The sequence below is a fragment of the Ranitomeya imitator genome, chromosome 7, assembly GCF_032444005.1.
Source record: "Ranitomeya imitator isolate aRanImi1 chromosome 7, aRanImi1.pri, whole genome shotgun sequence".
In the NCBI taxonomy this organism is placed as follows: domain Eukaryota; kingdom Metazoa; phylum Chordata; class Amphibia; order Anura; family Dendrobatidae; genus Ranitomeya; species Ranitomeya imitator.
In genome coordinates, this window is record NC_091288.1 from 106542272 (window position 1) to 106614360 (window position 72089).

The 72089-nt window shown below is 42.6% G+C and overlaps 2 protein-coding genes across 2 annotated transcripts; one reads left to right on the forward strand and one right to left on the reverse strand.

Annotated features, from left to right (window-relative positions):
- The first annotated feature begins 6892 nt into the window (after positions 1 to 6892).
- Positions 6893 to 11427, forward strand: LOC138644843 (gamma-crystallin 2-like). The gene is made up of 3 exons (XM_069733731.1): positions 6893 to 6949; positions 7248 to 7490; positions 11099 to 11427. The coding sequence occupies exons 1-3, from the start codon at positions 6941 to 6943 to the stop codon at positions 11372 to 11374; spliced, it is 528 nt and encodes a 175-aa protein (XP_069589832.1). The 5' UTR covers positions 6893 to 6940; the 3' UTR covers positions 11375 to 11427.
- Positions 11428 to 31089: 19662 nt separating this feature from the next.
- LOC138644844 (gamma-crystallin 1) lies at positions 31090 to 50019 on the reverse strand. Its single transcript, XM_069733732.1, has 3 exons — positions 49957 to 50019; positions 49306 to 49548; positions 31090 to 31428 (listed from the first exon to the last, which is right to left on the reverse strand). The coding sequence occupies exons 1-3, from the start codon at positions 49963 to 49965 to the stop codon at positions 31153 to 31155; spliced, it is 528 nt and encodes a 175-aa protein (XP_069589833.1). The 5' UTR covers positions 49966 to 50019; the 3' UTR covers positions 31090 to 31152.
- Positions 50020 to 72089: the final 22070 nt, after the last annotated feature.

Here is a 72089-nt window from a genome sequence, read left to right on the forward strand (position 1 = left end):
TGTTTCGAGGTTTTGGCGATCCTTTTGTGCTAGGATGGGCATTGATTTGTCTTTTTCCTCGGCTTTCCATCCTCAGACAAATGGCCAAACCGAACGAACTAATCAAACTTTGGAAACATATCTGAGATGCTTTGTTTCTGCTGATCAGGATGATTGGGTGTCCTTTTTGCCGTTGGCTGAGTACGCCCTTAATAATCGGGCCAGCTCGGCTACTTTGGTTTCGCCGTTTTTCTGCAACTCTGGTTTCCATCCTCGTTTCTCCTCAGGGCAGGTTGAGTCTTCGGACTGTCCTGGTGTAGATACTGTGGTGGATAGGTTGCAGCAGATTTGGACTCATGTGGTGGACAATTTGACATTGTCCCAGGAGAAGGCTCAACGTTTCGCTAACCGCCGGTGCTGTGTGGGTCCCCGACTTCGTGTTGGGGATTTGGTTTGGTTGTCGTCTCGTTATGTTCCTATGAAGGTTTCCTCTCCTAAGTTTAAGCCTCGTTTCATTGGTCCGTATAAGATTTCTGAGGTTATCAATCCTGTGTCATTTCGTTTGGCCCTTCCTGCTTCTTTTGCCATCCATAATGTGTTCCATAGGTCGTTATTGCGGAGATACGTGGCGCCTGTGGTTCCATCCGTTGATCCTCCTGCCCCGGTGTTGGTTGAGGGGGAGTTGGAGTATGTGGTGGAGAAGATTTTGGATTCTCGTATTTCGAGACGGAAACTCCAGTACCTGGTCAAGTGGAAGGGTTATGGTCAGGAAGATAATTCCTGGGTTTTTGCCTCTGATGTTCATGCTGCTGATCTGGTTCGTGCCTTTCATTTGGCTCATCCTGGACGGCCTGGGGGCTCTGGTGAGGGTTTGGTAACCCCTCCTCAAGGGGGGGTACTGTTGTGAATTCTGTTGTCGGGCTCCCTCCTGTGGTCATGAATGGTACTTCGGCTGGTTCTGTCCATGGACTTCCTCTGGTGGGTGTTTCTGAGTTTCCTTCCACAGGTGACGAGGTTAATTCGTTAGCTGGCTGCTCTATTTAACTCCACTTAGATCTTTGCTCCATGCCACCTGTCAATGTTCCAGTATTGGTCTTGTTCACTCCTGGATCGTTCTTGTGACCTGTCTTCCCAGCAGAAGCTAAGTTCCTGCTTGTATTTTCTTTGGTTTGCTATATTTCTGTCCAGCTTACTATTTTTATTGTTGTCTTGCTTGCTGGAAGCTCTGGGACGCAGAGGGAGCGCCTCCGCACCGTGAGTCGGTGCGGAGGGTCTTTTTGCGCCCACTGCGTGGTCTTTTTGTAGGTTTTTGTGCTGACCGCAAAGCAACCTTTCCTATCCTCAGTCTGTTCAGTAAGTCGGGCCTCACTTTGCTAAATCTATTTCATCTCTGTGTTTGTATTTTCATCTTTACTCACAGTCATTATATGTGGGGGGCTGCCTTTTCCTTTGGGGAATTTCTCTGAGGCAAGGTAGGCTTTATTTTTCTATCTTCAGGGCTAGCTAGTTCCTTAGGCTGTGCCGAGTTGCATAGGGAGCGTTAGGAGCAATCTACGGCTATTTCTAGTGTGTGTGATAGGATTAGGGATTGCGGTCAGCAGAGTTCCCACGTCCCAGAGCTCGTCCTTTATTATCAGTAACTATCAGGTCATTCCGTGTGCTCTTAACCACCAGGTCCATTATTGTCCTGACCACCAGGTCATAACAGTACAGGTGGCCCAAAGTACTAATGTATCTCAATAGAGGGATAAGAGAAGTTCTGAGACCATTTTTTTTTCTTTGCAGTGTGTTTTGTCTCTCTTTTCCCCTTTACCTCTGGGTGGTTCAGGACACAGATGTAAACATGGACATTCAAGGTCTGTCCTCTTGGATGGATAATCTCACTACAAGGGTACAAAACATTCAAGATTTTGTGGTTCAGAATCCGATGTCAGAGCCTAGGATTCCAATTCCTGATTTGTTTTTTGGTGATAGATCTAAGTTCTTGAATTTCAAAAATAATTGTAAATTGTTTCTTGCCTTGAAACCTCGCTCCTCAGGTGACCCTGTTCAACAACTAAAGATCATTATTTCTTTGTTACGTGGTGACCCTCAAGACTGGGCATTTTCCCTTGCGCCAGGAGATCCGGCATTGCGTGATGTTGATGCGTTTTTCCTGGCGCTTGGATTGCTTTATGACGAACCTAATTCAGTGGATCAGGCAGAGAAAATTTTGCTGGCTCTGTGTCAGGGTCAGGATAAAGGGGAGATACAGTATATTGTCAGAAGTTTAGAAAGTGGTCTGTGCTCACTCAGTGGAATGAATGTGCCCTGGCAGCAATCTTCAGAAAGGGTCTCTCTGAAGCCCTTAAGGATGTCATGGTGGGATTTCCCATGCCTGCTGGTCTGAATGAGTCTATGTCTTTGGCCATTCAGATCGATCGACGCTTGCGTGAGCGTAAAGCTGTGCAGCATTTGGCGGTACTATCTGAGCATGGGCCTGAGCCTATGCAATGTGATAGGACTTTGACCAGAGCTGAACGGCAAGAACACAGACGTCGGAATGGGCTATGTTTTTACTGTGGTGATTCCACTCATGTTATCTCCAATTGTCCTAAGCGCACTAAGCGGTTCGCTAGGTCTGCCACCATTGGTACGGTACAGTCTAAATTTCTATTGTCCATTACTCTGATTTGCTCTTTGTCATCCTATTCTGTTATGGCATTTGTGGATTCAGGCGCTGCCCTTTAATTTGATGGACTTGGAGTATGCTAGGCGCTGTGGTTTTTTCTTGGAGCCCTTGCAGTATCCTATTCCATTGAGAGGAATTGATGCTACGCCTTTGGCCAAGAATAAGCCTCAGTACTGGACCCAAGTGACCATGTGCATGGCTCAGTCTGTTCAGTAAGTCGGGCCTCACTTTGCTAAATCTATTTCATCTCTGTGTTTGTATTTTCATCTTTACTCACAGTCATTATATGTGGGGGGCTGCCTTTTCCTTTGGGGAATTTCTCTGAGGCAAGGTAGGCTTTATTTTTCTATCTTCAGGGCTAGCTAGTTCCTTAGGCTGTGCCGAGTTGCATAGGGAGCGTTAGGAGGAATCCACGGCTATTTCTAGTGTGTGTGATAGGATTAGGGATTGCGGTCAGCAGAGTTCCCACGTCCCAGAGCTCGTCCTTTATTATCAGTAACTATCAGGTCATTCCGTGTGCTTTTAACTACCAGGTCCATTATTGTCCTGACCACCAGGTCATAACAGCACCCTCAAACCATTCCATCAAAATCCGGACTCCAATATGACGTCTCTGCCATTCCGAGCTTTGCACTATCTCAAAAGTAGTATTCCCCCACATATGGTATATCAGTTTACTAAGAAGAATTTTCACAGCAAACTGCAATTTCTCTTGTTACGTTTATGAAAATGTAAAATTTGGGGCCAAAATAAAATTTTCGTGGGGAAAAGGTGATTTTTTAATTTGCACAGCTCAACGTTATAAACTTATGTGAAGCTTCTGGGAGTTCAAGCTGCTCACTACGCATCTACATACATTCCTTGAGGGGTCTAGTTTCCAAAATTTGGTCCCTTGTGGAGATTTCCACTGTTTAGGCACATCAGTGTTTCTCCAAATGGGACATGACGATCGCTAATGATTCAGGAAATTTTTCATTCTAAAAGTCGAATGACGCTCCTTCCCTTTCGAGCCCTGTTGTGCACCCAAACAGTAGTTTTCTCCCTCATGTGGGGTATCAGCATACTCAAGAAAAATTGCACTACAAATTGTATTGTGCAATTTCTCCTGTTACCCTTATGAAAGTGCAACATTTGGGGCTAGAAATATATTTGTGAGGAAAATGTCATTTTTTAAATTTTCACGGCTCAATGTTATAAACTTCTGTGAAGCACCTGAAGCATCAGGCGACCGCTCAGCCATGCCATCCAGATGAAGCAGAGTTGGCCTCTTCATGGGACAAATGGATCGTCGTTGGACAGGTGAGGAATATGGTGCTTCATTAATTTTAATTTTACAGTAATAAAGGGTAAAAAAGAGTGGGGAGAGTTTATTTGTAGTAGAGGATTTTTTTGTGTGTTTTGTTCAATTAAAGGACTTTTTCATGTGTGTGTATGTATTTAATTTTTACAACGTTGTTATTGATGGGATGTCTTAAAGACACCTCTCCATTACTAACTCCTTAACTTGATTTCAGCAGACATAAGACAGCTGACTTCAACACAAAATTTTTTGCCACACTTGCCACCACATGAGTGAAAGTGCGAAGAGCCGAGTCTAAGCACCAGATTTGGCTCATCTAATGGATGCATCATTTCTAGGGTGCCTGAGGGCTGGTGTTTTTAGTCTCAGTGGGGTCATTATCCATTGCCCCCAACAGCCTATTAATATCAGCCTGCAGCAGTCTGTTTAGCCATTGCTGGTTAGTAATATAGCGGGACACAACGTCATTTTTTGGGGGGCCCCTCCTTTACTAATCAGTAAAGACTAGGCAGACAGCTGAGCGCTGATATTAATAGCCTGGGAAGCTTCATGGATATTGGCTTGTTACCAGAATAATAACTCCAGGCCCCAGCTGTCGGCTTTCCCTCAGCTGCTTAGAAAAAATAAGGGTAACTCCTTTTTCAATTTTTATTTATGAAAAAAATACATGTACAGTAAGCTGCAGCGCAATGTTTAAAAAAAAAATAATTAAAGAAAAAAGACTTGGGGTCTGCCCTATTCTTGATAACAGTGCAAGTAAAGCTGACAGCTGCGTACTGCTGCCTTCAGTTGTTAGCTTTATCTTGGCTGGTCATCAAAACTAGAGTGATCCCAAACCTCGTTTGTAAAATTATTTAAATAATTTAAAAATGTCGAGTTGGGTCACCCCATTTTTGACAACCAGCCAAGCTAAAGCAGACAGCTAGGACTGGTATTTTTAGACTGGGAAGGAGCCATGGGTTTTGGCCCTCCCCAGCGTAAAAATATCAGCCCACAGCTGCTCCAGAAAAGGCACATCTACGCTATTACTTGCGCTAATTTTGCTTATAAATAGTCTGTAGATTAATTTTTGGCTTCGTATTTACTTGTCATGTTGCACGATTTACTAAGGAGTCAAATATTTCCAAATAGCAAGCTACCTCTCCTATGTTGTGCTTGCAATATGGTTTCATTCTTTTCGTGAGAGCTAATTGCATACAATTTGAGGGTTTTGTGCAGTATGTATTTTAGATGATCAGCTGATAATTAGGGATGTGATTATTATAATCAAGGAGAATACTTACTACATTATGTGTGACTGCGTGGTTCAGTGATTAGCACTGTGCATTAGCACTAACACAGCAGATCCTGGGTTCAAATCCCACCACCAACAACATTGTATGTTTGTATGTTTTCCCCATGTTTGCGTGACTTTCCTCCAGGTTCTCTGGTTTCTTCCCACACTCAGTGGACATGCTAGTAGGAAATGTAGATGGTGAGACTCCATAGGGACAGTGATGATAATGTCTGTAAAGCGTTGTGGAAATTAATGGTTATACATAAATAAGTAAAATAAATATTAATGAAATGCTTTGTAACAAATTTAATATGGAATAACCAGGGAAGGGCATGCCCCATACTCTACAAGGTCTGTGGGGTTGGAGGTCCTGCCAGTAACTGATTTATGCCCTCACTTTGGCTTCTCTATGTTGTGTTGCTGTGTGCACTGTATAATTTCTTGTCAGTGGACTCAGCTCACTACTGAGTGTCTTCTCCTTTGAGATGTGTATATGCATGACTAATGTATCTGCATGTGGGAATTTTATATGTGCGTTTATGCATTCAATATGAATTTCCATATACATATGTATACTGCACGTATAAATATCTGTGCTTATGCAGGTGGGGATGACAAAGGGAAATGCAATTGTGCAGAGAAAACGTGTGCACAGCTGACTAATGGTGCTCAGGTAGGTTCTCAAACCATAATTAATAAAAATGGAACCTGGCACTCAACTTAGTGTAAAGATTGTTGGTCATTTTTATTCTATCCCAAACAGTAGCATTACAAAACGTTTTGGTCCATGCAAAAAACCTTCGTCAGTTGCGTACTGAGGGTTTTGATACAAATACTATGGCCAACCATAGGATAGCACTATGGTGAATGCCAAGAGGCTATGAAGTATATATCTAGTATATCTGACTACAACATAGCCTCTTGGCATTCACCATAGGGCTATCCTGTGGTTGGCCATAGTATTTGTATCAAAACCCTCAGTACGCAACTGACAAAGGTTTTTTACATGGACCGAAACGTTTTGTAATGCTACTGTTTGGGATAGAAAGGAAGATGCAGACCCATTTTGTAGAGGGGTCCTTCGCTATTAGTATCTGCCCCTGTGAAAAACACACAGATAACAAAGAATAAAGCATTACATGAGTAAAATAATTAATATTACATTGGTTATGGGATTCTTCAAACTATTTCAACAAATGTTAAAATTTTCTCTGTTTTTCCTTTTGTAGTCATATCATTCTGTACACATTTTTGCTCATGAAATGGTCTTTCACAAGTAATATACTTCATATTAGTAATATACTTCATATATTTCACAAGTAATAATGGACCAATAGTCCAAGGCATCCTAGTTTTTCCAGACTGTTTTTTTTCTATACCATTTTTACGCACAAATGTTTTACTATTTTCCAATCCCGTTTAATTGCTATAGAATACTGTATACTTTACAATTTCATATATGTCACACAGATACCATCCCTAATAATTGCCTGTCAGTGAGAAACATAGACAAAAAAAAACAAGCTACCGATCGATGTACACAAAGCAATGCAGTCTACCCAGCACTAGTGTATAGAGACTGAAAAGCGCTATGCTCACTGTTTTTGAATCTAAAGCTCAGATATCTTTTGTTAAGCAGCGGCTATGAATGACGTATATAAATAGGAGCTGGGACGCTTTATTTCAGAGATCCAGTGTCTATACAACAGCTACAATGGGAAAGGTACTTTCAGCACTCCAAAATATCTTATGTATTGCAACTGAACTCATCATTTTCTTAATCAATCCAATGCTACAACAAAAGTGTTTTCTATGTATTTCAACTTATTGTTACATTTGTCACACTTCGCAGTAGAAGCTTAAGAGAAAACACGAGAGAGGCTGGGAAAATCGGTTCTTACATACCTTACTTCAATTCTTACATAAATAATACATCTAACATTTGTTGCTTGCTTCATATTGTTTGTTTTGGATGTCTAAATTCCAAAGTTTTGATATTAAACATGTAAGTTGCGTTACAGATCATCTTTTATGAAGACAAGAACTTCCAGGGTCGCTCCTATGAGTGCAACTCTGACAACACAGATCTTCACTCCCATTTCAGCCGCTGTAACTCTATCAAAGTGGAAACTGGAAACTGGATGGTGTATGAACGTGCCAACAATCAGGGGCACCAGTACTTTTTAAGAAGGGGAGAATATCCTGATTTCCAGCACTGGATGGGCTTCAATGACTCCATCAGCTCTTGTCGTATTATTCCTCAGGTATGGAGTCTTAGCAATCAATTAACAAAATGTCATATTATAAAATATATTTTTGGTTTTTATTTTTCATGATCACATCACATAATGAAGTTAAAGGGGTTGTCTACTACTACTAGCGCAGCCTTCTCATTCCACATGGGTGGCCCAGTTAAAATAAAAACACTTAGACTCTTCTCCAGTGTTAGCACCATTCTAGTGGCGCAGGCACTAGCGTTCCCGGGGCTCAAGTGAGGTTGTTATGACACATTTTACATTGTTAGCTAATACTTACACAGTCTAAGACTACATTCCCACAATGAGCTTTTGATGAGTTTTTGATGTTGCAAATTTTCTGCACCATTTCTCCAACTATTATGTACATTGGGTTACTTCCATTTTTTAATTGTGTCTTGAGTGTGTGTGGTTTTTACACGCATTTTGATCACATTTTTGATGCTGTGGTTTTTATCTCTTGTCGATGAGTCATGCTTTAACACCTTAATGACAGGGCCAATTTGGTACTTAATGACCAAGCCAATTTTTACAATTCTGACCTCTGTCACTTTATAAGGTTATAGCTCTGGAGCGCTGCTTTAACAGATCCCACTGATTCTGAGACTATTTTGTCATGACATATTGTACTTTATAATTGTGGTAAAATTTCTTCGATATGACTTGCGTTTATTTATGAAAAAATGTAAATATGGCAAAAATTTAGAAAATTTAGCAATTTTCAAACTTTGAATTTTTATACCCTTAAATAAGAAAAATGTCACACAAAATACTTAATAAATAACATTTCCCACATGTCTACTTTACATCAGCACAATTTTGAAAACAACTTTTTTTGTTATAAGGGTTAAAAGTTGATCAGCGATTTCTCATTTTTCCTATAAAATTTACAAAACCTTTTTTTAGGGTCCACCTCTTATTTGAAGAGACTATTGGGGGACAATATAACAGAAAATACCCAAACGTGGCACCATTCTAAAAACTGCAACCCTCAAGGTGCTCACAACCAAATTCAAGAAGTTTATTAACCTTTCAGGTGGTTCACAAAAACTAAAGCAATGTGGAAGGAAAAACTGAACATTTTATTTGTTTCACAAAAAATATACTTTAAACCAATTTTTTTATATTTTCACAATGGTATCAGGAGAAAATGGATCACAAAATGTGTTGTGCAATTTCTCCTGAGTATGCAGATACCCCATATGTGGGGAAAAGCTACTTTTTGGGTGCATGTCAGGGCTCAGAAGGTAGGATGCACCGCTTGACTTTTTGAACACAAAATTGTCTGGAATCAATGGTGGCACCATGTCGCGTTTGGAGACCCCCTGATGTACATAAACAGTGGAAAACCCCCAATTTTAACTCCAACCCTAACTCCAACACAACCCTAACCCAAGCACAACCCAACGCGCTTTAGCCCAACCCTAACTTTAGCCCAACTCACTTTAGCCCAACCCTAACTTTAGCCCAACTCATTTTGAACCAACCCAAAACCTAACTTTAGCCCATCTCACTTTAGCCCAACCCTAGCCCTAACTTCATCCCAACTCACTTTAGCCCAACCCTAACCTCAACTTTAGCCCAACCTTAACTTTAACTCAAGCCCAACCCACTTTAGCCCAACCCACTTTAGCCCAACCCACTTTATCCCAACTCTCTTTAGCCCAACTCACTTTAGCCAAACTCTAACCCTAATGGAAATAAATAAATTTTCTTATTTTATCATTTTTACCTAACTAAAGGGGTGATTTACCATTTTTTAAAATTTTGATCACTGTGATAGGGTCTATCACAGTGATCAAAATGAACCAATAGGAAAAATTTCCTATTGTTGCCAGGTACCGGCAGATCTCAGCAGGCACACTGCGCATGCGCCCGCCATGTTCACCTGGAAGAAGACACCAGTGGCCCAGAGGAATCCACGGGGGGTTGCAGGGACAACAGAGGTATCGGGGGAGATCGGGGGACCCTATTTCATTCTCCTCTGATGTGCAATCACATCAGTGGAGAGAGAAATTAAATGGAAAATCAGACTTTTTTGTAGTCACTGTTAATAACGCCGATTGCAACAGCGGGGTCATTAAAAACCAACTCTAGTCATGTTCTCTGGGGTACCAGCTACCCCTGGAAGCCGAGACCCTGGAGAAATTCCGACTCTGGGGAGCCCTATAAACGTATTCCTCAGCGCTGTTAAAAAGCGGTGCTGTGGTTTAAGTACCCTTAACTGCTGCCGTTAAAAGGTGTCTTGGCAGTCGTTAAGGGGTTATATAAAGCTACTTTGTTTTTTATACTTCCTAGTATTTGGCTTGGACAAAATGTTATTGATATAATCATGTATGGATTATGTGTGTTTTTGGTGCATTTCTGCAATGGAAACACATGTACATTTTTTACCTGTGGATTTTACCTGTAAGAGAAATTGACATGTGGATTTAAAAGAAGCACCACAGGTCAGTTTATGTTGAGAAAAAAAAATAGCTCAGTGGGCATTAAATTTCTATAAATCACATCCACTTTGCTGAAATTGTAAGATGCTGCGTTTTTGATACACAGCTTTGAAAACTCACCCAAAACTATTTGTGGTCACGCAGCTTAAGAGTTCAGAACTGGGAGGGTAGATGGTACTACAATTTGATACAATTTTACGGCACCTCTGCTATACTTTATAAAGTTGTACTTTTTAGAGTTTTACTATTTTATTATTGCCAGCACTCATATTTTGCAGTTTACCAAGATTTTAAACCAGCTATGTGTCTGTTCCAGCTTTTGTTTTCCTTTTTATCGGTTATGACTTTTTGTATCTGTTGACTATTCTTCTTCTGCTTCAGAGGTTGTAGTTCTTACTTCATGAATGCTGATTTAGAGTATGTGCATACAATGTCTTTCCTCACCTAGCCAAATTAGTTCTCATGCTTTGCACTGACGAGGGTCAACAGCCCGAAACACCGTGTCTACGAATTGAGATACTGATTTGGCTTTTATCCTAAGTCATATTGGACGACTTGTTAAAGATTTGATTGTGACTTGTAGGATCGCTACTTCCAATAAGTGGCACTATACAGTTTAAGTCCTCTTTTTCTCAGAAGAGGCAATTTGCATATTATATTTCCTAGGCAATGCTGCAGGTTCACAGCTGGCATCTTTTTCCTATACTTTCAGTTAAAAAAGGTGGGCAGCTTCAAAACAAAGTCTCCCAAAAAATAAACGATACTTCTTTTAACCACTTCACCGTTTCTGAACCCTGAAGTACTAAAAAGAAGAAGAATAGTTTGAACATGTGCACAGCAATTTCATTTTACATTGATGCTCATAATGTTCTTTTGTGGCTCATTCTTAGGCTGATTTCAAGCAGAATCCACCCAAAAAAGATGTCATGTGCACAAATCTTAAGTCTCACTGTTTTATTTGAACAACTTCTGCAGGATTCAACTTGATTAAATTGGATTATGTGCTGGTTAACATTGACATATTGTAATAATAATTTTACTAAATTGATTAGCTTCATATCTTTATGTTGGCGAAGAAACTTCACTTGGAAAAATATTTTACAAGTACAGCACGTAGCATTTAAACTTTTTAAATGAATAAAATAACGAGGCGGCCATTATTATTTTCAGCATCGTGGAACTTTCCGCATTAGAATCTATGAGAGAGAAGACTTCCGGGGCCACACAGTGGAATTCATTGAAGATTGCCCACAAGTTTACGAAGAATTTAAATACCATGACATCTGCTCTTGCAATGTGCTCGAGGGACACTGGATCTTCTATGAATTGCCCAGTTATAGAGGGCATCAGTATTACCTCAGACCTGGAGAGTACAGGAGATACTCTGATTGGGGAGCTGTGAATTCAAGGGTTGGCTCCTTTAGAAGGGTTCAGGATCTGCACTAAATGTGTGCCAATATTCTTTCTATTTTAACTGACAATAAAATGCATAAAAATAATGTTTGTTTTTTTCTTTTTTTCGGATACTTCAGCATAGGTTTGTAGATAATGTCCTGTCTTATTCTTTCAATTTTTTTGTAATGATTTATATTGGAATCTAATTTGAAATTAGGTTTTACACACTAGCCACTTAGCCTCATAAGGACAAAATCTAATTTACCCTTAATGTCTAGATTTTTTCCATTGCTACATTCCAAAAGCCATAACTTTTTATTTTTTTTGCAGATAATTGTGTCAAAGGCTTATTCTGTTATGGGATTGAGTAATAGTTCTCATTTTGGGGTATATACAGCCTAATATCTAACTTTAATTAACTCTTTATGGGAAAGAATAGAAAACAAATCTGTGTTTTTTGACATTTTACACTTTTCATTTGCATCACAGCTAAAGTGTTACAGAAAAAAATTACTTACCAATACCTGATTCCATTACTAATGCACTACAGCATGCAGGAAGCTCCACTCACAAATATACCATCCATGCTTGAGAGAGGTTGCTTAGTATTACAAATGCACAAAGATAAGGCTTGTAAAGGGTGCCAGTCACATATACCCATACTATCAGATCGGGTGGCCTAACTAGTTGTATGTAAGGGAATCATACAGGGACAAACACACAAATTCCCCGCACCAAAACTACAATGCTTGGCTGCCTCCTGTAAAGATTAAAAATGTGCAAGGCCTTTGTTGATATTTTGGCCCAAATACACAAACTTGCAACCCACATAGGTTTTACTGATTGTCTTGTAAATCTCTACTCTAAAATTAAAAGCAATTAACAACATAAGGACATAAATCCCTACGGGGCACTGTGCACTGTAGGATACATAAGACTATTTGACTCATGTCTAATTGTCACACACCACTAAAGTGGCATCAATTTCCACAGAGTAGAAACAGTAAAATAAGCCTCTGATACACCTTCCACTGAAGGCAACCCACCAGATGGAGAACCAACTTTGAGTCTCCACATTTCAAAAAATTGTTTGTAACATCATCAGCAGTAGCAAACAGCAGGCACAGTAGCCACAATAAAGGTGGCACAGACTACAATAACATAAGATCAATGCATGACACTAAAAATTACACCATCGCCTAGTCTGCCCAGTCTGAGACTGGGGTGCAAAAGTCATTGTAGATCTATGACTTGTTCACGTTGATGAAAGTTAGGCAGTTTACATTTTCAGGGGACAGCCGGATGCTCTTATCTGTCAGGACACCACTAGCAGCTCTGAAGACACGTTCTGAGAGAACACCGGCTGCAGAGCATGACAACACCTCCAAGGCGTCACAGGCAAGCTCAGGTCACAGTCTAAAAAATATGTGAAATGACTCGCAGAAATTGCTTACGCCACTTACATGTACACTGCTGCTGCTAATGGTTTTGCAATGACGCTTTGATGTTCACAAGGTTGGACTTGGACGTCTAGAACTGCAATGCACACTGTGTGCCTCACTACTGTCTGGGAGAAAGCTACTTTTAAGGTTGTCTACATGAGCATTTCAATACTCCAGCATGCGCGTGTCCCTTTCCAGGAGGGAAGCATCGGGCAAAATTTACTCTTGTACTGTGGATCTAATAGAGTGGCAACCCAGTTGTCAGGGTTTCTAACCCAAAGAATACGAGCATCATGTTGAAGATAATGCAGCATGAAGGCGCTCATGTGTCCGGTGCTTCCCTGAGGTTCAAGTCCATTGTGTGTTGGTTGGGGGTAGTAGGAAAGACAAATGCTTAGCACTCGACTTTTTGTAAAATGGTGCTAGTGGAGGGAACCAAAAGTCCAAAAGGCATAAGTTCAGAAAAAAATCACTGCACACGTACAAGAAAAATAATGCTTCAGGTGCATATTTATTTGATGCTGATAGGTGAAGCGACAATTTAGAGACGTTCCGGCCAACTAATGGCCTTTATCATATAGTCGCTGGAAAAAAAAGAAAATATAACAACCATAAGAAAAATATAACAATAGCAGAATATATGCAATATTTATAGATAAGATTATTTACAATAGGCATCTCCAAAATGTAGGTTAATTCTGAAGAAATTGTATTGATGCGACAGGGCACTATCCCCAGATAGAGGCATCCAAGACAAGGAGAAAGGGTTAAGCAATGGCAGATATATTCAAGGTACAGAGGTGTCAAATTAGCATCATGGGTAAACCAGGTAAGGTGTGTCACCGCAATGAAATATGTCATAGGGCATATTAAGCCCTGTAGATAATGATAAAAAAGGAAGGAAATATTAGCTGTAAAAATTATTAGATGGAATGGTTTATATATCTAAAGTTGCTTATCTGAGTTCCAGTTGAGTAATGGAATTATAACATTACTATGCAGAGTGTAGTAAATGGGAGAACCATACTGTACAATGAGATATATAAAGCAAAGATATAGAGGATGGAGGTAGTAGTTGCCATATTAATGGCTATTAATACCCTGTGAAGTCAATGCCCAGTGTAAGCAATGGGTTCAGGAGGAGCCGGTTTCCAGGGAATACAGGCTTACTGGGAAACATAAGAGTAGTGAAGGGTTAAATCGCTCCCCCGAGAGAGCAAGGAGCACTATATTGTAGGAGTGCTGGATGGTTTTACTTACAGTCAGTGGTGGAGCAGTGGAGGATGCAGGCACTCTTGTGCCTTTGCAGTGAATGAGCTCTGTGTAAGGAGGAGCGCTCATACGTTAGAGCCCTGGTTGGTCACATGACCGGAAATGATGTAAGACACTTCTGCAGAACTCAAAGGTAGGGTCGCTTAGCAACAAGCCTAGTGTGAAGCGTTCACAGGAAGCCAGCCTGCACTGGAGCACCCTGTAACCCCTGTTCTATACATTCTCCCCAAAATACACAAGGATCTGTGCAATCCACCAGGATTTCCCATAGTCGCTTCTACAGACTCTATTCTTAACCCACTATCCATCTTTCTAGGAAAAATATTGACACCTCATACTTATATCACTAAATCTGAGCGAGGCCAATATGGACACGTACCTAAGGGATTTTTGTTTGGACCTCTTGAATATAGTCTAAAGGGAGAATTTTTTTCATTTTGACAAAGATTTTTACATCCAAGTTTGCGGGACAGCAATGGGGTCGAACGTAGAACCCGCCTATGCTAATCTCTATATGGATAGATTTGAACAGGATCACATTTACCCTGATCCACTGATTCAGGAACACGCTTTAGCGTGGTATCACTACATTGACAATATTTTTTGTGTCTTGCTTAGAGACCTCAACAGTCTCTTGACATTTTTCAACATGCTCAATGGCATCAGACAGGAACTTAAATTCACACTTTCTCATGAAGAAAAACTGAAATTTGGCAAAAAAATGTGAACATTTTGCAATTTTCAAAGTTTGAATTTTTATGCCATTAAATCACAGAGATGTCATACAAAATACTTAATAAGTGACATTTACCACATGTCTACTTTACATGAGCACTATTTTGGAACTAAATTGTTTTTTTTAGGGAGTTATAAGGGTTAAAAGTTGATCAGCAATTTCTCATTTTTACAATACCTTTTTTTAGGGAGTACATCACATTTGAAGTCACTTTGAGGGGTTTATATGATAGAAAATACCCAAGTGTGACACCATTCTAAAAACTGCACCCCTCTATGTGCTCAAAACCACATTCAATAAGTTTATTAACCCTTCAAGTATTTCATAGGAATTTTTGGAATGTTTAAAAAAAATAAACATTTAACTTTTTTTCACAAAAAATTTACTTCAGCTCCAATTTGTTTTATTTTACCAAGAGTAACAGGAGAAATTGGACCACAAATGTTGTTGTGGAATTTGTCCTGAGTACGCTGATACCCCATATGTGGGGGTAAACCACTGTTTGGGCGCATGGCAGAGCTCAGAAGGGAAGGAGCACCGCTTGACTTTTCAATGCAAAATTGACTGGAATTGAGATGGGACGCCATGTTGCGTTTGGAGAGCCCCTGATGTTCCTAAACATTGAAATCCCCCACAAGTAACACCATTTTGGTAAGTAGACCCCCTGAGGAACTTATCTAGATGTGTGGTGAGCACTTTGACCCATCAGACAAAGCAGGGGTGGAGGGCACTATCAACAATAACAACACGATATAGTAATAGGGGATCTACCCAGAGTATGTCAATATAGAATACGACAAGAGAAGAAAAGAGACATACCAAAAACTGGGGAACATCATAAATACAAAATGTACTAATTTGAAATAATTTATTAGAGTCCAAACAACACATACCACAAGAAAAATTACATAAAAACATAAGCATTAAAAACAGTAAATGGACAACCCCAAAAAGAGAGGTGAAGCCCCCTGGGAACCGGACAGATAGGTAAAGTGCCTGTGATGAGGGAATTGCACTGTTACAATAAATATCATTAGAAATCATAGGACATGACTGTAAGCAACAATCACAATAGTGCAAAGATGCAAAAACAGGCTGCAATTGTCGTAACTTTGTAACTTTGTAGATGTGAATTCAAAGCATACAGGAATAAATGATTCCATTATATGAAAGGCATAAGCTATATACAACAGATGGAACTTTGACCCATCAAGTGCTTCACAGAAGTTTATAATATAGAGCCATAAAAATAAAAAATCATATTTTTTCCAACAAAAATGATATTTTTGCCCCATATTTTTTATTTTCCCAAGGGTAACAGAAGAAATTGGACCCCAAACATTGTGGTCCAATTTGTCCTGAGTACGTTGAGAGCTCGGAAGAGAAGATGCGCCGTTTGGAATGCAGACTTAGGTGGATTGGTCTGCAGGCATCATGTTGCATTTGCAGAGCCCCTGATGTACCTAAACAGTAGAAACCCCCCACAAGTGACCCCATATTGGAAACTAGACCCCTAAGGAACTTATCTAGATGTGTTGTGAGAACCTTGGACCCCCAAGTGTTTCACTACAGTTTATAACGCAGAGCCGTGAAAAAAAATCATTTTTTTCCACAAAATTTATTTTTTTAACCCCCAGTTTTGTATTTTTCCAAGAGTTACAGGAGAAATTGGACCCTAAAAGTTGTTGTCCAATTTGTCCTGAGTACGCTGATGCCCCATATGTGGGAGGAACCACTGTTTGGGCACATGGCAGAGCTCGGAAGGGAAGGAGCGCCGTTTAAAATGCAGACTTAGATGGATTGGTCTGCAAGCGTCACGTTGCATTTGCAGAGCCCCTGATGTACCTAAACAGTAGAAACCCCCCACCAGTGACTGCATATTGGAAACTAGACCCCCTAAGGAACTTATCTAGATGTGTTGTGAGAGCTTTTAACCCCCAAGTGTTTCGCTACAATTTATAACGCAGAGCCGTGAAAATAAAAAAAATTCCCACAAAAATTATTTTTTAGACCCCAAATTTTCCCAAGGGTAACCAGAGAAATTGAACCCCAAAAGTTGTTGTCCAATTTGTCCAGAGTATGCTGATACCCCATATGTGTAATAATATGTGTAACATATGTGTAACATATGTGTAACAAATTTGATTACACAAAAATGATCTTTCCGCCACAAATTTTTATTTTCAAAAGGGTAAGGGTACTTTCACACTAGCGTTTTTTGTAAATCCATCACAATGCGCCGTTTTGCAAAAAAAACGCATCCTGCAAAAGTGCTTGCAGGATGCGTTTTTTCCCCAAAGACTTCTATTGGCGACGCATTTGCGACGGATTTGCACACTTCGCATCCGTCTTGTGACGGATGCGTCGTGCTTTGGCGGACCGTCGGGAAAAAAAACCCCTACATGTAACGTTTTTTTCTCCCGACGGACCGCTTTTTCCAACCGCGCATGCGTGGCCGGAACTCCGCCCCCACCTCCCCGCACCCTACAATGGGGCAGCGGATGTGCCGGAAAAATGCATCTGCTGCACCCATTGTGCAAAGCATTAAACGCTAGCGTCGAAATCTCTCCCCGACGCATTGCGACGGGGAGATTCCGACACTAGTGTGAAAGAAGCCTAACAGAAATTAGACCACAAAAGTTGTTGTGCAATTTCTCCTGAGTACATCGATACCCCTGTTTTGGCGCACGGGAGAGCTCGGAAGGGAAGGAGCACTGTTTTACTTTTTCAACGCAGAATTGGCTGGAATTGAGATCGGACGCCATGTCGCGTTTGGAGAGCCCCTGATGTGCCTAAACAGTGGAAACCCCCAATTCTAGCTGAAACCCTAATCCAAACACACCCCTATCCCTAATCCTAACCATAACCATAACCCTAACCACACCCCGAACCCGAACATGCCCCTAATTCTAATCTCAACCACACCCCTAACCCCAACACACCCCTAACCCTAATCCCAACCCTAACCACACCTCTAACTCCACCACACCCCTAACCCTAATCCCAACCATAACCCTAACCACACCCTTAACCCTGACACACCCCTAACCCTAATCCCAACTGTAAATGTAATCTAAACCCTAACTTTAGCCCCAACCCTAACTTTAGCCCCAAACCTAGCCCTAACTTTAGCCGCAATCCTAGCCCTAACTTAAGCCCCAATTCTAACCCTAACTTTAGCCACAACCCTAACCCTAACTTTAGCCCAAACCCAAACCCTCACTTTAGCCCCAACCCTAACTCTAACCCTAACCCTAATGGGAAAATGAAAATAAATAATTTTTTTTTATTTAATTTTTTTCCCTAACTAAGGGGGTGATGAAGGGGGATTTGATTTACTCTTATAGCAATTTTTTTAGCAGATTTTTATGATTGGCAGCTGTCACACACTAAAAGACACTTTTTATTGCAAAAAATAGTTTTTGCGTCTCCACATTTTGAGAGGTATAATTTTTCCATATTTTGGTCTACAGAGTCATGTGAGGTCTTGTTTTTTTGCGGGACGAGTTGACGTTTTTATTTGTACAATTTTTGGGCATGTGACCTTTTTGATCACTTTTTATTCCGATTTTTGTGAGGCAGAATGACCTGGTACCTAGGGGCCTGGCGCCTGGGGGCGGTACCATGGTTATTTATATCCGTCTTCTTGATCATGTGTTATTCCACTTTTTGTTCGGTAGTATGATAATAAAGTGTTGTTTTTTTTACAGTGTTCACTGAAGGGGTTAACTAGCGGGACAGTTTTACAGGTCGGGTCATTACGGACACAGCGATACTAAATATGTGTACTTTGATTTTTATTATTTAGATAAAGAAATGTATTTATTGGAACTGTATATATACAGTATATATATATATATATATATATGTATATTTTTTTTTTTTCATTGTTTTGGAATTTTTTTTTCACATGTAAATATTTTTTTTTTAACTTTTTTACTTTGTCCCAGTGTGGGACATCACAGTATAGTGTAGTGTCAGATCACTGATCTGAGAATTTGCAAAGCACTGTGTCAGATCAGTGATCTGACAGGCAGTGCTCCAGGCTTGTCGGCTTCTGCTCTGAGCAGGCGCTTGCAAGCCACCTCACTGCAGTACCCGGAAGGAGCCCTGCGGCCATTTTGGATCTGGGTCCTGCAGGGTGGAGGACATAGGAGACCCTCTGAACAACATGATGTGATCGCGATGTTCCGAGGGTCTCAGAGAAGCACGCAGGGAGCCCCCTCCCTGTGCCATGCTTCCCTATGCCCCCGGAATGCTGCGATTATGTTTGATCACAGTGTTTTGGGGGTTAATATGCCGGGAGCAGTCTGTGACAGCTCCTGGCACATAGTTCTGGATATCAGCTGTAATAATCAGCTGACACCCTGTGGCGATCGGCCGCGCTCCCCCCAATCGCCTATGATGTACTATCCCGTCCCTGGGAATTAAGTCCTAGGTCACCTCGAGGGGATAGTATGTCATATGGGATTAAGGGGTTAAAATCTATGAAAGATATCACAGTGAAAAGGGCTGACAAAGGTGGCAAGATAGTTGTTTTAGACACTGAAACTTACAAGGCGCAAGTTTTGAAGCTTTTGTCTGATGAAAATACATATTCCCGCTTAAGATTTAATCCAACCAAAAAATTTTGTGAAGAAATTAACATCTTAACAGTAGAGGGTGTAAGACAAGGCATTTTAGTTAAAAAAATGAGTGAATATTTAACATCATTAAATCCTGTAATACCTACCAGTGGTGCATAAAGACATCCTTCCACCCCCAATGTGACCGATAATGCATGGAATTGGATCATGTAATGAACACTTGGGAGAGTGGTTGGATTTGGTCTTGCAACCTTTGGTACAGTGGGTACCTGGATACATCAAAGACACTAAGGATATTTTGGATCAGTTGTCAAACAAAAGATGGTCATTAAATTACACCTGGATAGGCTGTGATGCTAACTCTTTATATACTTCCATGCCATGCAATATAGCTATGGAAGCTTTGAGATTCCATTTAGAGAAACTAAGTCTGTATACAGATGTAATGCAAGAATATACACTGCTCAAACAAATAAAGGGAGCACTTAAACAACAGAATATAACTCCAAGTAAATCAAACTTCTGTGAAATCAAACTGTCCATTTAGGAAGCAACACTGTTTGACAATCAATTTCACATGCTGTTGTGCAAATGGAATAGTCAACAGTTGGAAAATATTGGCAATTATCAAGACACACTCAATAAAGGAGTGGTTCTGCAGGTGGGGACCACAAACCACATCTCAGTGCCAATGCTTTCTGGCTGATGTTTTGGTAACTTCTTAATGTTGGTTGTGCTTTCACACTCGAGGTAGCATGAGATGGACTCTACAACCCACAAAAGTGTTTCAGGTAGTGCAGCTCATCCAGGATGGCACATAAATGCGAGCTGTGGCAAGAAGGTTTTCTGTGTCGGTCAGCATAGCATTCAGAGGCTGGAGGTGCTTCCAGGAGACAGGCCTGTACATCTGGATACGTGGAGGGGCCAAAGGAGGGCAACAACCCAGCAGCATGACCGCTACCTCAGCCTATGTGCAAGGAGGAACAGGAGGAGCACTGCCAGAGCCCTGCAAAATGACCTCCAGCATGCCACAAATGTGCATGTGTCTGCACAAATGGTTAGAAACCAACTCCATGAGGATGGTCTGAGTGCTCGAAGTCCACAGATGGAGGTTGTGCTCACAGACCAACACTGTGCAGGACGCTTGGCATTTTTCACAGAACATCAGGATTGGAAAATTCGGCACTGGTGCCCTGTGCTCATCACAGATGAAAGCAGGTTCGCATTGAGCACATGTGACAGATGTGACAGAGTCTGGAGACGCCATGAAGCACGATTTGCTGCCTGCAACATCCTTCAGCATGACCGGTTTGGCAGTGCATCAGTAATGGTGTGGGGTTGCATTTCTTTGGAGACCACACAGCCCTCCATGTGCTTGCCAGGGGTAGCCTGACTGCCATTAGATACCGAGATGAGATCCTCAGACCCATTGTGAGATCATATGCTGGTGCTGTTGGCCCTGGGTCCTCCTAATCCAGGACAATGCCAGACCTCATGTGGCTGGAGTGTGTCAGCAGTTCCTGCAAGATGAAGGCATTGAAGATATGGATTGGCCCGCCCGCTCCCCAGACCTGAATCCGATTGAACACATCTGGGACATCATGTCTCGCACCATCCATTAACGTCATGTTGCACCACAGACTGTCGGATGCTATAGTCCAGGTCTGGGAGGAGATCCCTCAGGAGACCATCGAACGCTTCATCAAGAGCATACCCAGGCATTGTAGGAAGAAAATACAGGCACGTGGAGGCCACACACACTACTGAGCATCATTTCCTTGTCTTGAGGCATTTCCACGGACGTTGGAATAGCCTGTAACTTTTTCCACTTTGATTTTGAGTATCATTCCAGCTCCAGACCTCGGTGGGATATTAGTTGTGAGTTACGTTGATAATTTTTAGGTTTTATTGTTCTCAACACATTCCACTTTATAATGAAAAAAGATTTACAACTGGAATATTTCATTCAGTGATATCTAGGATGTGGGATTTTAGTGTTCCCTTTATTTTTTTGAGCAGTATGTATATATATAGATACAGATATGTCTGTCTGTCCTGGAAATCCCGCGTCTCTGATTGGTCGAGGCCGCCAGGCCTCGACCAATCAGAGACTGGCACAGCATCGACGTAGAAATCCCGCGTCTCTGATTGGTCGAGGCCGCCAGGCCTCGACCAATCAGCAACGGGCACAGCGACGATGATGTCATAAAGGACGTAGACATCCCGCGTCTCTGATTGGTCGAGGCCGCTTGGCCTCGAGCAATCAGCAACGGGCACAGCGATGATGATGTCATAAAGGATGTAGACATCTCACGTTTCTGATTCAGCGACGGGCACAGTATCGACGTAGATGTCATAATGGTTGCCATGGCGATGATGATGTCATAAAGGTTGCCTCGACCAATCAGCGACGGGCACAGTCTGCCGCGAATTCTGGAATAATCATTGTCCATATACTACGGGGACATGCATATTCTAGGATACCCGATGCGTTAGAATCGGGCCACAGTCTAGTATATATATATATATATATATACTGTATATATATATGTTTATCCTCATACCATATGCTGCTGCATTGTTCCTATTCTGTTGCATTTCCTTGCTGACTGTATTGCATGTTCATATGGCACTTCATATGTCGGTTCTCATTCACCATAGTGTCATGTCCTAGGGTTGCATAGATATTACATTATCTAGAGATGAGGGTGTTGTCATTGTTGATTTTAAATGTTTTTAGCCATGTTTGTGATTTGGTGACAATAAGCTAGATTTTTGCATTTTGATCTTCAGGTGTGAACGATTTATATGCATTAGCCTTTTTCTTCCATACACAAGCTGTGATAAAGAACACAAGTGAGCCTTCAAAATGCATCTTGCCCCCAGCCTTGTCTATGTAACCATTGCAATTTTTATAAGTTTTAATGGATTTAAAATAAAGAAAGAACTAATTCTACCAGATGCTGGAACAACAACCCTTTTTTTCCTTTATTGAAGTAACACCTCTGAGGATTGTACTGTATGTGATGTTAAAGGGAACCTGTCACCCCGTTTTTTGAGATTGAGCTATAAATACTGTTAAATAGGGCCTGCACTGTGTGTTACTATAGTGTATGTAGTGTACCCCGATTCCCCACCTATGCTGAGAAATAACTTACCAAAGTCGCCGTTTTCGCCTGTCAATCAGGCTGGTCAGGTCGGGAGGGCGTGTTCACAGCGCTGGTTCTTCCTCAGCTTTACGTTGGTGGCGTAGTGGTGTCCGCATGTTGAGGTGATTAATCCACTGTGGGCACGTGAACAAGCAGCGCGCGATCTGCGCTGTCATCCCTTTCGTCGGTGGGGGCGGCCATCTTCCTGGGGCCACGCGTGCGCAGATCGAGTGCTCTGCTGCACGGGGCTTCAGGAAAATGGCCACGGGATGCCGCGCGTGCGCATTAGAGATCGCGGCGGCCATTTTCCCAAAGCCGAGTTTTCCTCTTTCCACCATGACCTCGCTTTTTCCTACTCATGTGATATGTACCCAGCTCTATTTGTAACCTGCTGTTTCACAACCTTAGGTCCACACCTGTCAGTCATCTGTCTCTAAATGAACAATCACTAGTTATTTTCTTAGATAGTATTCCTGAACAACACTCATACCTAATGATTTTTTTGAGGAAATATGTCCTCCTTAATCCTCAATGCAAAACAGTTTTATCACAAACTATTTGGATTAGCAAATATGGCCTCCTGGCTGAACCCCTAAATTAGGCCTAATGATTTTTAATAGGAAATGTGGCCTTCTGATTCCTCACTGCACCACAGTTTTATCACAAACTATTAGGGGTAGCAAATCAGGCCTCCTGGCTGAACCCCTATATTAGGCACAATGATTTTTAAGTGGAAATCTTACCTTCTGATTCCTCACTGCAACACAGTTTTATCACAAACTATTTTGATTAGCAAATAGGGCCTCCTGGCTGAACGCCTATATTAGGCCTAACAATTTTTAAGAGGAAATGTGGCCTTCTGATTCCTCACTGTTACACAGTTTTATGCCAAATTATTTCAATCATCAAATGGGGCCTCCTGAGATTGCAACACAGTTTTAGCACAATCTAGTTAGATGCTAGAAGATCGATTTCACACCGGACAGGATCCAATATAGCTAACTAACAAGTTCACTTTCAGCAGAAGCAAAAGTAGCAGGACACAAGCAAACACCAGTACAGGTCCCCAATCCATTTGGACATTATTACATTTAACATACATTGTAAGATTCATGAAGCAGCAACTTGTAGATTCCTTGGGTAACCTTCAGTCTACCGATCATTTCTGTTCTAAGCAACTTTATGAGTAAGACTCTGGAGAGTCGAAACGTCATATAATTCCTAGTCGCTTATTACATATTTGTTTTGCTCCAATTTGATGTCCTATCAATAAACTTAATTTTCGCTTTTATTACCATTAGAGTGTGCGTTGTATCCTAAACTAATTGTACTAGGGACTTACATAGTCCGTTGCACCAGCACCTCGCCTTTTCAGACTGAGTGCACACCAATTTACTTTATTCATTTCTCTGCACTTTGACACTGAGAAAATGGCGACAGCAAAACAATATGTCCACTTTTTAAATGGACAGGGACGTGACTTCAATAGCCAATCACAGAAGACATTGTGTCATGACGTTGCGGATGGTTTCTGCACCCTGATTGGTTGCCGAAATGCACACACATTACGCTATTAAAGAAATAAAGTAACAAAAAAATTAAACTCCGCAGCTCCTCTGACCTAGACACAGCCACTCTCCTCATAAAACATGTCCCCCAGCTCATCATACAGCACCACTATCCTAGACAAAGTCAACAAAAGCATTTGTGGAAATGCGATCATTTACCGAACTGTGACCAAATTTTGCCGACCTTGAGTAAAAATGCTCTGGAAACCGAACATGAATCCGAATGTCCTACATTCCTGCTGAATTTGAGATTGGTGACCATTTTCAGAGCAACTCCGCTCATCTCCTTTTTGCATCCATACACCCCATGTCAATACTGCATGCTGTTGCTCCACATTCATTTCTGGGCTTGAATCTACTTGTACCTTCCTAGCAATGTAGTATATTTGTGTGACGACAGATTTGTAAAGTGTGATGATAGTTAAAAATAGATTCACCATTGTATTTTCTTTTTCTTTTTATCTTAAACTATTCTTCATGTCACAAAATAGCAGTCCTTACCCAAAAATGCTACATGTAAGTATATGCAGCCACAGCATGCAGTATTGTCATGTGGTGTGTGGATTTTAACCCCTTTCTGACATCGGACGTACTATCCCGTCCATGTGGGGTGGGCCCCTATGACCATGGACGGGATAGTACGTCCAGCGCGATCGGCGGCGCTCACAGGGGGAGCGCCGCCGATCGCGGCCGGGTGTCAGCTGTTTATCGCAGCTGACCGCCCCCGGCACATTAACCCCCGGCACACCGCGATCAAAGATGATCGCGATGTGCCGGCGGTACAGGGAAGGGGGCTCCCTGCGGGCTTCCCTGAGCCCCCCGCAGCAACGCGATGTGATCGCGTTGCTGCGAGGGTCTCACCTCCCTCCCTGCTCCCTCCAGCCCCGGATCCAAGATGGCAGGCACTGTGAAGGCTGCAGCGCTGCATGTCAGATCAGTGATCTGACAGAGTGCTGTGCAAACTGTCAGATCACTGATCTGTGATGTCCCCCCCTGGGACAAAGTAAAAAAGTAAAAAAAAAAAAATTTCAAATGTGTAAAAAAAAATAAAAAAAATATTCCAAAATAATGAAAAAAAAAAAATATATTATTCCCATAAATACATTTCTTTATCTAAATAAAAGAAAAAAAACAATAAAAGTACACATATTTAGTATCGCCGCGTCCGTAACGGCCCGACCTATAAAACTGGCCCACTAGTTAACCCCTTCAGTAAACACCGTAAGGAAAAAAAAAAAAAAAACGAGGCAAAAAACAACGCTTTATTATCATACCGCCGAACAAAAAGTGGAATAACACGCGATCAAAAAGACAGATATAAATAACCATGGTACCGCTGAAAACGTCATCTTGTCCCACAAAAAACAAGCCACCATACAGCATCATCAGCAAAAAAATAAAAAAGTTATAGTCCTGAGAATAAAGCGATGCCAAAATAATTATTTTTTCTATAAAATAGTTTTTATCGTATAAAAGCGCCAAAACATAAAAAAATGATATAAATGAGGTGTCGCTGTAATCGTACTGACCCGAAGAATAAAACTGCTTTATCAATTTTACCAAACGCGGAACGGTATAAACGCCTCCCCCAAAAGAAATTCATGAATAGCTGGTTTTTGGTCATTCTGCCTCACAAAAATCGGAATAAAAAGCGATGAAAAAATGTCACTTGCCTGAAAATGTTACCAATAAAAACGTCAACTCGTCCCGCAAAAAATAAGACCTCACATGACTCTGTGGACCAAAATATAGAAAAATTATAGCTCTCAAAATGTGGTAATGCAAAAAATATTTTTTGCAATAAAAAGCGTCTTTGAGTGTGTGACGGCTGCCAATCATAAAAATCCGCTAAAAAACCCGCTATAAAAGTAAATCAAACCCCCCTTCATCACCCCCTTAGTTAGGGAAAAATTAAAAAAATGTATTTATTTCCATTTTCCCATTAGCTAGGGTTAGGGCTAGGGTTAGGGCTAGGGCTAGGGCTAGGGTTAGGGCTAGGGTTAGGGCTAGGGTTAGGGCTAGGGTTAGGGTTAGGGCTAGGGTTAGGGCTAGGGCTAGGGTTAGGGCTAGGGTTAGGGCTAGGGTTAGGATTAGGGTTAGGGCTAGGGTTAGGGCTAGGGCTACAGTTTGGGTTGGGGCTAAAGTTACAGTTAGGGTTTAGATTACATTTACGGTTGGGAATAGGGTTGGGATTAGGGTTAGGGGTGTGTCAGGGTTAGAGGTGTGGTTAGGGTTACTGTTGGGATTAGGGTTAGGGATGTGTTTGGATTAGGGTTTCAGTTATAATTGGGGGGTTTCCACTGTTTAGGCACATCAGGGGCTCTCCAAACGCGACATGGCGTCCGATCTCAATTCCAGCCAATTCTGCGTTGAAAAAGTAAAACAGTGCTTCTTCCCTTCCGAGCTCTCCCGTGTGCCCAAACAGGGGTTTACCCCAACATATGGGGTATCAGCGTACTTAGGACAAATAGGACAACAACTTTTGGGGTCCAATTTCTCCTGTTACCCTTGGGAAAATACAAAACTCGGGGCTAAAACATATTTTTTGTGGGAAAAAAAAAGATTTTTTATTTTCACGGCTCTGCGTTATAAACTGTAGTGAAACACTTGGGGGTTCAAAGTTCTCACAACACATCTAGATTAGTTCCCTGGGGGGTCTAGTTTCCAATATGGGGTCACTTGTGGGGGGTTTCTACTGTTTAGGTACATTAGGGGTTCTGCAAACGCAATGTGACGTCTGCAGACCATTCCATCTAAGTCTGCATTCCAAATGGCGCTCCTTCCCTTCCGAGCTCTGCCATGCGCTCAAACGGTGGTTTCCCCCAACATACGGGGTATCAGCGTACTCAGGACAAATTGGTAAACAACTTTTGGGGTCGAATTTCTCCTCTTACCCTCGGGAAAATACAAAACTGGGGGCTAAAAAATAATTTTGGGGGGAAAGATTTTTTTTTTTAATTTTCACGGCTCTGCGTTACAAACTGTAGTGAAACACTTGGGGGTTCAAAGCTATCACAACACATCTAGATGAGTTCCTTAGGGGGTCTAGTTTCCAAAATGGTGTCACTTGTGGGAGGTTTCTACTGTTTAGGTACATTAGGGGCTCTGCAAATGAAATGTGACACCTGCAGACCATTCCATCTAAGTCCTCATTCCAAATGGAGCTCCTTCCCTTCCGAGCCCTCCCATGCGCCCAAACAGTAGTTCCCCCCCACATATGGGGTATCAGCGCACTCAGGACAAATTGGACAACAAATTGTGGGGTCGAATTTCTCCTGTTACCCTCGGGAAAATACAAAACTGGGGGCTAAAAAATAATTTTTGTGGGAAAAAATTTTTGTTTTATTTTTACGGCTCTCCATTATAAACTTCTGTGAAGCCCTTGGTGGGTCAAAGCGCTCAGCACACATCTAGATAAGTTCCTAACGGGGTCTACTTTCCAAAATGGTGTCACTTGTGGGGGGTTTCTACTGTTTAGGTACATTAGGGGCTCTGCAAACGCAATGTGACACCTGCAGACCAGTCCATCTAAGTCTGCATTCAAATGGCACTCCTTCCCTTCTGAGCCCTCCCATGTGCCCAAACAGTGGTTCCCCCACATATGGTGTATCATCGCACTCAGGACAAATTGGGCAACAAATTTTGGGGTCCAATTTCTCCTGTTACCCTCAGGAAAATACAAAACTGGGGGCTAAAAAAATAATTTTTGTGGGAAAAAAATTTAGTTTTATTTTTACGGCTCTGCATTATAAACTTCTGTGAAGCACTTGGTGGGTCAAAGTGCTCACCACACCTCTAGATAAGTTCCTTAGGGGGTCTACTTTCCAAAATGGTGTCATTTGTGGGAGGTTTCAATGTTTAGGCACATCAGTGGCTCTTCAAACGCAACATGGCGTCCCATCTCAATTCCTGTCAATTTTGCTTTGAAAAGTCAAACGGCGCTCCTTCCCTTCCGAGCTCTCCCATCCGCCCAAACAGTGGTTTACCCCCACATATGGGCTATCAGCGTACTCAGGACAAATTGTACAACAACTTTTGGGGTCCAATTTCTTCTCTTACCCTTGGGAAAATAAAAAATTGGGGGCAAAAAGATAATTTTTGTGAAAAAATATGATTTTTTATTTTTACGGTTCTACATTATAAACTTCTGTGAAGCACTTGGTGGGTCAAAGTGCTCACCACACCTCTAGATAAGTTCCTTAGGGGGTCTACTTTCCAAAATGGTGTCACTTGTGGGGGGTTTCAATTTTTAGGCACATCAGTGGCTCTTCAAACGCAACATGACGTCCCATCTCAATTCCTGTCAATTTTGCATTGAAAAGTCAAACGGCGCTCCTTCCCTTCCGAGCTCTCCCATCCGCCCAAACAGTGGTTTACCCCCACATATGGGCTATCAGCGTACTCAGGACAAATTGTACAACAACTTTTGGGGTCCAATTTCTTCTCTTACCCTTGGGAAAATAAAAAATTGGGGGCGAAAAGATAATTTTTGTGAAAAAATATGATTTTTTATTTTTACGGTTCTACATTATAAACTTCTGTGAAGCACTTGTTGGGTCAAAGTGCTCACCACACCTCTAGATAAGTTCCTTAGGGGGTCCACTTTCCAAAATGGTGTCACTTGTGGGGGGTTTCAATGTTTAGCCACATCAGGGGCTCTCCAAACGAAACATGGCGTCCCATCTCAATTCCAGTCAATTTTGCATTGAAAAGTCAAATGGCACTCCTTCGCTTCCGAGCTCTGCCATGCGCCCAAACAGTGGTTTACCCCCACATGTGGGGTATTGGCATACTCAGGACAAATTGTACAACAATGTTTGGGGTCCATTTTCTCCTGTTACACTTGGTAAAATAAAACAAATTGGAGCTGAATTAAATTTTTTGTGAAAAAAAGTTAAATGTTCATTTTTATTTAAACATTCAAAAAATTCCTGTGAAGCACCAGAAGGGTTAATAAACTTCTTGAATATGGTTTTGAGCACCTTGAGGGGTGTAGTTTTTAGAATGGTGTCACAATTGGGTATTTTCTATCATATAGACCCCTCAAAATGACTTCAAATGAGATGTGGTCCCTAAAATAAAATGGTGTTGTAGAAATGAGAAATTGCTGGTCAACTTTTAACCCTTATAACTCCCTAACAAAAAAAAATTTTGGTTCCAAAATTGTGCTGATGTAAAGTAGACATGTGGGAAATGTTACGTATTAAGTATTTTGTGTGACATATCTCTGTGATTTAATTGCATAAAAATTCAAAGTTGGAAAATTGCGAAATTTTCATAATTTTCGCCAAATTTCCGTTTTTTTCACAAATAAACGCAGATACTATCAAAGAATTTTTACCATTGTCATGAAGTACAATATGTCATGAGAAAACAATGTCAGAATCACCAGGATCCATTGAAGCGTTCCAGAGTTATAACCTCATACAGGGACAGTGGTCAGAATTGTAAAAATTGGCCCGGTCATTAACGTGCAAACCACCCTTGGGGGTAAAGGGGTTAAATGTACTGAAACAGGTATGCAAAAATTTACAGTGGCTTATTTCTAAAGATTTAAAAAACAAAACTAAAAAACAATATAATTACTCTGCATAGGGCCTTGAACAAAAAGAATGTGACAAGAAAAGCTACGTAAGTCCACTTCTTAAAAGTAAGCACCTGCAAAAGGTCACTGTATTCAGGTGGAGTGAACGTTAGTGATATTGGACATAACATTTTCTTAAAACACGCATACTTTGTGAGGTAGACAGTTGCATTTAAATATCTGGAATATTAATAGTTTTCTTTTGTCTTTGAAAGAAACCAAAAGCCCTTTAAAAAAATAAAATTTAAAAGAAATACAAAAATGCTTATGGCCTCAAAAGTCAAGAGTCAGGAGCTATACTTCTCTGACAGAAAATGCTTCACTATTTTTCTTCTGAAGGAAAATTAGAACTGAGGGGACCTAAAGGGAATTTGTCAGCATGTTTTTTCTATGTAATCTGATGGCATCATGAGGTAGGGGCTGTGACACTGATTTCAATGATATCTCACTTATTAGGATGTATGTTGTTGTTTCAATATAGTTAATGTTTTATCACCAGGATATTATCACTGCACAGACTAGCTCCCTTGTGCCATGTTGTTCAACTCTGCCCCTTCTGTGATAATCAGCTCACTTTCAATAGACAATGTACACAAAAAGCTGTGCTGTGAGCGGGGTAGCTTTTGAGCTCTGCTACATATTACCTCTAAAAAGGCTGATTGTGTCACAACTGCTGCCCCCAGTAAACTAAATGATACATTGTTTGAATCAGGGTCTCTTTTTCTACATTATGCTGCTCTCAGATGAGGTAGCATAAATCAGGTGACAGCTTCCCTTTAAATTTCCCTCTTTCTTTGTAGCTCATCAACAATAAATAATGCTCTTAATAATTTGCTGTACTGCAGTATATCATAGATCAATGAATTTACAGTGTCACAGACTGTACAAGTCCAACACTTCCCCATCACTGGAATCTGTGTATTATTCACAGACTGAGACTACCAGTCACATTTTTTATGCCTTAGTTATTTTCTAGCAATGGAATAGAATAGCACAATCTGACTTAGGTTTTTCTATCCCTATTTCTAAATATCACTATGTGGCTCTGCTCTCCCCGTCCACATATTTCATGGTGCCCATGATAATTCCCTCTAATTGGTTGAGTTAGACCATGTTATGTGATGGCAGGAAGGCGTTAGGGGAAGCTTGTGTAGAGTCGCCTAATGTCGTGTGGGCTCGCTTTTTGGATTATGCAATCTTCAGCAATGCGTGAAGTCATGTGTGTGCGCGTGACACTGGGCTTTTTTTTTATCAGCGAGAATCAATTTCCAAATTAATAGAATTCACCCAACCTATCATTTTTTAAAAATTTGGCTCAGTCAATTCACAACGGAGCAATTTGATCATGTTCGCTACAGTGGCTTTTATGGTTTGTAGATTTCAATTGGTATTAATAAATTCATTTATTATATTAAAAACACATTATATGTTAGATTTCTTTTCAGCTTTATTTTGTATTTAACATGTTAAATGTACATTTAATGAAATATGTTTAAAATAATTCCTGAACTCTCCTGAAAGAACCAACTTTAGGGGTCACGGCTCCCCACTCGGTGTATCTCCTGTACTCTCCTGGTCTCAGGTAATACTGGCGTCCCCTGTAGCTTGGCTGCTCATAGAAGATCCAATGTCCTTCAAGGACATTGCAGGAGTGGATGTCATGATAATTGAATTCTTCATGGACTTGAGGGCAGTCTTCGGTGAACTCCATCATCTGACCTCTAAATTCTTCCCTTTCATAAATTCTCAATCTAGAGGATCCACGATGCTGTGAGAAAGAAGCAAATTAGTAAAGAATTCATATCAGGTCACCTCTGCAGCACTTGTATGAGCTGTGTGCCCAAATCACATTGAATTTTCCAATTAATACTGCTGTTAATATAGTACAGTAAGATCCCCAAAATGGGGAAAAACTGTCTAAATGAAGAAGAAATCAAGCAGGCACGCCTTCACTCATTCATTTTCAATGGTAATAGTCGATAACTTCAAATCTTTAATAAATGTTATAGTTTACAAAGTTTTAATAGAAAATATTTTTTAGAGAGACCTATTAAAATATTCATATCTTCCTGCTCATGTGTATTGTTCATCAACCTTTCAATCAATTCCTCCTGCCACTTCTAGGAATAAATAGAAAGCTTGCAAGCATTGAACACTGCTTGGCATTGTCACATCTGACAATCTGCCTATTAAAATCTCTGCTGAAATCTTCAGTAAGGGCTCATGCCCACTTGCGATGAAATTGGACAAATTCAGTCCAATAAAAAATCGGATTGAATTCGGACCAGTGTTAATCTATGATTGTGTGCTCATCTGGGTTTTTTTTTCCAGCTCGAATCGGATCACGATTGGGCTGGAAAACAAATCGCAGCATGCTGCGAATGTAATCAGAAAACGGATCACATCCCGCAATAAAAGTAAATGGGTGTGAGAAAAAAATTGCACAGCACTCGCACCATGTGTCCTTTGAAACGCTGGCATTTCATAGTAACATAGTTATTAAGGTTGAAGGAGGACTTCAAGTCCATCTAGTTCAACCCATATCCTAACCTAACATGCCCTAACATGTTGATCCAGAGGAAGGCAAAAAAAAACCATGTGGCAAATAGTAAGCTCCACATTGGGGAAAAAAATTCCTTCCCGACTCCACATACGGCAATCAGACTATTTCATATGTGGCTAATGTAAAAAACACACTGACAGTTTATAATATAAAAGATAGATTACATATATACACATAGAATAGGTATATAAATATCTTTATATTTCATAGACAGATAGATCATGTATTCAAAGGGAATTTCTAGTTATACACCGCGCTGCCGCAAAGATACATTCCTGAATTTACAACTGGGAGCGGTGCTAATGCAACCACTCCCGGCTGTAAACAACTGTAGAATGAATGAAATGCTGGGAGCAGAGCATTGACAACTAGCGGTGACATCACCGGAGCTGCGCTCCCTCACAGTATGAACTCAAATGAACTCTTCAGCGTGGGAAAATCAGCTAGCATTTTCCCATGCTCAAGTGTTCATCTGAGTTCATGCTGGGAGGGAGCGCAGCTCCGTTGACGTCACCGTTAATTGTTGAAGCTCCGCTCCCAGCATTTCATTCATTCCACAGTAGTTTACAGCCCAACATATCTTACACATATTCATACTTACTTTCGTGGATGACATATTTATTATTTGAGACGGCTGTGAGGGGAATTTTGTTAGTTTTGTCAGTTATTTAAATAAGGTCAACCTTTATAATATGTGTTTTACCTCCGTGTCTGGAGGAAAAACTTTGGAATTTTAAGATGTTAAGATCCAAGTGCCAAATGGAGAACTGAAAATAGAAGTGTTTAGAAAACAAACTGCTACCAATAATATCCTCCATTACAAAAGTTGTCACCCATGGCATACTAAAAAAGGACTTCTCTATAGTCAGATATTGAGGTTGTGTAAAATTAATAACGATGAAGATACTTTTGATAAACAGATTATAGAGTTAAAAACGCGCTTTCTGGAGAGAGGGTACCCCTTAAATCTGCTTGATGACGCCCATGAAAGAGTGAAAAAAAATTCTCAGACAGATTTACTGAATGAAAAAATGAAAAAAACATGATATTTTACCGCTAGGAAAGAAAACACAAAAATTCTTCTGTTTTAAACATAGTCCTATGGATAAGGTTGTTCAGGCTGCCATTAGGAAAAATTGGCACCTCATTAATTCAGATAAAGTTTTTCAACAAATGGGTACATTAAATCCACAATTTGCTTATAAGAGAACTGACAACATAGGTGATCTAATAGTGCATAATTGTCTTCTCCCTTCTGAGAATAATTGGTTGCGCTCTGATTTACCAAAAGGTAATTATAAATGTGGGCACTGTAAATATTGTCATTTACACTTAACTTCTAATCCCATACAGTTTTGTTCTATTAAACATATGGTACATAATTATATTTGTTGCCAAACCAAAGGTGTAATTTATATTCTCCTTTGTCCATGTTGCCATTTTTATGTGGGTAAAACAATCAGACCGCTGACCAAGCGGTTTGGTGAACATTATCGCTCCATAGCTACAGGCAAGGGATCGCTACGGCTTATCAAACATATTCAGGAAAAACAATGCGAATCCTGAATCTTTAAGGTTTGCATGCATTGCTGAAGTTGAGTATCCACCATAAGGAGGTAATTATGATAACATTTTATTGAGACAAGAAGCACGCTGGATTTTAAGAGCTAATGCACAAGGTCCACTTGGTTTGAATGACAGAATTGATCTCTCGGTTTTTCTATGAATATGTTAGAATGACATCTTTAAATATATTTCTTCTAATGTTATATATTCTGTTAATATTTGTACTCTGCTTTTTAAGAGTAACCCTGCACAGCACGTGTCAATTTGTAAGCTCTTGACTCCTATAAAGGAAATGACCTTTGTTTGATAACTTGACCAGGGAGTAATCTCAAAACCGCCTTCTTCCTCTCCCCTCCCCCCCACATGTCTCACATGTCCTGCACGTCTAACCTTTGTCCATGGCACATGTGTGAATAGAGGACTTTCATATTCATGCTGGAGAGTGCTACACTTTTTTCATTATATTGTTCATATATATGTGTGTCACTTACATATATATATATATATATGCAGGGGTTGGACAAAATAATGGAAACACCTAACGTTTTGGCATCATAATCTACGAACATGTGATAAACATGCAAACCGTGATATATAGTAATGTTTTGTGGTTGATTATTTGTGTTGTGTGATATGTGTATGGAAATTAACTGTTTGTTTTACACAATTGTAAGAACATTGATGAGAAACTGATACCAATGGCAGACCTCTCAGGTTTTCAAAGAGGCCAAATTGTTGGTGCTCGTATGGCAGGCGCTAGTGTAACAGAAAGTGTCCGAATGCTTGGCGTGTCAAGAGGTACTGTCTCCAAAGTAATGACTGCATTTGAAAGAGAAGGAAAAACGTCTGCAGCAAAGCACAGGTCTGGCCGAAAGTCAAAGTTGACTGAGAGAGAGCGTTGGACTCTAAAGTGAATTGTGAGAGAGGATCGCAAGACCACGGCTCCGAAAATCACTGCTGAGCTCAATGAACACCTACAGAACCCAGTTTCAACGAAAACTGTTCATCGGGAGCTGCATAAATCTAGATTCCACGGAAGAGCTGCCATTAGAAAACCGCTGCTCTCAATGACAAATGTTTCCAAGTGTTTAGAGTGGTGTAGAAACCTCCAGTATTGGTCCCTCGAGCAGTGGAAACATGTGATATTCTCAGACGAATCATCGTTTACCCTATTTCCGACCTCCGGCCGAGTGTACGTTTGGAGACAGCCGAAAGAAGCATTCCATCCAGACTGCCTTCTCCCAACCGTAAAACATGGTGGAGGTTCTGTGATGATCTGGGGTGCTATTTCGTGGAGATCCGCCGGGCCAATGATATCCCTTCATGGAAGAATTAACAGCCGAGATTATTTAGGCATTTTGGGCGACCAAGTGCATCCAATGGTTCAAGCACTGTCCCCGGAGGGGAACACCATCTTTCAGGATGATAATGCACCAATTCATACAGCTAGAATCATTGAAGCATGGGACGAGGAACATTCTAATGAAGTTGAGCATCTCATCTGGCCCCCACAATTCCCAGACCTCAACATTATTGAGCATTTATGGTCTATTTTAGAGATTCAAGTTAGTCGTCGATTTCCGCTGCCATCGTCGCTCAAAGAACTGGAAGGTGTTTTAACTGCAGAATGGGCTAAAATTCTTTTGGAGACAATTCACACCTTGTATGAATCCATACCTCGGAGAATGGAGGCTGCAATCGCTGCAAAATATGGACCTACACCATATTAAACTAACTTTTGTTGATGTTTCCAGGTGTTTCCATTATTTTGTCCAACCCCTGTATATATATATATATATATATATATATATCTACACCTATTCTATGTGTATATACAGTGGGGCAAAAAAGTATTTAGTCAGTCAGCAATAGTGCAAGTTCCACCACTTAAAAAGATGAGAGGCGTCTGTAATTTACATCATAGATAGACCTCAACTATGGGAGACAAACTGAGAAAAAAAAATCCAGAAAATAACATTGTCTGTTTTTTTAACAATTTATTTGCATATTATGGTGGAAAATAAGTATTTGGTCAGAAACAAAATTTAATCTCAATACTTTGTAATATATCCTTTGTTGGCAATGACAGAGGTCAAACATTTTCTGTAAGTCTTCACAAGGTTGCCACACACTGTTGTTGGTATGTTGGCCCATTCCTCCATGCAGATCTCCTCTAGAGCAGTGATGTTTTTGGCTTTTCGCTTGGCAACACGGACTTTCAACTCCCTCCAAAGGTTTTCTATAGGGTTGAGATCTGGAGACTGGCTAGGCCACTCCAGGACCTTGAAATGCTTCTTACGAAGCCACTCCTTCGTTGCTCTGGCGGTGTGCTTTGGATCATTGTCATGTTGAAAGACCCAGCCACGTTTCATCTTCAATGCCCTTGCTGATGGAAGGAGGTTTGCACTCAAAATCTCACGATACATGGCCCCATTCATTCTTTCATGTACCTGGATCAGTCATCCTGGCCCCTTTGCAGAGCAACAGCCCCAAAGCATGATGTTTCCACCACCATGCTTTACAGTAGGTATGGTGTTTGATGGATGCAACTCAGTATTCTTTTTCCTCCAAACATGACAAGTTGTGTTTCTACCAAACAGTTCCAGTTTGGTTTCATCAGACCATAGGACATTCTCCCAAAACTCCTCTGGATCATCCAAATGCTCTCTAGCAAACTTCAGACGGGCCCGGACATGTACTGGCTTAAGCAGTGGGACACGTCTGGCACTGCAGGATCTGAGTCCATGGTGGAGTAGTGTGTTACTTATGGTAGGCCTTGTTACATTGGTCCCAGCTCTCTGCAGTTCATTCACTAGGTCCCCCTGCGTGGTTCTGGGATTTTTGCTCACCGTTCTTGTGATCATTCTGACCCCACGGGGTGGGATTTTGCGTGGAGCCCCAGATCGAGGGAGATTATCAGTGGTCTTGTATGTCTTCCATTTTCTAATTATTGCTCCCACTGTTGATTTCTTCACTCCAAGCTGGTTGGCTATTGCAGATTCAGTCTTCCCAGCCTGGTGCAGGGCTACAATTTTGTTTCTGGTGTCCAGTGACAGCTCTTTGGTCTTCACCATAGTGGAGTTTGGAGTCAGACTGTTTGAGGGTGTGCACAGGTGTCTTTTTATTCTGATAACAAGTTTAAACAGGTGCCATTACTACAGGTAATGAGTGGAGGAAAGAGGAGACTCTTAAAGAAGAAGTTACAGGTCTGTGAGAGCCAGAAATCTTGATTGTTTGTTTCTGACCAAATACTTATTTTCCACCATAATATGCAAATAAATTGTTAAAAAAACAAACAATGTGATTTTCTGGATTTTTTTTTCTCAGTTTGTCTCCCATACTTGAGGTCTACCTATGATGTAAATTACAGACGCCTCTCATCTTTTTAAGTGGTGGAACTTGCACTATTGCTGACTGACTAAATACTTTTTTGCCCCACTGTATCTATTCTATCTATTCTACTCTAACCTATTCTATACTGTACGCGGCAGATCATTTGCTGGTCTATTTTAAATATATATATATATATCTATAATATAACGCTGGGAGCGTCACTCTGTCCGAAGCCTTTATTGACTGCACAAGCGCAAGCGCCGGCGCAGTCTGAACAGCACAGAGTGACGCTCCCAGGAGATCGCTGTATGCGTAAACACTGAACGCACACCGCGATCTCCAACGGATAGCAGGGACGTGCCAGTAGGGTAAGTATCAGCTATATTCACCTGTCCCGTTCCAGCGCTGCGTGCGGCTCCATGTTCTGGTCCTCTGCCTGTGACGTTCACAGTTCAGAGGGCGCGATGACGCACTTAATGCGCGCCGCCCTCTGACTGAACAGTCACAGCCAGAGGAGCCGAAACACGAAGCGGCACGCAGCGCTGGAACGGGACAGGTGAATATAGCAAGTGTCAGGGGCCTGAGCTAGCGGCGACTCCGGCACCTGACCCCCACAGCGCACCGGTGTCTCCGCCTGCTCAGGCCCCTGACACTCGGCGCCCAGCGACGATAGGTGAGTATGGTATTTTTTTTTCATATATCGCAGCAGCATAAGGGGCATACACTATGGAGCATCTTATGGGGGCCATAAACCATAATGGAGCAGTGTATGAGGGCATATACTATGGAGCATCTTATTGGGGCCATAAACCATAATGGAGCAGTGTTCGGGGGCATATACTATGGAGCATCTTATGAGGGCCATAAACCTTTATGGAGCAGTGTACGGGGCATATAATATGGAGCATCTTATGGGGGCCATAAACCTTTATGGAGCAGTGTACGGGGCATATAATATGGAGCATCTTATGGGGGCCATAAACCTTTATAGAGCAGTGTACGGGGCATATACTATGGAGCATCTTATGGGGGCCATAAACCTTTATGGAGCAGTGTACGGAGCATATGGATGGGAGCAGCAAATTACAGAATGGTGGCGCAGGATGGGAGCAGCACATGACAGAACGGGGGCGCAGGATGGGAGCAGCACATGACAGAACGGGGCATGTCAGGATGGGAGCAGCACATGACAGAACGGGGGCTCAGGATGGGAGCAGCACATGACAGAACGGGGGCGCAGGATGGGAGTAGCACATGACAGAACGGGGGCGCAGGATGGGAGCAGCACATAACAGAATAGGGCAGCACATGACAGAACGGGGGTGCAGGATGGCAGCAGCACATGACAGGACGGGGCGCAGGATGTGAGCAGCACATGACAGGATGGGGGCGCAGGATGGGTGCAGCACATGTCAGAATGGGGGCGCAGGATGGAAGCAGCACATGTCAGAATGGGGACGCAGGATGGAGCAGCACATGACAGGATGGGGACGCAGGATGGAGCAGCAAATGACAGGATGGGGACCCAGGATGGAGCAGCACATGACAAGATGGGGATGCAGGATGGAGCAGCTCATGACAGGATGGGGACGCAGGATGGAGCAGCAAATGACAGGATGGGGACCCAGGATGGAGCAGCACATGACAGGATGGGGACGCAGGATGGAGCAGCACATGACAGGATGGGGACGCAGGATGGAGCAGCACATGACAGGATGGGGACACAGGACGGAGCAGCACATGACAGGATGGGGACGCAGGATGGAGCAGCACATGACAAGATGGGGATGCAGGATGGAGCAGCTCATGACAGGATGGGGACGCAGGATGGAGCAGCACATGACAGGATGGGGACACAGGACGGAGCAGCACATGACAGGATGGGGACGCAGGATGGAGCAGCACATGACAAGATGGGGATGCAGGATGGAGCAGCTCATGACAGGATGGGGACGCAGGATGGAGCAGCACCTGACAGGATGGGGGCGCAGGATGGAGCAGCACATGACTGGATGGAGACCATATACCAATATAAATGCTCGCCACCCGGGCGTAGAACAGGTTCAATAGCTAGTATATATATATATATATATATATATATATATATATATACAGTACAGTCCAAAAGTTTGGACACACCTTCTCATTTAAAGATTTTTCTGTATTTTCATGACTATGAAAATTGTACATTCATACTGAAGGCATCAAAACTATGAATTGACACATGTGGAATTATATATAGTTAACAAAAAAGTGGGAAAAAAATGAAATTATGTCATATATTCTAGGTTCTTCAAAGCAGCCACCTTTTGCTTTGATGACTGCTTTGCACACTCTTGGCATTCTCTTGATGAGCTTCAAGAGGTTGTCACTGGGAATGGTCTTCCAACAATCTTGTAGGAGTTCCCAGAGATGCTTAGCACTTGTTGGCCCTTTTGCCTTCACTCTGCGGTCCAGTTCACCCCAAACCATCTCGATTGGGTTCAGGTCTGGTGACTGTGGAAGCCAAGTCATCTGGCGTAGCACCCCATCACTCTCCTTCTTGGTCAAATATCCCTTACACAGCCTGGAGGTGTGTTTGGGGTCATTGTCCTGCTGAAAAATAAATGATGGTCCAACTAAACGCAAACCGGATGGAATAGCATGCCATTTCAAGATGCTGTGGTAGCCATGCTGGTTCAGTATGCCTTCAATTTTGAATAAATCCCAAACAGTGTCACCAGCAAAGCACCCCACCACCACCACACCTCCTCCATGCTTCACGGTGGGAACCAGGCATGTAGAGTCCATCCATTCACGTTTTCTGCGTCGCACAAAGACACAGTGGTTGGAACCAAAGATATCAAATTTGGACTCATCAGACCAAAGCACAGATTTCCACTGGTCTAATGTCCATTCCTTGTGTTCTTTAGCCCAAACAAGTCTCTTCTGCTTGTTGCCTGTCCTTAACAGTGGTTTCCTAGCAGCTATTTTACCATGAAGGCCTGCTGCACAAAGTCTCCTCTTAACAGTTGTTGTAGAGATGTGTCTGCTTCTAGAGCTCTGTGTGTCATTGACCTGGTCTCTAATCTGAGCTGCTGTTAACCTGCGATTTCTGAGGCTGGTGACTCTAATAAACATATCCTCAGAAGCAGAGGTGAATCTTGGTCTTCCTTTCCTGGGGCCTCATGTGAGCCAGTTTCTTTGTAGCGCTTGATGGCATTTGCCACTGCACTTGGGGACACTTTCAAAGTTTTCCCAATTTTTCGGACTGACTGACCTTCATTTCTTAAAGTAATGATGGCCACTTGTTTTTCTTTACTTAGCTGCTTTTTTCTTGCCATAATACAAATTCTAACAGTAGGACTATCAGCTGTGTATCCACCAGACTCCTGCACAACACAACTGATGGTCTCAACCGCATTTAGAAGGCAAGAAATCCCACTTATTAAACCTGACAGGGCACACCTGTGAATTGAAAACCATTCCTGGTGACTACCTTTTGAAGCTCATCAAGAGAATGCCAAGATTGTGCTCAGCAGTCATCAAAGCAAAAGGTGGCTACTGTGAAGAACCTAGAATATAAGACATAATTTCAGTTGGTTCACACTTTTTTGTTAAGTATTTAACAAAAAGTATTCCACATGAGTTAATTCATAGTTTTGATGCCTTCAGTGTGAATGTACAATTTTCATAGTTATGAAAATACAGAAAAATCTTTAAATGAGAAGGTGTGGCCAAACTTTTGGTCTGTACTGTGTGTATATATATATATATATATATATATATACATATATATATATATATCTAATATATAAAGCTGAATGTGTGTATGTGTGTATGTGTGTATGTGTGTATGTATGTCCGGGATTGGCATCTGCACCGTCGCAGCTACAGCCACAAAATTTTGCACAGTCACACGTCTGGACACCGAGAGCGTCATAGGCTATATTGTGAGGTGAAATTTTAACCCCGCGCTTTCCAATTCACCAAACAATTTTGCCCCTATCTACATAATGGGGAAAAAAGTGAAAGGAAAAGTGTTGGAGGCGTCGAAGCTACAGCCACAAAATTTTGCACAGTCACACGTCTGGACCCTGAGAGCGTCATAGGCTACGTTGTGAGGTGAAATTTTAACCCCGCGCTTTCCAATTCACCAAACAATTTTGCCCCTATCTACATAATGGGGAAAAAGTGAAAGGAAAAGTGTTGGAGACGTCGCAGCTACAGAAACAAAATTTTCAACAGTCACACGTCCGGACCCTGAGAGCGTCATAGGCTATGTTGTGAGGTGATATTTTAACCCCGCGCTTTCCAATTCACCAAACTATTTTGCCACTATCTACATAATGGGGAAAAAGTGAAAGGAAAAGTGTTGGAGGCGTCGCAGCTACAGAAACAAAATTTTGCACAGTCACACGTCTGGTCCCTGAGAGCATCATAGGCTATGTTGTGAGGTGAAATTTTAACCCCGTGCTTTCCAATTCACCAAACAATTTTGCCCCTATCTACATAAGGGGGAAAAAAGTGAAAGGAAAAGTGTTGGAGGTGTCGAAGCTACAGCCACAAAATTTTGCACAGTCACACGTCTGGACCCCGAGAGAGTCATAGGCTATGTTGTGAGGTGAAATTTTAACCCCCGCGCATTCCAATTCACCAAACAATTTTGCCCCTATCTACATAATGGGGAAAAAAGTGAAAGGAAAAGTGTTGGAGGCGTCGAAGCTACAGAAACAAAATTTTGCACAGTCACACGTCTGGACCCCGAGAGCGTCATAGGCTATGTTGTGAGGTGAAATTTTAACCCCGCGCTTTCCAATTCACCAAACTATTTTGCCCCTATCTACATAATGGGGAAAAAGTGAAAGGAAAAGTGTTGGAGGCGTCGCAGCTACAGAAACAAAATTTTGCACAGTCACACGTCCGGACCCTGAGAGCGTCATAGGCTATGTTGTGAGGTGAAATTTTAACCCCGTGCTTTCCAATTCACCAAACAATTTTGCCCCTATCTACATAATGGGAAAAAATGAAAGGAAAAGTGTTGGAGGCAAATTGACAGCTGCCAGATGTGAACAAGGGGGATGTAAAGAGTGAGAGCGATGGCACCAAAGAGTATATACCATACAGTTGCTAAGGTGGGGCCCCGACATGGGATACTCACCACACACGGGGATATGAACACACACACAAAATGTGCCACACACTACCACGTGCTTGAACACATATCACCCTCAGCACACATTTCACCACACATTCTCCAACCTCGCCACATAAAAGTCGAAACACAAAAGTCGCCGCTCAAAACTCGCCACGCGCAGAACTCGCCACATGCAAAAACTAGGCTCTTGCAAAACTCGCCACAAGTGCAAAACTCACCTCATGGAAAACTCGCCACACGCAAAACTTGCACACGCGGAAAAATTGCCACATGCAAAATTTGCCTCACACAAAACTTGCACATACTCAAAAGGCACCACACAAAACTCGCCACGCGCAAAACTCGCCATGCGCAAAACTTGCTGCACACAAGTTGCTACACTAACCTGTCACATGCAACTCGACACACAAAAAGTTGCTACACGCATGTTGCCACACAAAACTCATCTCACAAAAGTCGCTACATGCATGTTGCCACACGCAACTCAACACACACAACTTGACAAACGAAACTCGCCCTAAAACACACACAAGTCTGGTCTTATCCTTCAAAAATAAAAATCTGATTAATAAGCAGACAAACTACAACAAATGTACCATATAGGAAATACGGCAGCTGTCAGTCACATGACCTGTCTATTATGTGTATGTGTGAGCTAATATATACTGCCAGGGGGAGGGCTTCCTGTTGGCTGGGGATTTATCAGGCTGCCAATTTAGCTTACAAATACTGAGGTAAAAATACTGAGCAAATAACGTGTGAACGAGGTCTAATACAGGAGGAGATGACGCACAGGTATATACTATATACAGGAGGAGATGACACACATATATATACTATATACAGGAGAGATGACACACAGGTATATACTATATAGAGGAGGAGATGACATACAGGTACATACTATATACAGGAGGAGATGACACACAGGTATATACTATATACAGGAGGAGATGACACACAGGTATATACTATATACAGGAGCAGATGACCTACAGGTATATACTATATACAGGAGGAGATGACCTACAGGTATACACTATATACAGGGGAGATGACACACAGGTATATACTATATAGAGGAGGAGATGACATACAGGTACATACTATATACAGGAGGAGATGACACACAGGTATATACTATATACAGGAGGAGATGACCTACAGGTATATACTATATACAGGAGCAGATGACCTACAGGTATATACTATATACAGGAGGAGATGACCTACAGGTATATACTATATACAGGAGGAGATGACACACAGGTATATACTATATACAGGGGAGATGACACACAGATATATACTATATACAGGAGAGATGACACACAGGTATATACTATATAGAGGAGGAGATGACATACAGGTACATATATATACAGGAGGAGATGACATACAGGTATATACTATATACAGGAGGCGATGACACACAGGTATATACTATATACAGGAGCAGATGACCTACAGGTATATACTATATACAGGAGGAGATGACATTCAGGTATATGCTATATATAGAAGATGACATGCAGGTATATACTATATACAGGAGGAGATGACACAGATATATACTATATACAGGGGAGATGACACACAGGTATATACTATATACAGGAGGAGATGACATTCAGGTATATACTATATATAGGGGAGATGACACACAGCAGGTATATAATATATACAGGGGAGATGACATACAGGTATATACTATATACAGGAGATGACATACAGATGTATACTATATATAAGGGAGATGACAAACATGTATATACTGAGGTGATGAGGTGAAAATGAGAGGTGTGAGGTGAAAATGAAAAGGTGTGAGTGCAAAATGAGAGGAGTGAGGAAAAATAATGGAGTGATCAGAAAATGACAAATGTGAGGTTGAAATGACAAGTGTTAGGGGGGAATGAGAGGAGTGAGGGGGAAAATGAGAGATGTGAGGGAGAAAATGAGAGATGTGAGGGGGAAAATGAAAGATGTGATTGGGAAAATGAGAGGCGTGATGGGAAAATAAGAGAAGTGAGGTGCTATAACTAACCACAGATATTTACTATGCCCAGGCAACGCCAGGCTCTTCAGCTAGTATATATATATATATATGTTTTGAATAATATTTCATTTGAAAATGATGCATAAATGACATAGAGAATTGCTATATGTAAAAGCTCAAGTTAAAATTGCATTGCAATCAGATAGCAATCGCACTGCACTCTGATGTAAACGGATGCTAGGTGTGAAAAATCGGATTTTACTCGCACAAAAAACGCATGACACTAACATGACAATTACATTGCACTTGTCCACCTCTCATGCATCAAAATCAGACCGATTTTTAATTCGCTAGTGTGTCTCCAGCCTAAAGCCTCATGCACACATTCAGTATTTGGTTAGTTTTTTTATCCCAGTAATTGTAAGCCAAAACCAGGAGTGGGTGATAAATGCAGAAGGGGTGCAAATGTTTCTATTATGCTTTTCCTCTGACTATTCCACTTCTGATTTTGCCTTACAAATACTGGGATAAAAAACTCACCAAATACTGAATGTGTACTTGAGGCCTAAGTGTATTTGTCAGGCACCTTAATACAGTTGTTGTAGAGATGTGTCTGCTTCTAGAGCTCTGTGTGTCATTGACCTGGTCTCTAATCTGAGCTGCTGTTAACCTGCGATTTGTGAGGCTGGTGACTCTAATAAACGTATCCTCAGAAGCAGAGGTGAATCTTGGTCTTCCTTTCCTGGGGCCTCATGTGAGCCAGTTTCTTTGTAGCGCTTGATGGCATTTGCCACTGCACTTGGGGACACTTTCAAAGTTTTCCCAATTTTTCGGACTGACTGACCTTCATTTCTTAAAGTAATGATGGCCACTCGTTTTTCTTTACTTAGCTGCTTTTTTCTTGCCATAATACAAATTCTAACAGTAGGACTATCAGCTGTGTATCCACCAGACTCCTGCACAACACAACTGATGGTCTCAACCGCATTTAGAAGGCAAGAAATCCCACTTATTTAACCTGACAGGGCACACCTGTGAATTGAAAACCATTCCTGGTGACTACCTCTTGAAGCTCATCAAGAGAATGCCAAAATTGTGCTCAGCAGTCATCAAAGCAAAAGGTGGCTACTGTGAAGAACCTAGAATATAAGACATAATTTCAGTTGGTTCACACTTTTTTGTTAAGTATTTAACAAAAAGTATTCCACATGAGTTAATTCATAGTTTTGATGCCTTCAGTGTGAATGTACAATTTTCATAGTTATGAAAATACAGAAAAATCTTTAAATGAGAAGGTGTGGCCAAACTTTTGGTCTGTACTGTGTGTATATATGTATATATATACATATATATATATATATATATATATATATATATATATATATATATATATATATGTTTTGAATAATATTTCATTTGAAAATGATGTATAAATGACATAGAGAATTGCAATATGTAAAAGCTCAAGTTAAAATTGCATTGCAATCAGATAGCAATCGCACTGCACTCTGATGTAAACGGATGCTAGGTGTGAAAAATCGGATTTTACTCGCACAAAAAACGCATGACACTAATATGACAATTACATTGCACTTGTCCACCTCTCATGCATCAAAATCAGACCGATTTTTAATTCGCTAGTGTGTCTCCAGCCTAAAGCCTCATGCACACATTCAGTATTTGGTTAGTTTTTTATCCCAGTATTTGTAAGCCAAAACCAGGAGTGGGTGATAAATGCAGAAGGGGTGCAAATGTTTCTATTATGCTTTTCCTCTGACTATTCCACTTCTGGTTTTGCCTTACAAATACTGGGATAAAAAACTCACCAAATACTGAATGTGTACTTGAGGCCTAAGTGTATTTGTCAGGCACCTTAATACAGTTGTCGATAGCAGCCAAGGAGTAGAGCACAAGTATCTCTGCTCAAAGTGCTTACAGCTGATGCTGAATAAATAAAAATATTTTAAAAATGTTGTTTTCATTTATATCAAGGGTTTTTTTGTCATTTTTTTAGTGATGTAAAATTGCAAATTTTATTGGACACTGGCTTTGCTTAAAAGTGTGCAACTTTTTCAGGTTTACACTATTCTTCTTACTACACTAATGCAGACATCCCAACCGTCCTGGATCCAGTGGGGCAGTCCCAATTTTGACAGTCTCCCCTGCGGTCATGGACGGGACATTAGTTTTCCCGCAGTGCAATGTCAGCCTCAGCCTCATCAGGACTGCCCCGCTGGATCCGGGACGGTTGGGAGATCTGCTCATCCCTCCACCCGCAGAGCAGCACACCATATATATGGCTGCTCTGTGCACACATGACCTGTGATGAGGTCACAGGAGGGGTGGAGTCAGGGGTTACATGATTGGAGCCTCCGTGTATGCATGCAGGACTCTGCTGGTTGTCATGGTGCTGGATGAGGGTAAGTTTATGTGTGGGGTCAGGAGGAGATTACAGTGTGGATGTAGTAGAGTCGTGTGTGAATGAGGTGTACAGAGCAGAGTCATGTGTACGAGGTATATGGAGCGGAGCCGCATGTGCAAGGTGTATGGAGCAGAGTTGTGTGTGTACAAGGTGTACGGAGGTGAGCCGCATGTGTACGGACTGCAGCCACATGTGTACGAGGTGTATGGAGCAGAGCCACATATGTATGAGGCGTACAGAGCACAGCCGCAAGTGTACGAGGCGTACGGAGCGCAGCCGCATGTGTACGAGGTGTACAGAGCACAGCCGCGTGTATACGAGGTGTACGGAGCGCAGCTGCGTGTGTACGAGGTGTACGGAGTGGAGCAGTGTGTAAGGTGTATGGAGAGGAGTCGTGGGTGTGTGTGTGTGTGTACGAAGCAGAGCCGCATGTGTACAAGGTGTATGGAGCTGTGTCGGATCGGAGCAGATATTGCTCCTCGCTCTGAAACTGACTGGCACAGGAGAAATGGAGAGGTCTTTATCAGTGGCGTACTGGAGCCGCAGCGACATGAGCAGTCAGCGGTGCGGCGCGACTGGATGACATCATTCAGCGCCGTGGGAGTGGAAGCTGCCGGCTGCTGCGAGGGAGTACGTTGAAAGGTGTATATGTGTAGTGATGGAGAAGGCAATGATGGTGGTGTGAGGGCAATGATAGGGGTGGGGTAACCATGTGTGGCCATTATACTGTATGCAGTATCATGTGGGGCCATTATACTGTTCCCAGCATCATGTGGGGCCATTATACTGTACAAAGCATCATGTGAAGTCATTATACAGTATGCAGCATCATGTGGGGCCATTATGCTGTACGCAGCATCATGTGGGGCCATTAAACAGTATGGAGCATCATGTGTGGCCATTATACAGTATGGAGCATCATGTGTGGCCATTATACAGTATGGAGCATCATGTGTGGCCATTATACAATATGGAGCATCATGTGGAGCAATTATACAGTGTGAAGCACTATGTGTGGCCATTATACAGTATGGATCATCATGGGTGGCCATTATACAGTATTGAGCACTGTGTGGCCATATTTTTTAACTTATAATTATTGTCTATGAAACAGTGTGATCAGCAGTACTAAATGGATGTGGTTGGGGAGTGGATATGGGTGTGACTACTTGTGAAATGGGTGTTGTCAGAGGCGTGGCCTAAAATTTGCCGCTATGCGCACAGCAAACTTTGTCCCTCTTTCCCTTCTTCAAAATTTGGGAGGTATACTAATGTGGGTGTAATCTTGGCATTGTTAGCTAGGCTGATAAGGACAGATTTATGAACTGCACCTATTTAAAAATAAAAGGGGGAGGGAACAATGTGAAGCACCTTGTCAGCAGAATATGGCACATGGAGTTGCCCTAATTCAGGCAGAAAAAAAAAATATGTAGAAAAAAGATGTGGTTCTCCAGTGATAATGGAAAAACAGGTAAGTATCACTTCACATTTATTTAAGCATATTTAAAAGAACAACATGTCTACATGAAACAGTGCTGCATTACAGAAAAAAAATGCGTTTCGGCTAGCATGCCATAGTCATGATCACTCAAATTCTTAAATAAATGTGAAGTTTTATAGTAAGCTGTTTGCTATCATCGCTGGAGAACCATTTAAAAAAGTTTTACAAATAGCTTCATATTCACTCTACTAGCGGAGTGACAAAAAGTGGAACATCCATTCTAGACAGCAGTGTTCTATCTAAATGCACCAAATTTATTGATTACTGTAGATTTTTTTGTGCATAATTCTACAAAATTGTGCTTAGTGTCCAAAAGGTCTATATTTTTGTGTTTAAAATGTTTTTGTGACATTTAAGGGCAAAGGAAGCATTTTTTTTTAAAAAAGCCACACAAAATATTGGCCAAACATACAAATCACTTAATGGGGCACAGGAGCACATTTGCAAATTTAGCTACTTTTGGAAATGATGAGTCAGGTGAAAACATCTGGAAACTCTAAACGGCCAAACACGTATTGCATAAAACAGACTTCACAAAAGCGAAAAATGGAAAGATAAAGATGGCACAAACGAAAAAAAGGTGCAAAGCATTAAAAAAAATTTCAGATAAGCACACAAAACGAATGGAATTTGTGATAAATTAAAGATGGCTTGTTATTTTTATTTTTGATTTATTTTAGAACTTTTGATCTAAAGAAAATCACAGGTTTTGAAATATGGAGCAAAAATATCTGGTGTACATAAATCATTTTACAGGTTTCTAGAGCACATTACTGCCAAATTGTGTTAGTTTTTAAAGTGGTAATTCATGAATCAACTGAAACATCTGGAAATCCTTAATCCTGTTCATAATGATGAACTTAAAAAACAAGCAAGTGGACACACAAAATAGGCCTTTAAAAAAATCATATGTTAAAATAAAAATTATGCACAAACGAAAAACAGGCGAAAAACACAAAGAACTGGACAAAAAGACGCAGCTGCAGTGTTAATTGAGCCTTCAGGCTACAGATGTTACCTTTATCTTCCAATTAGATAATTTTTAGAACCTAAAACCAATTTTTGCAGGAGTTTACTTGACGCTATTAAATGACAATAATGATTCTAATAAAAGATAGTATTGTTACCTGAGGAATAATGCGACAGGATCTTATAGAATCATTTAGTCCCATCCACTGCTGAAAGTCAGGATATTCTCCCCTCCTTAGGAAATACTGGTGTCCAGTGAAGTTGGGACGTTCATATAACATCCAGTTTCCATTTTCCACACGGATGGAATTGCAGCGACTGAAGTACGAGTTCAGGTCAGAACAGTCAGAGCTGCACTCATAAGAGCGGCCCTGGAAGTTCCTGTCCTCGTAAAAGATGATCTGGAACAAAAAAAATCTAAATCTATTAATGAAAACAGGAGATATATTGCAGAATAAAAAAAGGGAAATTAATTTAGGATTTAATTGATTTTTTTTATAAAGCCTCATTTTTATTTTTATTTATATGTGTACTTTTGAAACAAAGTGTTTTTCTAATGTTGATGTTAAACCAACACTAGATTTCAATATAACCAGTATATGTTTGTATATTACAATTATACTAAATGAGGCTCAATTTATCTTAATTGGTAGAATCTTGAAACATGACGATAATATCAAGATAGGGTCAAGAACGGCTTTCTGAAAAGCATTGCTGCTCAAATAAAGATTGCATTTGAAAATACTGTGTATTAATAAGTAGTAAAAAAAACCAATATGTTTTATGTGACAAATGACCAATAACTTTACCTTGCCCATTTTGCCTGGAGAATCTCTGTTGAGGTCTCAGTGATGTGGAATAACTCAGAGCTGCTCTTATATACTATGTCCTTTGCTGGATCTGCAATACTAGTACAATAGACACGCCGCCTAGTACAAACAATGTATAGTATTTCTCTTTTCACTCTATATTAAAGCCGAGAATGTTCAGTCTTTGTATACCTCTCTTTGTCAGCTTTTAATTATCCTGGGTCACGTTTATTTGCTACTGTCAGTAAATAATCAGCACAGTGAGGGCACATACTATTGCAACTTTCCATAACAGCACAGCATGGGAAAGATCGCTTTAAATTAGATATTTGTTTCACTAACTATTTAAATTAAAATATATTAATTTGATAAATGTAAAGATGAGAATTAGTTAATTGTTTTTTTTTCTATGAAGTTTTCATTAAAGAATTGTGCATTAAATGTCCATTGTGGCTATAGCTTTGATGCTTTAATATTATTATTATTATACATTTTTATAGCGCCATTTATTCCATGGCGCTTTACATGTGAAAAGGGGGCAAATATAGACAACTACAATAAACATGAGCAAAAAACAAGGCACTAACAGGTACAGAAGGAGGAAGGACCCTGCCCCTGATGTCTCACAGTCTGCAAGGGATGGGTGAGGATACACTCGGAGAGTGACTGATACTTGTTGCTCCGGCACACCCCCTATGGTGGAGGGGCTAGAAATAGTGATCATTAAAATGCCATTGGTCAGAAGCACTTTTTGAAAAATGCGTGTTGTCTCTTTAAGAGACCGTGAGCGAGCACGCGACCTAAGCACACAGCCCGAAAACTGAGATGGGGGAAAGATGATGAATTCTGTTTTGTCCATGTTCAGTTTTAGAAAGCAAGCAGAAAAGAAGGCAGAGATAGCAGACAGACAGTATGGGATTTTGGTGAGTAAGGAGATGAGGTCAGGCCAGGATAGGTAGATCTGGGTGTCATCGGCATAGAGATGGTACTGAAAACTGTGGGATTCTATGAGCTGTCCCTGGCTGAAGGTGTAGATGGAGAAGAGTGGGGGGTCCCAGAACTCAACCTTGAGGGACACCAGCAGACAACGGGCGAGGTGAGGAGGTGGTGTGGGAGAGGGAGACACTGAAAGTTCGGTCTGTTAGATATGATGAGATCTAGGATAGGGTCAAGTCTGTGATGACAAAAGATAATAGAATCTGTAGCAGGAGGGAATGGTCCACAGTGTCAAAGGCAGAAGACAGGTCCAGGAGAAGGAGGACAGAGTAGTGTCGCTTGCTCTTGGTGGTTAGTAGGTCATTGGTGACTTTAGTTAGGGCAGTTTCAGTTGAGTGATAGGGTTGGAAGCGAGACTGTAACTGGTCCAAGAGGGAGCAGGAGGAGAGGTGGGAAGACAGTTCAAGATGGACATGCTGTTCCAGGAGCGGGCCAAGCGTGCATGTGGTGAGATGTGATCTTGACAGGAGGGAGGAGAGCTGATCTTCTGTCATGGTGGAGAGGCTGGTTTTGGAAGAACAGGGTTGAGCAGCTAAGAGGGGCATTGGGCGCTGCGGGCCAAAGCTTTCTCTGATCATATTGATCTTCTGTTTAAAGAAAGAGGCAAAATCTTCAGCCGAAATGAGGGCGATTGGAGGAGGTGCTGGGGGATGGAGTAGAGAATTGAAAGTGCTGAAAAGCTGTTTAGGGTTGTGAGACAGGGAGGATACGAGAGATGAGAAATAAGTTTGTTTTGCAGCAGTGAGTGTGGACTTGAAACTGGCGAGGGACTGCTTGTATGTGATGAAGTGCTCGGCAGAGTGGGATCTCTTCCATCTCCGCTCAGCGACCCTGGAAGCCCATCTCAGTTCTTTGGTCAGGCTGGTCAGCCAGGGCTGTCTGTTGATTGTAATAGTTTTGCTATGCGTGAGGGGGTGGCTGAATCGAGTGTAGCTATTATTGTGGTGTTATAAAAAGTGTCAGCAGCATCTGTGTCATGAAGGGAAGCTATGTCTGTAAGAGGGAGAAGGGACTCAGAGAGTGATTGTAAATTGAGGTGTATGAGATTTCTGCGAGGGTGAGTGAGTTTGTGGAGTGGGGGTTGCGCACTACGAGAGGAGAGGGAAGAGAATGTCAGTAGGTTGTGGTCAGACAGGCGGAGGGGTGAGTTAGTGAGATTAGTAAGTGAACAGAATCAGGTAAAGATAAGTTCTAGTGTGTGACCATCTTTGTGAGTGGCCCCAGAAGAGCATTGAGTGAGGCCGAAGGAGGCAGTAAGCGATAAAAGTTTAGAGGCAGCTGAGGTGGAAGTGTCAATTGGGATATTGAAGTCACCCATGATGATAGTGGGTATGTCAGCAGAGAGGAAATTAAGTAGCCAGGTGGTGAAGTGATCGAGAAAGGTGGAGATGTCTAGTTCTGGGGGGTGGTAGATGACAGCCAGCTGGAGGTTGGAGGGGGGATAGATGTGGATGGAGTGCACCTCAAATGAGGGAAGAGTAGTGGGAGGGTGGTAGTGGGATTGGAGTAAATGAGCAGGTGGTGGACAGGAGCAAGCCAACTCCTCCACCACGGTTTTTGCTGGGGCTAGGGGTGTGAGAGAGGTGGAATCCGCATTAGGAAAGTGCAGCTGGAGAGGCTGAGTCAGTGGGGGTGAGCCAGGTTTCAGTGATGCCGAGGAAGGAGAGTTTGTTAGTGATGAAGAAGTCATGGATAAATGGCAGTTTGTTGCAGACGGAGCGTGCATTCCATAGTGCTCCAGGTAAGGGGACTGGGGGCTGGATGAATGGATATGAGGTTATCATGGTTGGGAAAACATGTAGATGATTGTGGCAGGGGGTTAGAAATGAGTGTGGGGATGTGTTCAGGAGGGCCAGGATTTGGGTATACGTCACCAGCGAAGAGGAGTAGCAAACAGAGCGTTAGAAGTGCGAGCTGGATAGGACATGATGGGGCCATGTGTGTCAGGAGAAAGAGGATTGTATGTGGAGGAACAGCTGTGAGGAGGAGGTGAGATGGCTGGGGAGGATGGAGGGTGAAATTACTAATTCCTTACTAGGTGGGGGGATTACAGGAGGTAGGGAAAAATAGAGTAGCATAGGTGTGAAAGAGAAAAGAAACCGAAACATGGTAGTGGTTTGATATTCCGTTACCTTACAGTCAAATTCCAGCTATGGGCAATCAGGTGTGAATGATAATATGCATTATATAATAAAACAAATTAACTTACAAAAATTAACTCTATATTTTTTTAAATACACTATCAGATATGCACAATGTTTGTGATAAATGTATGATCACTGGAGAGAGACCAATCGCTGGGTCCACCACTGATCGTGAAAAAAAGAGGTCCCTTATGTGAATTGATCAGAAGAGTGCATAACTTTTTGGTGAGTGATGTAAATATTTGTTCCATCAGATCCATAAATATTAGAGAAGTGGAGATTACTTATGTGCACTACCTCTCCTTTTACCCAGGGGACATTAAGTCTCTTGCTATTAAAATTTGTGATAGTTCTAGCAGTCAAGATCTCAAATGATCATACATTTATTATCACCATCAACTATCCTGTGGATAGGTACGAGCCAACCACATTAGCAAAGAGAATGTCAGGAGACCCAGCAACAGCAAGACAGAAGATGTCAGGAGACCCAGCCCAGCACATTATCTATTGAGGAGGAAAAGACACAAAGCTATTGTGTTCGTTTAATCCATAACAAATTATAGTGTTGATAAACTACAGGTTTGGTAGTACAATTTATAAGATATGGTATAAGTTGTACTTTTATCCAAATTAAAAAAGTCCATAGATATTGTAATATTCTTGCATGCTGCACATTTTCCTCAAGGGGAACTGCCCCAATGCTGGGCCTTTGAAATCAAACAAGTATGTTAAAGTTCCACTTTTATGGTAGCTGTGAACCAGTTGATCATGCAAGCTTTTAGACTTTCTAAATATAATTGCAGGTCTATCACCACCCTGAGACAATGATTTATCAAGGACCAGTATGGACGAGGGTTTGTGTAAGATCCTGTACATTTCATCACTTCTTGAATTATAATCAAGTACACAATTTACCTTAGGGTCAGATTCTCCACCATTAATCTTGTTTTCAAGTGGCATAGTTCTTTGGTTCTGTTGGGCTCTCATTTAGGCATGGCATATTGTTTTCTTCCTTATCCAGAAGAATATTGTTGACAAATCTTCAGTCTGCTTCAAACAGGAAATGCTGTGAACATATTCTTCTGGCTCGTAAAAATTGTCCAGTTGGGATGTTCTTGACCAGGTGTCTTGGATGTTGTGAGGTCACATGCAGAAGGGTGTTAGTGGATGTACTTTTTCCAGAATAGGTCAGTTTGCACATATCTGGATTCATCCACCCGTATGGAGATATCCAAAAACTCCATGATGTATTTACTGACTTTATAAGTTAGTTTCATGTTAAGATCATTTGTATTTAGCTCGTTAATGCAGAGTTGTAATTCTTCTGATGTTCTTTGCCACATCAAGGGCAAGTCCTCAATATATCTCCACCATGAAACAACCCTGTCACACAATGGTGAGAGATTTGTCTGAAAAATGTTCCTCTCCCACAGCCCAAGGAAGAGATTTGTATATGAGGGCTCATACAACACAAAGTTGCCATCCCCTAGAGCTGTAGATAGAGGACCTCCTTGAACATGAAGCAATTGTGTGTCAGGACAAAGGTCAAAGCCTTAACAAACAAAAAAATCACAATTCCTTATTAAGGTTAACAGATTCTAGGAAGAATTGGATGGCCTTTATCCCATCATGATGTAGGATTGATGTAAAAAAAGAAATATTTGCCTCCAATTGGATACCGTTGAGTTTATGCAAAACATTGGTTGTATCCTTGAGATAAGAAGGGAAGATCATGACAAAGGGTATAAGGTAGTTATCAATGAGTTCTCATACAGGATCGAGTTGCCTGACACAATAGGAATGCCTGGTGGGAATGATGATCTTTGTTAATTTTTTGGAGCAGGTAGATGCAAGCCACCGTCAGCTCTTCTATCCATAGGCCCTACAATTGTTTAGTTGTTAGAACGCTGCTCCACTGCATCAGATAGTAATTTCGGTAATTCATTCCTGAATTTAAATAAATAGTTAATGCCAATCTCTGATAACAGTCAGAGTTCTTTAGTTGTCTAAACATTTCTTTCTCATACAGTTCTGTTTGCCAGATGGCAATATTGCTTCCTTTATTAGACGGCCTTATAATAGCCCCTTTGAGATCTTTGGGGTCTCTGAGGGCTTGCCGTTCTTCTCTGGTGAGATTGTCCCTTTTGATTGTTTCAGGGATCTGTTGGATGTCCTTTATAACCAGATGTACAATAAAGTCCACCTCAGGAAAGGCCCATATCTGGGGAAATGTTTTTTTTATTTCAGAAGTAGTTGTTCGAGGTAATTTCCACTTTTATTTTGCTCTGATTCATCAAACAACAACGCAAGTGCTTCCTTCTCAGCCATGGTAGAGAAAATTTAATCTGTTAACTTTTTAAATATAGTTTTCTGGAGATAAGTTTTCTAGCAAATAACTGAAGAATGGTCAAAGCTAGAGGATGGAGCGAAAAAAAAGACCTCGAGTTATAACAAAAATCTGATCATATGATAAAGACGCATTAGAGAGATTAATTGCCTTAAGATAAGTTTTTAGTTGAGTGTTATCTGTTTTTTGTTTATCATTTAATCTTCTGTTTCCATATTGACAGCTTTACTTAGTTTTATGTCTATTGTATCTCAATGGGTATATGTCATTCCTTATGGATGTCCCTGCTGTTGAAGCCTCAGTGGATTCTGATGTAGATATCCAACTTTTAATTTGTGACTCTATGCAAAAACCTTGTTTTGTTTTTTATCTTCTAAGTCTTGTTGAAATTTCAGTGGAAGACATCTGATTTTCCCATTCAATACAATTTTTGTCAACTTCATTTTTAAATTCATCTAGTTCATCTGGAAAACATTCTTGCTGTAACTTCTTTTGTATGTTGTCAAATTTCAACCCTTAGCTCTACCAGTGTTTTGCCTTTAAAATCAACTAGTATTTCCATAAATGTAGATGAACATGTATTGCACACTGTCTCCCAGCGGATACAGAATTTCACGAACAGGGAAAAATGACAAGACCTGCACCTGGGGGTTATGCTTATAGCCATAAAGTTTTTCAATGATAATTTATTCCACCAAATTCTCCTTTGGCAATTTAGTAGATTTTGAAAAGTTTTCTTAAGTGCTGCCATCTGGACTGAATCCTGTGTCCAGGCTCAGACTGGGTTTTCTGGGGTCCACAGGGGGAATGGATTCTAGGAGCCCACCTTACAGCTATATGCAAATATCTGTTAGTTATCCTCGATATAGTGGAGAGTCAACTGTAAAACACAGATGGATCCCATGTACTGAGCACATACTATAACTGGAATGCATAATTACAGTAGTTTACATTAATTTACATTAAAGGGTTCTTTGGTGAAAACAATTTATAACCAATTCACAGGTTAGGTAGGTGATAACTTATTGATTGGTGGAATCCAACCATTGGAAACCGCAATGATTGGAAGAAAGGGAAACTTTTATCCGCATTTTATCCCAATTTTAAAATGGAGCAGCAGATGAGATGTCTGACCAGCTCCACTCTTTAGTGGCTTCCAGAAAAAAAGCCAAGTGCTGCCCCTTAGGAAATGACTGGATCACTGGTCGAGTTGTACACGCCGCTCCAAACTAATGGGGATAAAAGTTGCACATTCTACAGATCAGTGCACGTCCCAGCAGTCGAACTCCAACAAATCAATATTTATCACTTATCCTTTGGCCATGTTCACATGTTCAGGATTTGTTCAGTATATGACATCAGTAGGGTTGAGCGACTTTTAGTTTTTTAGGGTCGAGTCGGGTTTCGCGAAACCCGACTATCTCAAAAGTCGAGTCGAGAAAACTCGGCCGATTATTGCGAACAGTCGAGGATCGACTGAAACACAAAACCCAATGCAAGTCAATGGGGAAGCATAGCTGGCAGTGAGTGGAGGCCAGGAAAACACCTACAGTGCCCATTTTAATGGCAAAAACATCGATTCTTGGTACTGAAGCTTGTCAATCTTAATCTACCTTATAATAATAGTTAGGCATTGGACATTGGGGGTCATTTGGCTAAAGTTGTGGGGGGTATGGCTGGTTCAAGTATTTAGTGGGCCCAGGGAACGTGGACCACGTCACGGCAGTGGAGCAGGGAGAGGTAAGTATTTCAACTTTGCAAGTGCTGTGATCCTGAGCAAGCAGGGGTGGCCCACTCGTTCGCATTGGCACTGGCACAGGGCCCCTCAAAGTAAGGCGGTGTGTTTGCACGGCGGGGGCGCCTCCCACCGGCAGCGACACTTTTGCGTACTATGAGGGGCCCTGTGCCAGTGACGTCACCCACAAGTATTCCCCCCCCACCTGATGAAGGAACCTGCACTTTCATCTGCACCTTCCTCTTTGTCCCCGTGTAAGGTGGTATGGTATGCGGGAAGAGGAACCTGACTTTCAGCAGGGTCACAATCTTGCTGTGTAGTGTGCACGGGGAATGTTGCGTTATGGGTCAATGTACCAGCAGACTCATCTAGCACTGGCTGGGCAATGGGCAGGATGAGGAGGAAACACAGATATAGTTAAGTAAATAAGGCAGCACAGTGTGCTGCCTTATTTACTTAACTATATACGAGTTGGCGACTCTATGTTCAGCACCTGTTCACACTGAGTCTATGTTTGGATGTGCCGGTCAGGTTTTTGAAAAGAAACACAGATATAGGCCCAAATAATAAAGTGGGCTAAATGCATTTCAAAATTGGTAACAGGACTAACCAGGCGGCATTGCTTTGTTCAGTGGAGGACAACTGTAATGAGAGGCTGACACAGTGAGTGGGCCCAAATCAGTAAGTAGTCTAAATGCAGTTCAAAATTGGTAACAGTAGTAAACAGGCAGCACTGCTTTGTGCAGTGGAGGAGAACAGCAAGGAGCGTCAGACACTGTTAGTAGGCCCCAACCAAACTAGTAGGCCAAATCCAGTGTTATATTAAAAACTACTTAATGAGAGCCTGAAGATTGAAGCTCAGGACAGGAAACCAGGAGAACACCTTGGAGCGGCAGACACCGTTAGTAGGCCCCAACCAAACTAGTAGGCCAACTGCAGTGTTATATTAACAACTACTTAATGAGAGCCTGAAGATGGAAGCTCAGGACAGGAATCCAGGAGAACACCTTGGAGCGGCAGACACCGTTAGTAGGCCCCAACCAAACTAGTAGGCCAAATGCAGTGTTATATTAACAACTACTCAATGAGAGCCTGAAAATGGAAGCTCAGGAAAGGCAACCAGGAGAACACCTTGGAGCGGCAGACACTGTTAGTAGGCCCCAACCAAACTAGTAGCCCCAATGCATTTGTTCCATTTAACAACCATTTAACAAGATCCTGAAGATAGAAGCTCAGGAAAGGCAACCAGGACAACACCTTGAAGCGGCAGACACTGTTAGTAGGCCCCAACCAAACTTGTAGCCCCACTGCATTTGTTCCATTTAACAACTATTTAACAAGAGCCTGAAGATAGAAGCTCAGGAAAAGCAACTAGGAGAACACCTTGGAGTGGCAGACACTGTTAGTAGGCCCCAACCAAACTTGTAGCCCCACTGCATTTGTTCCATTTAACAACTATTTAACAAGAGCCTGAAGATAGAAGCTCAGGAAAGGCAACCAGGAGAACACCTTGGAGCGGCAGACACTGTTAGTAGGCCCCAACCAAACTAGTAGCCTCACTGCGTTTGTTCCATTTATCAACTATTTAACAAGAGCCTGAAGATAGAAGCTCAGGAAAGGCAACCAGGAGAACACCTTGGAGCGCAGACACTGTTAGTAGACCCCAACCAAACTAGTAGCCCCATTGCATTTGTTCCATTTAACAACTATTTAACAAGAGCCTGAAGATAGAAGGTCAGGAAAGGCAACCTGGAGAACACCTTGGAGCGGCAGACACTGCTAGTAGGCCCCAACCAAACTAGTAGCCCCACTGCAGTTTTAAAATTCCGATAGGCTGAAAACCTGACAATTGCAGGTCATTTTTTTTAAGAGGACAGCTATATTGAGTGGCGCAGCCAGACACTGCTAGTAGGCCTTACACCACAAAGTTGGCTCGATGCAGGTTTAAAAAAGGTTACATAGGTACACGGTCAGCATTGGTGTGGTCAGTGGAGGACAATTGGAAGGAGGGACCGCAGACAGATTTAGTAGGCCTAAAATTAAAAAGTAGGCTCTATGCACTTTTAAGTAGGTTCCAGGGGTACACAGGCAGCATTGGTGTGATCAGCGGAGGACTATTGGAAGGAGGGACCACAGACAGACTTAGTAGGCCTAAAATAAAAAAAAGTAGGCTCTATGCACTTTTAATTAGGTTCCAGGGGTACACAGGCAGCATTGGTGTGGTCAGCGGAGGACTATTGGAAGGAGGGACCACAGACAAACTTAGTAGGCCTAAAATAAAAAAAATAGGCTCTATGCACTTTTAGTTAGGTTCCAGAGGTACACAGGCAGCATTGGTGTGGTCAGCGGAGGACTATTGGAAGGAGGGACCACAGACAGACTTAGTAGGCCTAAAATAAAAAAGTAGGCTCTATGCACTTTTAATTAGGTTCCACGGGTACACAGGCAGCATTGGTGTGGTCAGCGGAGGACTATTGGAAGGAGGGACCACAGACAAACTTAGTAGGCCTAAAATTAAAAAAAATAGGCTCTATGCACTTTTAGTTAGGTTCCAGAGGTACACAGGCAACATTGGTGTGGTCAGCGGAGGACTATTGGAAGGAGGGACTGCAGACAGACTTAGTAGGCCTAAAATAAAAAAGTAGGCTATATGCACTTTTAATTAGGTTCCAGGGGTACACAGGCAGCATTGGTGTGGTCAGCGGAGGACTATTGGAAGGAGGGACTGCAGACAGACTTAGTAGGCCTAAAATAAAAAAAAACTAGGCTCTATGCACTTTTAATTAGGTTCCAGGGGTACACAGGCAGCATTGGTGTGTCAGTGGAGGACAATTGGAAGGAGTGTCTGACACAGATAGTACTCCAAAATAATACCTAGATGTTAATGTCTCGCAAAAAACAAAACAAAAAAAAGGGTGGCATACTTAGGTACAGGGGTGGGCTCCTCTGCTGACTTTCAGACATTGTTATTTGGCGCAAAGTATTTACTGGTGTAAATGTAGGACAGGGCCACTGAATATTTTAACTAGCATCATACATGTCAACAAATTGGTATTGTCAGTGCCAGGCATTGAAGGATTTCACCGCATAGACTAAACAGCGGTGGAACTGTGAGAGATAATTTTGCAAGTGGTAGAGCACATTTTGAGCTGGGGGGTGGCACTCGCTCGTGCCCGGCGGTACTGGCCCAGGGCCCCTCATGTTACAACGGTGTGTCTGATGTTGGGTACGCGCCACCACCGCTAGAGACACTTCATTGTACTATGAGGGACCCAGTGCCAGTGCCGTGGACCAAAAGTGGGCATACCCACCTCTTCAGACAAACGGCACTCTCACGGGTGCTTGCGCAAAGTTGCGAGACCACGGCCCCGTGGGGGGAGTCAGCCCATCTAGGGAGGTGTAAACATGTCGTATGCTGGACATACAGCAGCTGCAAATTAAGAGATTGGAACAGTCAGTAAGACCAGTCCAAAAGCAAGACCTTTTTACAGGAAAGCTAGGTGTCAGTCGGGAAAGGTGGGGCAAAATAATTAGAAATCCATGAGTGGTTCATTTTAATGAAGGGTAGATCATCAACATTTTGGGTAGCCAGACGAGTCCTTTTTTCGGTCAGTATTGAACCAGCAGCACTGAATACTCTTTCTGATAGCACACTAGCTGCTGGGCAAGCGAGCTCCTGCAATGCATATTCGGACAATTCAGGCCAGGTGTCTATTTTGGATGCCCAGTAATCAAATGGGAATGATGGGTGAGGGAGAACATCGATAGGGGAGGAAAAATAGTTAGTAACCATACTGGACAAATGTTGTCTCCTGTCACTTTGAATTGATGCTGCAGTACCTGTCCTGTCTACGGTCATTGCGAAATCACTCCACAACCTGGTCAGAAAACCCCTCTGTCCCACGCCACTTCTGATTTGTGCACCTCTAACACCTCTGTCCTGTTGCCCCCTGCAGCTCGTGTGAGAACCATCACCGGCGCTGTGTGCTGGGAATGCCTGAATCAAACGGTCAACAAGAGTTGCTTGTTTGGTTGCATATATTTGTTCAAGGTTCTTATGTGGCATGATATTTTGCAGTTTCCCTTATAGCGTGGATTCAGGAGGCAGGCCAACCAGTAATCGTCATCGGTCATCATTTTTATAATGCGGGGGGTCCCTTTTTAGGATACGCAAGGCATAATCCGCCATGTGGGCCAATGTTCCAGTTGCCAATTCACTGATTGTGCTGGGTTGAGGAGCACTTTCGGGCAAATCAACGTCACTTGCCTCCCTCAAAAACCCTGAACCTAGCCTTGCAACACCACCAGTTTCTATTGCCCCCTGAGAAACTTCCTCATCCAAAAAATACTCATCGCCATCATCCTCCTCGTCCTCCTCCTCTTCGCCCGCCACTTTGTCCAGTAGACATCCCTGACCAGACAATGGCTGACTGTCATCAAGGCTTCCCTCGTCCTCGGCTGCAGACGCCTGCACCTTTATGTGCATCAAGCTTTGCATCAGCAGACACATTAGGGGGATGCTCATGCTTATTATGGCATTGTCTGCACTAACCAGCCATGTGCATTCCTCAAAACACTGAAGAACTTGACACAGGTCATGTAGCTTCGACCACTGCACACCTGACAACTCCATGTCTGCCATCCAACTGCCTGCCCATGTATGTGTATCCTCCCACAAATACATAACAGCACACCTCTGTTCGCACAGTCTCTGAAGCATGTGCAGTGTGGAGTTCCACCTTGTTGCAACGTCGATGATTAGGCAATGCTGGGGAAGGTTCAAAGATCGCTGATGGTTCTGCATACGGCTGGAGTGTACGGGCGAATGGCGGATGTGCGAGCAAAGTCTGCGCACCTTCAGTAGCAGGTCGGGTAAACCCGGATAACTTTTCAGGAAGCACTGCACCACCAGGTTTAAGGTGTGAGCCAGGCAAAGAATGTGTTTCAGTTGTGAAAGGGCTATGGCAGCCATAAAATTCCTTCCGTTATCACTCACTTCCTTGCCTGCCTCAGGATGTACACTGCCCAGCCATGACTGAGCTTCTTGCTGCAAGAACTCGGACAGAACTTCCGCGGTGTGTCTGTTTTCGCCCAATCACTTCATTGCCAATACAGCCTGCTGACGCTTGCCACTAGCTGTTCCATAATGGGACACCTCATGTGCAACAGTGGCAGCTGCGGATGGAGTGGTCGTGCTACTGCGGTCTGTGGACGAGCTCTCGCTTCTGCTGGAGGACGAGGAGGAGGGGGGGTGAACGCCTACAGCCAACTGTTTCCTAGACCGTGGGCTAGGCAGAACTGTCCCAATATTGCCGTCCCCTGTGGACCCTGCATCCACCACATTAACCCAGTGTGCCGTGATGGACACGTAACTCCCCTGGCCATGCCTACTGGTCCATGCATCTGTTGTCAGGTGCACCTTTCTACTCACAGATTGCCTGAGTGCATGGACAATGCGGTCTTTTACATGCTGGTGGAGGGCTGGGATGGCTTTTCTCGAAAAGAAGTGTCGACTGGGTAGCTCGTAGCGTGGTACAGCATAGTCTATCAGGGCTTTGAAAGCTTCACTTTCAATTAACCGGTAGGGCATAATATCTAACGAGATTAGTCTAGCCATGTGGGCGTTCAAACCCTGTGTATGCGGATGATAGGATGAGTACTTCCTTTTCCTAACGAGAGTTTCTTGTAGGGTGAGCTGGACTGGAGAGCTGCATTTGGTGGAACTAGCGTAGGTGCCAGTGGACATGGCAGACTGAGAGAGGATTGGTGATGGTGTTCTTGCTGTTGGCCTACATACATTATTTCCTACCAAGAACCTGGTGATTCCCTGACTGCTTTGGCCTTGCGACGAAACCTCCACATTTGCTGCAGGTGGTGTGGTAAACGGTGGGCTTACAGTGAGGGAAGGGATGTAGCGTTGCTGACTAGCATCATTGTGAGAGGGTGCAACAACGTTAAGGGACGTTTGTTAGTTAGTCCAGGCTTGCAAGTGCATGGTGGTTAAATGTCTACGCATGCAACTTGTATTTAGATTTTTAACATTCTGACCTCTGCTGAAGGTCCTTGAGCATTTCTTACAGATGACTTTGCACTGATCATTTGGATCTTGGTTAAAAAAATGCCAGACTGCACTTTTCCTATTATCGGATACCTTTTCAGGCATTGCACACTGAGCTACTTTAACCGGATGGCCACGCTGTCCTACAACTGTTTTTGGTTTTGCCACACGTTTTTGACCAGATACGGGCCTGCCAGATGGAACCTGTTGCGATGTTGATGCCTGCTGCGGCTCCTCCTCCGCTTCAGAGCTACTACCGGCTGCACCCTGTTCCCCCAATGACTGCCAATCGGGGTCAACAACTGGGTCATCTATGATCTCCTCTTCTATGTCCTGTGCACCTTCCTCTATTTCACCGTGTAAGCCGGTGCTATAGCGTTTGTGACGGGGCTCCATAGTCTCATCAGGGTCAGATTCTGGATCAGTACACTGCGAGGGCAATGTTGTGATCTGAGTCAAAGGAACAGCATAATAATCTGGCTGTGGCTGTGCATCTGTGCACTCCATGTCCGATTCATCTTGTAATCGGCATGGCCTGTTAATAATTTCCCTTTCTAACCCAGGAACGGTATGTGTAAAGAGCTCCATGGAGTAACCCGTTGTGTCGCCTGACGCATCCTTCTCTGTTGTTCTGGGTGAAGAACACAAGGAAGCGACTTGTCCCTGACCGGGAACATCCACTAACGACGCGCTGCTTTTACATTTTGCACTTTCCGAAGAGGAGGCAAAAGAGCTAGAGGCAGAGTCAGCAAGGAAAGCCAAAACTTGTTCCTGCTGCTCCGGCTTTAAAATCGGTTTTCCTACTCCCAGAAAAGGGAGAGAGGCCTTGTGTAGCCAGACGATGACGGTGGCTGAACAACTCGAGACTTACATGCTATATTGCTTTTCCCACAACCACCTGATGCTCCACCATCACTACCATCATTACCAGCTGGCAATGACCGCCCACGGCCACGACCTCTTCCACCAGACTTCCTCATTCTTGGAAATATGTAACCAAACTAACAAATGGTATTTGGTACTGTAAAACCAGTTACAAGGTGGACGCAAACTTGTTGTGAATTTAAATCTCCCTTTATAGGTGTGTGAGACTGCAGGGAAAATCAGGCCCACTGTATTACAGTACACAGCTTCAGTGGCAGACAGTGGCTGATAGATATGCCACTAACAGGACTGATGCACACACTGGAAATAAAAATCTCCCCTTCTTTTTTTATATGGAAGACTAGTGAATAAATCTGGCCCACTGTATTACAGTATAGTTTCTGTGGCAGAAAATGACTGACAGATACCACAGACTGGACTGGCACAGATGCACAGATTTGCCAATATTAATCTCCCTTTTTGTTTTTATATGGAAGACTAGTGAATAAATCTGGCCCACTGTTTTACAGTATAGTTTATGTGGCAGAAAATGACTGACAGATAACACAGACTGAACTAGCACAGATGCACAGATTTGCCAATATTAATCTCCCTTTTTGTTTTTATATGGAAGACTAGTGAATAAATCTGGCCCACTGTTTTACAGCATAGTTTCTGTGGCAGAAAATGACTGACAGATAACACAGACTGGACTGGCACAGATGCACAGATTTGCCAACATTAATTTCCCCTTTTTTATGGGAGACTAGTGAATAAATCTTTCCCACTGTTTTACAGTATAGTTTCTGTGGCAGAGAATTACTGACAGACAGATACCACAGACTGGACTGGCACAGATGCACAGATTTGCCAATATTAATCTCCCTTTCTTTTTTTATGGGAGACTAGTGAATAAATATGGCCCACTGTTTTACAGTATAGTTACTGTGGCAGAAAATGACTGACAGATAACACAGATTGGACTGGCACAGATGCACAGATTTGCCAATATTAATCTCACCTTTTTGTTTTTATATGGAAGACTAGTGAATACATCTGGCTCCCTGTTTTACAGTATAGTTTCTGTGGCAGAAAATGACTGACAGATACCACAGTCTGGACAGGCACAGATGCACAGATTTGCAAATATTAATCTCCCCTTCTTTTTTTTTTATGGGAAACTGGTGAATAAATCTGGCCCACTGTTTTACAGTATATTTTCTGTGGCAGAGAATGACTGACAGATAACACAGACTAGACTGGCACAGATGCACAGATTTGCCAATATTAATCTCCCCTTCTTTTTTTTATGGGAGACTAGTGAATAAATCTGGCCCACTGTTTTTCAGTATAGTTTCTGTGGCAGAGAATGACTGACAGATACCACAGACTGGACTGGCACAGATGCACAGATTTGTCAATATTAATCTCCCCTTCTTTTTTTTATGGGAGACTAGTGTATAAATCTGGCCCACTGTTTTACAGTATAGTTTCTGTGACAGAAAATGACTGACAGATAACACAGACTAGACTGGTACAGATGCACAGATTTGCCAATATTAATCTCCCCTTTTTGTTTTTATATGGAAGACTAGTGAATAAATCTGGCCCACTGTTTTACAATATAGTTTCTGTGGCAGAGAATGACTGACAGATACCACAGTCTGGACTGGCACAGATGCACAGATTTGCCAATATTAATCTCCCCTTCTTTTTTTTATGGGAGACTAGTGAATAAATCTGGCCCACTGTTTTACAGTATAGCTTCTGTGGCAGAAAATGACTGACAGATAACACAGACTGGACTGGCACAGATGCACAGATTTGCCAATATTAATCTCCCCTTCTTTTTTTTTATGGGAGACTAGTGAATAAATCAGGCTCCCTGGTTTACAGTATAGTTTCTGTGGCAGAAAATGACTGACCGATAACACAGACTGGACTGGCACAGATGCAAAGATTTGCCAATATTAATCTCCCCTTTTTGTTTTTATATTGAAGACCAGTGAATAAATCTGGCCCACTGTTTTACAGTATTGTTTCTGTGGCAGAAAATGACTGACAGATACAACAGACTGGACTGGCACAGATGCACTGATTGGCAATATAAATCTCCCTTTTTAGGTGTGGGACAGTGCAGAAAAATACAGGCCCACTGTTTCACACTACACGGTTTCAGGGCCAGAAAGTGGCTTGAAGATATATATCTATATATATAATTGTCTAAGGGTTTTTCCGTCTGTCTGTCTGTCTGTCTTTCTGTCTGTCTGTCTGTCCTGGAAATCCCGGCTCTCTGATTGGTCGAGGCCGCCAGGCCTCGACCAATCAGAGACCGGCACAGCATCGACGTAGAAATCCCGCGTCTCTGATTGGTCGAGGCTGCCAGGAATCATCATTGTCCATATACTACGGGGACATGCATATTCTAGAATACCCGATGCGTTAGAATCGGGCCACAATCTAGTATATATATATATATATATATATATATATATACATATATATATATACTAGATGGCAGCCCGATTCTAAAGAATCGGGAGTCTAGAATCCATATATACTTTATTTATTCAAATGTAAAAATAATACAATTAATAAATAATAGTAAGAAAGAACAAAAAATGGCTGCACTCACCAGCTCTTGACAATTCTTGTTATTTAAGGTACAGTTACACAGGATCCATGAACATGCTTATGAGGGGAGGGATGAAAGACATCAGACGACAACTTTGCGTGTTGTGGCAAATGCCACAACAACGGTTCTTTGCTTAAGAACAATGTCAGGTAGTAGGAAAATAGCCAGTTAATAATAGGCAATAGTTCTTTGCAGGAATGCAGATATTAATAAATAGGCAGTTTATATTGCAGAGAAATTGCTGGGCAATAATGGACAATGTCCTTATGTGGCAAATAATAGAGCAATATACCCAATGTGGCAAAGAAGAGGTTAATAAACGGCAGTCTCTCAGTATAACAGTCAGTGAATAATAGGCAGTATATGGAGAAAACACCAAACAAAAGTTCAAAATTGGTGTGAAAATGTCACTGAACCACTTCACAACTAAATATATATAGTTTTGGTAAATGGTATTATCATTTTTTTGACGAAATTCGGCAGGAGCTTGAAGAGCAACGTCACTGGGCCCGCCTCCACGCAGTAGAAACTTGCTGTGAGGTAAAAATTCAAAAATCACACCAAAATGGCGGGCGGAGTGTGTCACAGTACGGCACGTTTCTGATTGGTCGCTCGCAGCAGGCGGCAACCAATCAGACACTGGACACTGTTGACGTCACTTATCTCCGGACATTAGCTCCGGACATTAGCTCCGGACATTAGCTCCGGACAGGAAGTTGGCACAAATTGCAGGAAGTAGTGTTCTAGGCAATTATATATTCGATATATATATATATATATATATATATATATATATATATAAAAGGGACTGTACTACAATTACTATCTCCCCTACAGTAATCTCAGAAAAGTATGGCAGGCAGCAATAAAAAGGACTGCTGCACACTAAAGTGTGGACAAACAAAAAAGATAGCTGTGCAGAAAGGAAGGAGCAACAGGATTTGTGCTTTGAAAAAAGCAGTTGGTTTGTACAGCGGCGTACAAACAGCAATGCAGCTATCAGGGAGCCTTATAAGGCAGCCTAATAAGCTACAGAGCTGATGCACAGAAATGTAGCCTCCACTGTCCCTGCAAAAAAAAAAAGGTGGTATTGGACAGTGGAAATCGCTACAGCACAAGCGGTTTAGGGGTTTATATTCCCTGCCTAACGCTATCCCTGCTTCTGACGAAGCGGCAGCAACGTCTCCCCATGCTCAGATCAGCAGCAGTAAGATGGCGGTCGGCGTGCACGCCCCTTTATAGCCCCTGTGACGCCGCAGAAAGCAAGCCAATCACTGCCATGCCCTTCTCTAAGATGGTGGGGACCGAGAACTATGTCATCATGCTGCCCACACTCTGCTTCCTCCTTCATTGGCTGAGAAATAGCGCTGAACGCGTCATATGAAACGCGACTTTGGCGCGAAGGTCGCACTTACCACTTTACCACTTCTGAATTTGACACTAGAGTTGAGCGACTTTTACTTTTTTAGGATCGAGTCGGGTTTCGCGAAACCCGACTTTGTCAAAAGTCGGGTCGGGTGAAATCGGCCGATTATTGTGAAAAGTCGGGGGCCGACTGAAACACGAAACCCAATGCAAGTCAATGGGGAATGAAAGTCGGCAGTGAGTGGAGGACAGGAAAACACCTACAGTGCCCATTTTAATGCCAAAAGCATCAATTCATATTACTGAAGCTTGTCAATCTTAATTTACTTTATAATAATAGTTATAAAAGAAATAATGGTGTGCACTCAGGTCAGGGGTAAGAAGGTGCTGGTAAAACAGACCGTGTGGTCCAAAACAGTCCAATATCAAAAATTACCGCACACATGAAGCTGGTATGATGCAAATATATAACAAGTTTATTGTGTTCACAAAACAGGTTGCCACAAAAAGGAAACAAAAAGTGCAGATAGAAACCCAACGTTTCGACCCTCCTTGGCCTTATTCATGGGGTTACTATGGGACTAAAGAAAACAGATTTAGACCTGGCAACTAGTGTTGAGCGATACCTTCCGATATTTGAAAATATCGGATGGTATCGGTCAATACCGGCAAAATATCGGATCTCACCGATACCAAGTTCCGATACCAATACAAGTCAATGGGACACAAATATCGGAATGTATCCTCGATGGTTCCCAGGGACTGAAGGAGAGGAAACTCATGACAGAACGGGCGCAGGATGGCAGCAGCACATGACAGAACGGGCGCAGGATGGTAGCAGCACATGACAGAACGGGGGTGCAGGATGGCAGCAGCACATGACAGAATGGGGGCGCAAGGTTGGAGCAGCACATGACAGAGCAGGGGCGCAGGATGGGAGCAGCACATGAAAGAACGGGGGCACAGGATGGGAGCAGCACATGAGAGAACGGGGGCGCAGGATGGGAACAGCACATGACAGAACGGGCACACGATGGCAGCAGCACATGACAAAACGGGCGCAGGATCGCAGCAGCACATGACAGAACAACGGGCGCAGGATGGTAGCAGCACATGACAGAACGGGCGCAGGATGGTAGCAGCACATGACAGAACGGGGGCGCAGCATGGCAGCAGCACATGACAGAACAGGCGCAGGATGGGAGCAGCACATGACAGAACAGGGGCACAGGATGGGAGCAGCACATGACAGAACGGGGGCGCAGGATGGGAACAGCACATGACAGATTGGGCACACGATGGCAGCAGCACATGACAAAACGGGCGCAGGATGGGAGCAGCACATGACAGAACGGGGGCGCAGGATGGCAGCAGCACATGACAGAACGGGCGCAGGATGGGAGCAGCACATGACAGAACGGGGCGCAGGATGGGAGCAGCACATGACAGAACGGGGGCGCAGCATGGCAGCAGCACATGACAGAACAGGCGCAGGATGGGAGCAGCACATGACAGAACAGGGGCACAGGATGGGAGCAGCACATGAAAGAACGGGGGCGCAGGATGGGAGCAGCACATGACAGAACGGGGGCGCAGCATGGCAGCAGCACATGACAGAACAGGCGCAGGATGGGAGCAGCACATGACAGAACGGGGGCACAGGATGGGAGCAGAACATGTCAGAATGGAGGCGCAGGATGGGTGCAGCACATGTCACAATGGGGGCGCAGGATGGGAGCAGCACATGACAGAATGGGGCCGCAGGATGGGTGCAACACACGACAGAATGGGGGCGCAAGATGGGTGCAGAACATGTCAGAATGGAGGCGCAGGATGGGTGCAGAACATGTCAGAATGGGGGCGCAGGATGGGAGCAGCACATGTCCCAATGGGGGTGCAGGATGGAAGCAGCACATGACAGAATGGGGGCGCAGGATGGGTGCAACACATGACAGAATGGGGGCGCAAGATGGGTGCAAACACATGGCAGGATGGGGGCGCAGGATGGGTGCAGCACATGACAGGATGGGGACGCAGGATGGAGCAGCACATGGCAGACTGGGGGTGCAGGATGGGAGCAGCACATGTCAGAATGGGGGTGCAAGATGGGTGCAGCACATGTCAGGATGGGGACGCAGGATGGAGCAGCTCATGACAGGATGGTGACGCAGGGTGGAGCAGCACATACCAGGATGGAGACCATATACCAATATAGATGCTAGCCACCCGGGCGTAGAACGGGTTCAATAGCTAGTATATACTGTATATATATATATATATATATATACTCATATAGAGGGCGCACTGAGACATCCAGATAAGACCCAAATAATAATCCCTACTATATTTCAGGGGGCATGACTGCAAGGATGTACAAAGAGGGGGTGGTAGAATAGTTGTCCACAAATGATATCAGTGTAGTCAGAAACTTAGTGTCATTACCTTAACCTGGAACAGGCTGGGAATATGCTGTTTTGTAATGCAAGGCGATAGTGGCACATAGAGGCTGTAACATCCGTAGTGGGCCTGTTAAAGATATATAAGGGTGCAGTCTAAAGGGTACTGTAAGGCAATAGTGGTACAATGTAATGGGTGGGCTGGAGGTGGACCAAGCAGAGTACCTGTGTATTGCTGAATGACCCATGCGGGCAGCGCTCCTGAGGCTTGTAGTGACCTAAATGGAGGGTGCTGGATGAGCGGCGCTCCTGCGCCCTGCTGCTGCGGCATGTGAGGGAACTGGGAGCTGCTCAGTTTAAATGCTGTAGCCGGCATAGCTGCGCCGGAAATGAGCCCCTTAAAACCGGAAGTGACGCGGCGACCTGTGTCAGAGACACCGTGCATGCTCAGTAGGTGCTGGGTGCTCGTGTGGGCAGCAGAATGCCAGGAGTTAGGCGTCCCTGTCTATAGTCACATGCACCAATAGGGCTGCTTGTCTGCGTCTGCATGAATCTATGTGGCCACTAGTGAAACCACACAGGCAGGACCGTTTTAGATGTCTGTACATATCAGACTGTAACAACTCGTGCATGTCACTGTGGCTATAAGCATTATTGCGCATTTATGTATCTTTTAGTGTGTAAGCCTGGGGACATAATGCCGGACCCTGTGGTGATACGGGTGGCTGTGCACATAGGGTTATTAAAGGAGCCCGTGTGCAACCATATGCGGTCACACAGATATATATCAATACAAAGAAAAGAAAAAACCCCTCGCACCGCTGCTATATAGTTGGATTCTAAAAAAGCAACAACCCAAACTGATCAGAGAGCCAAATACCTTACGGGGTGCAGCTTCCAAAGTGCAACATAATAGTCCAACAGAAGAAGAAAAAATGAAGTGCACTTAAACGTATATGCTGGTCACAATACTTTATTCGGACATAGTACAAAAAATGTGCAGGGAGGGATGTGAAACAAGCGGACAACGGCCGTTTCGTGCCTCAGCACCATCATTTACACTGCTGTTTGTATGTCATGACCTACTGTCGGTATTTTTTGGTTTGTGGGCTACTAGCATTTGTCCTGCACTGGTCCTGGCTCACCTCCTTCTCTTTTCCCACCAGTCTTGGGTCTGCAGTCCACTCACTTGTTTCTGGATCCTGGCACTCCTGTCTGAAGTCCGCAAGAACCCCAGCGGTGAAGGCTGGGGCATTGGTTCATCAGACCTTGGTGGTTCTGGGAAAGCGGACAGTTCTGGATCACAGGCTACTGCCACTTCTGCTGTCATGTCAACTTGGTCTGGTCGCTACCTTGGGAATCTACTCGGATTCTGCCATCTTTGTCACCCACTAAGCATGGTGCGACGGATCGCACAGGGGAAGGGGTGCGTCAACTTCACTTACCTCTGGGGAGGGGAGAGAAGGACCCAGCAGAGATCGGCTCTCTGACGTCCCAACTTGCCCCAGGTTAGTCAGAGAACTGCATCGGGGGCAAATAGTCACCAGAAAGGCTTCCCTTATAGGTCCTTATAAGTAACAGTTATTGAGGCAC

Coding starts and splice junctions, on each gene's coding strand:
- LOC138644843 (XM_069733731.1), top strand. Junction 7,491..11,098: donor CTTGTCGTATTATTCCTCAG/GTATGGAGTCTT, acceptor TATTATTTTCAG/CATCGTGGAACTTTCCGCAT.
- LOC138644844 (XM_069733732.1), bottom strand. Junction 31,429..49,305: donor CCTGTCGCATTATTCCTCAG/GTAACAATACTA, acceptor TCTTTCTCACAG/CATCGTGGATCCTCTAGATT.